At 36.9% G+C, this 60,948-nt stretch overlaps 2 protein-coding genes across 2 annotated transcripts; one reads left to right on the plus strand and one right to left on the minus strand.

Moving 5' to 3' along the window:
• Positions 1-5,036: 5,036 nt before the first annotated feature.
• Positions 5,037-38,304, minus strand: LOC148623948 (calmodulin-like). The gene is made up of 5 exons (XM_088566272.1): positions 38,181-38,304; positions 16,141-16,168; positions 12,959-13,102; positions 12,198-12,440; positions 5,037-5,269 (listed from the first exon to the last, which is right to left on the minus strand). Exons 1-5 carry the CDS (start codon positions 38,181-38,183, stop codon positions 5,238-5,240), a joined length of 450 nt encoding a protein of 149 aa, XP_088422398.1. The 5' UTR covers positions 38,184-38,304; the 3' UTR covers positions 5,037-5,237.
• A 9,518-nt stretch (positions 38,305-47,822) lies between these two features.
• Positions 47,823-49,097, plus strand: LOC148623949 (uncharacterized). Its single transcript, XM_088566904.1, has one exon. It carries the CDS (start codon positions 47,823-47,825, stop codon positions 49,095-49,097), a length of 1,275 nt encoding a protein of 424 aa, XP_088423030.1.
• Positions 49,098-60,948: the final 11,851 nt, after the last annotated feature.

The following is a 60,948-nucleotide window of genomic DNA, read 5'->3' on the forward strand; positions in this document are numbered from 1 at the left end:
AGATAGGGGTATATTTAAAAATCATTATGGAGATTAGGCTTCACATCACAAGAAGCAAAATGCACCTATAAAATGTACAGAAATGTTTTTCCTTTCAGAAACTGTTTAAATTTTTAAAATAAGATGAGAACTTTTTTCACAGCACTATGAGGAACAGGGGTAATTTCTGCGTAGGACTATTTTTGCGTACGTTCCAAATGCTCATTGGTTGAATTGGTGGTCTGTAACCTAAAGAGTCACTTTTTGTCTTAGAAAAAATAAATAACTATACAGGTATCTTCCTACACACATACTGAATGCATTTGCAAAGTTTCAGTGAAATGTGACAAGCACTTTTTTAAATATTTGATTTTTAAATATAGGGTAACCAAGTTGTGCGAGCAAAAAAGTGAAAATATTCTACCATACTGAAATGCATTAAATATTTGCAAAGAACTTTTTCTGACTTTTCAAATAAAAAATATCAATCACAACTTGTTTTTTAACAATATTAATGAAGAAATAGTTTTAAAAGTAATCATTTTCTGAGAAATTGGTCTATTTTTAAAAAATTATTTCTGACATGCCTCCCCCTTTTTCTTGATCACATGTCAAAAATCCTAAATCTTTAAATTTTCACAAAAGGTGATATATTTGGCTTTAAATTTGTAAATACAGTGTTTTCACATTAAAACATGACCAGTAAAGGGCACCTAAAGCAAAAAAAGTGCTCAATAATGGATTTTCCATGTTGCCATAGGGGAATGCTTATATGGCCTTAACCGCAGTAATGAAAGTGAGTTTTTCCTCATTTCTAACCTAATTTTTGCTCAAATCTACACAAAACTTGATTTCAAGTGCTTATTACTACCATATTTAGGTAAATATAGCCCTCAAAGTTTAATATTTGATATTTTTACTAAATTTTCTACACTTTTTACAAGATAGGACATAAAAATCAACCAAAAAGACCAATTTTCCATAATTTGGACCTATAACTTAAAAAAATGCATATTTTGAAGGATTTTTGTAGTGTATTCCTCTCATGGCAAAGTTAACAAGACCTTCAAGTAGTTTAAAGCTATTTCAAGAAACTTTTCATTTTGCCATGGCTTCAACTTAAGGCTACAAACCACTAATTCCACTTCCCATAGGCTTCTATGCTAATTTCACAATATTCAATGGCTTTTCTGGACTTTACCTTAACTTTAACCTGCAGATGACTATATATCAGCATGATTCTACATATGTCAGCTCACAATCCTCAGAATGGCATGTGGGGTTAGCAGACTTGCAGTGCAGTACTGGTCACCGGAAGTGAAGGGTCTATAAATAGCATGGGAAATCCCAGTGTTTTCACAAGATAGGGGTATATTTAAAAATCATTATGGAGATTAGGCTTCACATCACAAGAAGCAAAATGCACCTATAAAATGTACAGAAATGTTTTTCCTTTCAGAAACTGTTTAAATTTTTAAAATAAGATGAGAACTTTTTTCACAGCACTATGAGGAACAGGGGTAATTTCTGCGTAGGACTATTTTTGCGTACGTTCCAAATGCTCATTGGTTGAATTGGTGGTCTGTAACCTAAACATGATATTGCCCCAACATTTGTCGATTCAACAATGCTACCCTGTATTAGTGATTTTGTGTCCTTAGGTCTACTCTTGTAGGAAAATGTATTATTAAACTCTAATTTAATAAATGAAATTTCCTGAAAAAGAGGATTAAAAATCTAATGTATATTCTAATTAAAGCCTCATGTTAGACTAATCTTCAACTAAAGAGACATTTGATTTACTTGTTTTGTGAATGTTAATTGAAGGAGCTAACGACTTTCATCAACGAGAAGTTAACCAGCTCTCAGATGATGGGTAAAATTTAGAGTAATTAACTGGAGGATGCTGAGTTGAAAATCAATATCACAGCTAGTGTCCAGACACTTCAAAGGACAGTTTAAGGAGGAATAAAAATATATACATAATTACCTTATTGACAAAGTAGAAATGAGAGAAATGTTTAGGTCTGATACTTGAAAATATCATTGTATTGAAATACAGAGAACAGAATATTGCTGACCACAATATGTACGAAGACCATCTGCTGAATGGTGTCAATGGTTACCTAAATCCAGGACGAAGTTTGAACAAAGTGCAGATACCTCTGGCAATAGGGAGTACTTAGTAGACAGAACATGGAAAATACATACAAAAATCTTGATCCATTATAGTTTGAAAAGATCTACATGTATGTTATTATTTGCAGGATATGCAGGGTATTTTTTTTCTTTTCATGAATTATTCTTTGATTAAAAGACATAAAGGCTTCAGTGGCTATTCACTGATGAATTGTTTTTTTTTTAAATATAAGATAGGTTGTCTGTTAAGAGTTACACCTGGGATGAGAACTCTAGTTCAATGGACTTCATTCGATGACAGTTTTTGTCAGACCAAGCACTGGCATAGATATACGGAATCCCAAGAGGGTCATTACCTCTCAGGTCAACCCTGGAGGAGAAAAAAATACAGGTGCAGAACTACAAGGTCAGAAATAAGGTAATGCAAATTTCAAGAATAACGGATTCGATGTATCTTTATTATGTGAACGTTATTGTTTTTTTTTCTTGGCATTTGCACGAAGACCTTGCTTTGCCTAGACATTTTGTAATATATTTTCACTCAATTATGTTGGACGTGTTTTTATTGATATTTATTGATATTTTGTTTGAGTAAACAAGGTGTGCTTTTGTATTTCGAACTAGCTTACAGAAAAAGAGAGTATTCTTTCGAGGTAGATACAGCTTGTTGTCTTTTTTTTCTATTTGTTAAAGTGTTAATATTATGTATTGATCTCAAGAGTTAATTACGAGTTCACAGATTTTCATTATTCGTTTTATTGTTGTATTTTCCCACCACTGTCCCAGGTTAGAGGAGGGTTGAGCGCTCTCAAACATGTTTAGTAACATCACATATTTTATGTTCCTGTCGAAAGTTCGGAACCTGTAGTTCAGTGATCGTCTTTTATAGGATTTGCCCATTATTGAAGACCGTGTGATGACCTGTAATTTGTTCATTGCGTGGCTTTTGGTGAATGACTGTTTAATTGGCAATTATACCACATCTCCTATATTTGTAATTTTAAGTTTCTAGACATTCCAATCCTTGTTACTGGTGATGTGATGTATGTATTTCCGTAGAATGTATGACTTAATGACTTATGCATCTATATTTTGAAAGCATTATTGCTCGTTTTATAATATTCCCAAAAGCTTTAAACAATATACATGACTTAAGTACATAAACGTGTTAGCTGCCATTATAATGCAATAATTTGAATATCACTAAACAATTTATAAATTATAAATTTATGATATGATTACTGCAAAAGTAGAATATAAGATGGTAATGGGTTAAGGTTCCAAAAAAAGTGGGATGTCATAGTGGAAAGGGATATATACTCTTTTTTAATGATACAACAGAAATCAGGAGCATAGAAACTCCAAACAATATACAGAAATCAGGGACATAGAAACACAAAACAACCCACAATAAATAAGAAATAGAAATACTAAATAACAATAAATCAGGGGCAATGAAACACCAAACAACATAAAGAAATCAGGGGCGTAGCAACACCATACAACATACAGAAATCAGGGGCATAGCAACACCATACAACATACAGAAATCAGGGGCATAGCAACACCATACAACATACAGAAATCAGGGGCATAGCAATACTATACAACATACAGAAATCAGGGGCAACGAAACACCTAACAACATAAAACAAATCGGGCATAGCAACACCATACAACATACAGAAATCAGGGGCATAGCAACACCATACAACATACAGAAATCAGAGGCAAAGCAATACTATACAACATACAGAAATCAGGGGCAACGAAACACCTAACAACATAAAAAAAAAATCAGGAGCATAGCAACACCAAACAACATAAAGAAATCAGGGGCATAGCAACACCAAACAACATAAAGAAATCAGGGGCATAGCAACACCATACAACATAAAGAAATCAGGGGCATAGCAACACCAAACAACATAAAGAAATCAGGGGCATAGCAATACCATACAACATACAGAAATAAGTGCATAGAAGCACCAAACAACATTCAGAAAATAAGGACAAAGAACAGAAATAAGTGCATAGAAACACCAAACATCATTCAGAAAATAAGGACAAAGAAACACCCAAAACAAATGCGGAAAGAACATACAAACTCCAATTCTGTATACAAAGGCATACTCTATTATGATAATGTATTTAGATAAGCAGTATTATTTTCAAAAGGAATTTCAGTTCAATTTTGCATAAGGTCATCAAATATTCACTGATACTTTATTAAATGGCATATAATCTTAATGTTTTACATAATGTATCTACTAGATTTATTTTTCCATTCAAGTAATTAAATACGTAATATAACGAGGGGACTGAAAAAAAAGATTAAACTAGTGATTTGTTTATCTGTTTGTTTGTTTTTGTTTGTTTTCTTATTGTTTTTTTGTTTGTTTGTTTTTTGTTTTGTTTTGTTTTTGTTTTTTTTGTTTGTTGTTGTCATCTATCATTCCCCTCCCACAATATTAATCATTTTTGTTAAATCAAATGATACAGAAATTGTGATTTCTATAAGATAAATGACACAGTATGAATAATGATATGTTATTTTTGTCTAGTAACTACTGTACTGTAAAAGTGTCAATTTTTGCCGTGGATAGAAAAGCACGACAATAGGTACCCACAGAATTGAGTTTTAACACTGTAGAACGCTAGTCATATTTTGAAACCGCGAATATTGATACCCTCGGATATGTTCACCAGACAGATTCAGCGAAAATTAGTCACCGCGAAAATTTATACATTAATAGTATTCACCAGCTTTTTTAATATGTAGTTTATTTACTGCTTTTATGTGTTTAGGGGTCTATGTGTTTAGGGGTCTATGTGTTTTGTTATTTAAATTAATATTTGTTTCCTTATGTCACTACGTAATTTATATTCTCTTTTCCAGCAACGAATAAGAACAAACGGAAATGTGATTTTTTAATGACTGTAACAATTTAAAAGATGTACACTTTCGAATTTTGAAATACAGCACAAACAACATATAATATACATGGAAATTGGTCCTCATTCAGTTAAATATTTTTGGTCTTACTATTTTCGTTGCATCTTCGATAGCAGACTTGAAAAACGACGATTTCTTACCACTTGGTTGATGTAAAGGGATCTTATCGAACTGGTTTCATCATCCTTATAAACTCTGAAAAACAAATCAAAATTATTCAGTGGAAAATTTTGATTGCTTGCTTGGTTCATGTGGTGCATGGTTGTAGTAGTACATGGCTTTTCAACTCGGAATTCATACAGCTGTTGGGTGTTACAACCGCTTATAGTCCGTTTCTATTCTAATTTGGTAATGTTGATTGTTTGTTTTCCCTTTTTGTCTTTCGACATAGTCCATAGTTTATGCAATGCAATTTTAAATATTTAATTGCATACCGATCTTGGTTAGTGTGCATTACTAAAATCATGCAGTGGTTCTCTTTTGGAAATCTTATTTTGTTTTTTAAGCACTACCTTTGGTCGAATCGACAAGTTGTTTTTATCTTATAATGTGTTTTAGGAACTTATTTAATATATTGCATCTAATTACTATTCTATTTTGTTATGTGACTTTAATGACAATTACTTCTTTTTCATCTATCTAATTACCAAATATTCTAATTAACCAATTGAATTAATTAAAATTTTATTAAGTTTTGATTGGAAACTAAACAGTAATGATTATATAACTTGGACATACATGATAAAATAGTTATGGGTAATACGGTTGGTGTTTGTTTAATTCAATCAGAAGTATTTTGATTGTTTACCATTTGATGCAAGACATTATGAAAGATAGCTTAATTTAACATAAATTATGTTTGACAAAAAATTGCCGAAAAGAGCGTATATTGAACCTCTGGAAAATATTTTGACAGGAGTCCTCTCATGCCCTGTTCTTCCACCGGGTCTGAGGGGGCATGGCTATACAACATTATCATCATCACCATTTAATTCAGGAGATCATGTTTACTGTATAAACCAGATATCTTTGAAATCAAAGCAAGTATAAAAATTACCGGGGAAAATGGTGCCCCAAAAAAAAAACTATCGTCATCACTTTTCTACTTAGACAAAAAAATCATTGGAATCGGAGCAACTGGTGAAAATGGTCGCAAAATAGCAGCCATTTTGAAAATGGCCGCCCAAAGAAAAATTTCAATACTGACAGTCAACTCAGGATATTATGTTTATCTTATAAGTAGATTTTATCTTCATTCTTCTATAGTAATGCGAAAGAAATGGCAAAAAACTTCCGTCTGACCTCTATGTTTTATTTTTAGTTACGACGGCCATGTAATTTAACCGATGAAAATTTAAATGATTAATTTCTGCAGTATACCTCTAAAACTATTATGTCAAATTTCATTAAATTTTGTCACAATTGGTTTCAGAGAAGATTATGGAAGTGGCACATGAGAAAAACGACAAAAAGTCTTATTCAGGGACCGTAACTCATACATCGGGCGTCGAATCATTCTAAAAATGTCGGTACCAGTCCTTCTTCTGAAGGTGAATAATATAAACCCCACTCCAGCAGTATTTTGCTGAATTCAACGGTTTTTTGAGTTATTTGCAAATACTGTATTTTGACCCCTATGTTTTATTTATAGTAACAGCGGCTATGTTCAAAAATCCAAAGAGTCATTTTTGTGCAGGATATCAAAAGAAACGATTACATCTACTTCCATTGAATTCTGTACAGTAGTTTATGAGGAGTCGAATATGAAAGTAATGAAATCAAAAACAGCATAAACGTATAAAAGTGGACAATAACTCCAACAAGGGTCAACAAATTTTTACCAAAATTTGACTACAGATATATCTCATCATGCTGAACACTTTTAACAAAGTCAGAATTTGGTTATAAAAAAAACTGCTGTCTGTCCTCTATGTTTTGTATTAGTAACAATCATAAATCAGAATTCTGTATTGTAGTTTCTGAGGAGAAGATTCTTGAAAGTAATAACGTAAAAATAGCACCAACAAAACAAAACAAAACAAACAAACAAACAAAAAGTGCAATAACATATTTTCACCAAAATTATACCACATATAGATTTCATCATGTTGAACACTTTTACTTCATATCAGAATTTAGTTTTACCTGACGGTTTTTGAGATATATGCAAAAAAAACTGCTGTCTGACCCCTATTTTCAGTAAAGACGGCCATGCTTTCTAATGGATCACATAAAAAAACAGATATTTTGTGCAGGATATCCTTAGAAACAAGCATGCAAGTTTCATCTAAATCCATTCAGTAGTTTCAGAGGAGAAGATGTTTGAAAAATTATTAACGACGACGATGGACGCCAAGTGATACCAATAGCTCACATGGCCTGCCGCTTGGTGAGCTAAAAATGACATCGATGTGCGTACTTTCTTTGGAAAGCTTATAATTGTTTTTCTGTTGTGTTTGTTTTTATTTAACATGCGTTGATACAATCTGTTTCTTCAGCTACTCATAAAATTCACTGTGGTTTATATACATACTATATGTTACAGAATATTCTCAAGTTGAAGTAGAATGAAAAACACAAGATAATATATTGAATAAATCAATGATATATGATGGATCACAAGCCAAATATATATAAAACTAACCCATTGGCAAAATATATCTCCTATAATTGATGTAGACGGTATGCTTTGACATATGTGTCAATAGCCGTGATTAGTTTTTTGACAAATTAGACAAAATCCAAGGTCGTAAGAACGTACCAGGTTTCCGCTTGATATTATTTGTGTTAAACTAAGACAATAAGTAGTAGAAATTTCAACCATAAAAGTCATTGCAGAATCTAAATATGGAGGAATACTTAAAGTCCCCTCTGACACGTGGCTGTGCTTTTTTCTCTCTCTTTAATCACAGCCCTTTTGGTCATATCACTGGTTATTTGATTTTCATGGAGAATGAACTCCTACATAAAGTAGATTTTTATGGTCCAAAATTCAGAGAACCTCTGTGCCTTAATTGGAAATTTAATTTTAAAACCATAATGATGGGTGCTGTTGAAGATTATGCCAGATCATAGAAAAAAGAGAAAAAAAGGACCAAGAACCAGACATCGAGTCCTTTCCAGATTGAATACGTACCACCCTATCGTATCGACAATCTTACGAAATGTGTCCGTATTCAACGATCATGAGGCACTTGAATTCCACTTTCTTATTACGTGAAAAATATGTTATCGTTCCTGCGGACAAGTTTCAAACTACATTCTATTTGTAAAGCCCTTTACCTCAAGATTTTGTCTGCAGTGAGATATTTGCAATATAACATACTTTCATAGTGGCATTAATCATATGTTGATACTTAAAAATTCAAGGAGACTACAAATTGGAAAATATATCGTAACATCTTTTAGGAATCACTACATTCGTATAGTATAAAAAGGATAAAACGTGGGAAAGTAGATAAAATGCTTTAAATTATTTCCTCAAATTTGTTAAACAAAACAGTTGACATCCCAATAAAACGTTTTGAGGAAAACTTTACTTCTAATAAACAAGATCCATACCGTATTTCCCGAATAAAACACTAACTGAAAGAACTCAACAAGGAATTTGTTTTTGTTTCTGTTGATAAAGATGCAAATTATATTATTATTATTTCTGACATTTAATAATATTGAAATTATACAAAAAGAAATTACGAATTCAACAACATTCTAACAGACCAAAATTTCAGGGAGTGAAATTATGAACAAACACAAACTTCTCGCTACCTCTTTACAAGCTGAGTTATAGAAGTTCCTACAATGTACTGGTTTTCCAAACTTCACAAATCACCTTATAAATATAGAGTCATTTCCTCTTTAAGTCATTGCGCTACAACTAGACTTTCTATTTTACCCGCTGGAGCGCTCAATACCATAACAAATCTGATTATAAATGTTTGTAAGAAGGCTTATGATATTAACTATTTTTGGAGTGTCAAACATTCCTTGAAATGCTTGATAAATTTTATGTCCATGATCTTTCGAATCTAGTCATCTTTAATACTATACATTTCAACATCAAACAAAATTCACATATCTTATCAAATGGTCATTTAATAAATCTGGTTGTGGATATTTTTTTGGTTTTATTTCGTATAGATCATTTTTAGTAACAAAAAACATAAAGACTACGTTAAAAGGACTTCTTTTGATATACATACAGCACTTGAATTCCTGTTAGACAACATTTCGGAAAGCTTTGGCGAAACCGGTTATCGGTATTCCTATGAGATCCAATTATGCACCACTTATTACGGACCTCTTTCTGTATTGTTACGAATCTCAATTTATGGCCAGGATAAATAGAGACCCTTCCAAACAACATTTGATAGAAAAGTTTAATAACAATTTAAAATATTTGGATGATATTTTGGCTATAAACAACGATGACTTTAATATTTATACTAATGATAAATAAAGCTTATATTGATAATAAATAATGTCCCTATCTTGATCTCAGTATTCATATCGCTAATGGTAAACTTATACTAAAATTTACCATAAAAAGGATGACTTTATTCGCTATTGTCATTTTTTCGTTTTTAGATGGTGACGTCCCCTTGTCAACATCAAATGGTGTTAACATATCACAATTGGTTCGATTTGCTCGCATTCGCATCAATGTTTTTGATTTTAATGAAGGGAATCTTTATATAACCGAGAAATTATTACATCAAGATTTTCGATATCACAAGCTCGTAAAAGCATTCACAATTTTTTAACAAATACAAGGAACTCATTTTCAGATAAGATACAGATGTATTTGTAAAGGATTAATACATGCGAGTATCTCTTATCTTTTTACAGTAATATTCTACATAAAGCACGGAAAGCTGGATATTCACCCAATAACTTAACCGTTATCATTCGTAATATATAGTCATAATATTGTTGTCGAATCGTTAAGGATAGCAAGCAATTTTGGTATTAAAACTTATTTGCTCTTAGTGTCTTTACATAGAAATTTAAAAAAAACTATATTTAAGAAGGTAGACCTAGGGTAAGGGACATAACTCTGAAATCGGTGATATGTTTGTATCATATTCAATTCCACCTAAGCCTTTCAAGCTTTCATTTGAAACAGAATGAAATCAATCCAAGGTACTTTGATGCTTACATGAGATTGATATAAAGAGCCTGAATACAAACGTTCTAGTGATTTTAAAGAGTTGTGTCCCTTACTTAGGTCTACCTCCTTAAAAGCAGTTTTTGTCATGACATGGGTTATGCTCTTATTGTATGGCTTATGATGTACCATGGTTCTCAACCTCGCATGGGAAAAATTAGGATTGATTCTATATACGATGCGGATATAACTTTTTGAAGGTTTGAATTGGTCTGGAGCTGGCATATCAGTTAACTGCTAGTTGTTTATAGTTTGTACATTTGTGTAATTTATATTCTTTATTTCCTTTGTAACAAAAGACTCAGGACTTTTTGAATTGATATTTAGGTGTATTTAATTGTGTAATATTTTTTCCGCAGTAGTCAGATTTTTAAGGGGGAGGGTTGTAATCACGCCAAAGTAATTTAACCCCGCCGCATTTGTTTCTTTTTCACCTTTAGTTTATTGATATGTTACTTGAGTATGTAGGAGCGTGTGCATAATGATGTTTTGGGACCAGCTGCAGCTAGCCCTGTGGAGCGAGGGATTCCTTGTCATTCAGTGAAGATGGATGGCTTTGGGCTGACATTTCATCCCTGTGGGGTTGTTGTCCCTTTGAAATATTCAGCATACCTATTCTCGTTATATTTGGTTGAAAAATACTGTTTCGTCTTAAATAATACGTAATGTTTTTTCTTTGTTTTTGTTTTTGTTTTTTGTTTTGTTTTGTTTTTGTTTTTTTTTATTGTTTTTTTTTTGTGCTGATATGACAGCTGACTTACCAATTATGACGCAATAGCATGCATATTATATATTTAATCACCACCGGTATATTCATGTTGCAACGGAAGAGGGGGGTTAAGCGCCCTGTAAAACCTAGATTAAACCCTACATTTCGCATTTGACTTTTGTTTCAGAATTGTTAACTTTCCTTTCATCTGTGGCAACATCCCTTCGACTCCTGCGTATGGAATGTTCATATCACAACTGATACGTTATGCCAGAGCTTGCCGAAACTACGCAGACTTTTTGTATCGCGCTAGAACTCTAACAAATAGGCTTCTGGAACAGGTTATGTTGCGACAAGATCGAGGTCATCACTACAGAAGTTTTATGGTCGTCATCATGAACTCGTGGATCGTTATGGTGTATCCATCTGCACCATGAAAACTGATGTATTCAACGGGTCATAGTTTTCCTTTCCTCGTTTGTCTACCACGGACTTGACTTTTTATGAGCAATTCGGCGGGTGTTTCTAGAAAAGCAGAGGACGCTTACCATTCCGGTGCACCTGGTCCATGCTCCCAGTTTTTAGTGGAGTCCGAGTTGCTCATTTACTTTTGTTACTTTGTATGTATGATTTCAGTTACTTTATGTTCTTTGTTGTGAATGTCTGTTTTCAATGTCTGGTCTTTGTCCCTGGATTACATTCTTTTGATTACCGCTATAACCTTGGGTCCCTTGATTACTCTTTGAAATGCCTGTACCAAGTCAGGACCATTACGGTACCAGCTGTTCAGGTGGTGTAACATCTATCTTGTCATATGTTTTTTACTTTACCTAATTATGGAGAAGATTAGTGTTCGGTAATTTTGTTGTTACCCTTATATTCAATGTTTAGACCATTCCAAAGTCTCAGAATTTCAACACCTTATTACTGGTACTAAAGTTTGATAGTTGATAGTTAAGTCATATTTTTTGTTAAAAGATCCGAAGTGCTATATCGAACATTTAATCTTGATTCGCTTTCCACACTAACAGCAATCAAATGTATTAATTACTTTACAACACCGCTTTATAAAATAAGTACCAAAAATATAATGCAAAGAAAAACTAATTAACTATAATACGGAATACAAAAAAGGGATACCATCTTTGTACAAAGCATGTCAAAATGAAAAAAAAATGATTAAAATGTAAAGTTTTTTCGTGTATGTATAATGTACAATTAAACATAAAATAATGCTATTTTCTCACCAGAATAATTGATTTGTCCATCGCCATCTATATCAGCCTCTTTAATCATACTATCCACATCTTTATCACTAAGTTTTTGTCCCATGCTCAACATAACTTGTCGTAGTTCTGCAGCACTAATATTCCCATCTCCATTTCGATCAAACATTTTAAAGGCGTCTGTCATTTCTTTCATTTGGCGTATTTCGGTATATTTTCTAGCCATCATGTGTAAAAACTCATTGAACTCTATAGCTCCACTTCCTAGAAATTCAGAAAAAAATGAAGTTGTTGAACTGCATGTGATTAAATGAATGATTTTGTAAGACAAATAACAGATTCGGCTTCTCCTATTATATTGGTGCAAATATAGGACAAAGTAAAAATGGCGAGACATTTCTTGCAAAAATATATCCATCTCTCTTTTGTTCAAAAATTATGCATCGAAATCACTTGCTCGGAAGTGGAGGACAAATCATGCTAAAGGAAGAAGAAAATCTTTGATAAAGAATTGGATATTGGTTGAAGAATATGAATCATTCTCTTTACATTCACTTAATGAAACATTCAAATACAAGGAGCGTACGATAAACGCTTTTAATAATACAAACGTCTACTTCTGACATAAAAACGTGTAGGTATTATATGTAAATAAATTTATACAATTCACAAGCTACAAACGATATTTGAAATAAATTATTTCGTTTTCATAGTAACCCAGACTCCATAAAACAAACCAAAAGTTAACAAATGATTAGGTTTTCCAGCAGTATATAACAAACCATCGGTGTCTAGTTCTTTTAGTATTTGACTAATTTCTTTTTGAGTCGGATTTTCACCCATTGACCTCATCACACTCTCGAGCTCGGTTCCTGTTATCCGACCATCACCATCTTTATCAAAGAGAGCGAAAGCTTCTTTCAACTCTGGAAATATATTATAGTTAGTATAAAATAACAAATGATATGTAATGATGTCTTTCTCATACAACGACAATTTATAGTGATCTTCCGTTCCAATATTTATTATTGTATTATATGAAACAATAAGTTCAAAGTGATATCATTTGAAACATATATAATAAATATTGAAACAGCCTTTTTCTTTGTAATACCAGATAAAAATTACCAAAATATATTTTATTCACAAATTCACCTAAATACAAAGTTGTCCCCGAGGTTATCATCAACCCAGTACTACAATAGAAAGAATATCGTTTGGCTAGATCCTTTAATCTCACTTTCCGCTAAATAGATGACATATTATCTTTAAACAACCCTAATTTTGGGGATTCGATACATCGCATCTACCCCCAAAGAACTTAAGATAAAGCATACTACAGACACTGTGAAGTCAGCCTGATATCTTGACCTACACTTTGAAATCGATGGTAAAGGAAAACTATTGACCAAACTTTACGACAAACGTGATGACGTTTCATTCAGAATTGTCCACTTTCCTTTTTTCTGTGGAAACATCCCTTCAGCACCTGCGTATGGAGAGTTCATATCACAACTCACACGTTTTGCCAGAGCTTGCCGAAAGTACGCAGACTTTTTACATCACACCTGAACTCTAACAAATAGGCTTCTGGAACAGGGTTATGCTGCTACAAGATTGAAATCATCACTACAAAAGTTTTATGGTCGTCATCATGAACTCGTTGATTGTTATGGTGTATCCATCTGCACCATGGAAACAGATTTATTCAACTTGCCATAATTTTCCTTTCCTCGATTGTCTACCCCGGACTTGACTTTTTATGAGCAACTCGGCGGGTGTTTCTAGAAAAGCAGAGGACGCTTACCCTACCTGTGCACCTGGTCCATGCTCCCAGTTTTTAGCGCAGTCCTAGTTGCTCATTTGCTTTTGTTACTTTGTATGTAAGATTTTAGTTACTTTATGTTCTTTGTTGTGTATGTCTGTTTTCCATGTCTGGCCTTTGTCCCTGAATTACATTTTTTTTATTACCGCTATAACCTTGGGTCCCTTGATTACTCTTTCAAGACTGCTGTATATATGGTATAATAGATTCCCTTAAAAATAAATAGATATTCAGGAAGACAAAATATTACAAATGGTAATTTAATGACTAACTACGAATAGCAGTTGTAATTTCAGGTTAAATATATCATTTAAAATCATGACCAAAACTAAAGTAAGAAAAAAAACTTCCGAAGCATGAATACCAGTAACCCATATAAAACCTATTATCCGCATCTGTTATTTGAAGAAGATTAGTGTTTTTTAATGGTTAAACTCATAAAATATTTCTGAACATTTAATTAGTCTGGTTCTTCTGTACATCACAAAAACATTTCGGAGGCTTTGATGCTAAATAAGATCCAGGGCAGCAGAAAGTGACAAAGCTGTGAAGCAGGTTGACTATTCTGACGAGCTATTTCATTTTAATTCATAACATTGAATATTATAATATTGATATCATGCGTACGGTGAAAACTATAGTCATGTAAGAACATAAAGAAATGAGTTCGATGTCGTTGATTGTGATAATATTTTAACTAATTAACTTCATTGAAAGAGTAATCAAGAGAACCAAGATTCCAGCGGATATAAAAAGAATGTACTCCTGGGATGAAGACCAGATTTGGATAACAGATATACACAACAAAGAAAATAAAATAATCACAATAATACATACACAGTAACAAAAGTAAATATAAACAAAGTATAAATCATGTCAGATTCCGACAAAGTGTCATTAAGGTAAATAAAGGAAGCATTTGACTTCTCAAATGCATCGTTCTTTGTAATGATACATTTCATTGGATAACGTTAATTTCAATTCAATAATCGGTACACTGAAATTGTTTGCGCATATGCAGGTGTTACTTTAATATGTTGCATGTATGTGCATTGACTATAGAATCGAGCACCGTGTGGTTCATCAGGTTTTACCGGGTATCGAATAGAGAAAAATCCAGTTTTATATTCAATTTGATATTCAAGTCCTATCTATATTCATTATATAACCAAGAAAAAAATGTCGATATCGAACAGTTTGATATTCATCTGATATTCATATCTTATCTAAAATCAATATACAGCCCGGAAACGAATGTCAAACGAATGTCGAACAGATACAAAATACAGTTTGATATTCAATCTGATATTCAAATCCAATCTAAAATAATATAAACATGGAGACTTAATATCAAATGGATATCGAACAGAATAACATTCCAGTTTGATATTAAGTTTGATATTCAAATCCGTTCTATATTCAATATATAACCCAGAAAAGAATGTCAAACGAATATCGAAAAGAAAAAAGTATGATCTTCATTTGACTATTACCGTTTGATATTCAGTTTGATACTGAAAACTTTGAATATCGAACATCGAATAACAAAAGTATTTGATCTCGTTAACATATCTCCATTCATTGATCCCAATGTTTCTTTTTTTATTTCTTGCTGTGGAACTTCGATTTAAGCATGCTATCAAATTCTTTATGGTTTGACTGGTAACTATCACTGGAGCCATTTTCAAATGTTATTTACACATACCCACACGTTGTTGATAAGCTAATATTTGTAATTGCTTTTACAGATATATTCAACAATTGTATTAGAATGGAGCTAACTATTTTGCATGTAAAGATTTGTAATTGACAAATTTGATCTAATGTTTTACTGGTGCATCGACAGTAAACTCCTTAATGACTGTATTTACTAATTGATAAATGGAAGATCGTGGCATGAGCAGCGGCCTCACAGTGGAAAGGTAATCCTTAGCGCGTGTGTCTGTCATTTCCATACTATGAATGTCAGTACAGTTCACCATCAATAAACCGTTGTCTATGAGGCCTTACAATAGAAAAAAACGATTAAAAAAAACTTCTTTTTTTTTTACTAATTTCCTGTTTTAATATTCTCTTGAACGAAAATGACATAGATGCCTTTAGGGAGCTTGAAAATCATAACATTAAAATTCTACATACCTGCAACTTTCTCTTTGGATAGTTTTTCCTGAATGAGAAAAAAAATGATTATTGCTGACAAATTTAAATTCTAGTGACTTAACTAAAATTTTGTTAATAATAAAAAATAACAGATTGTTAGGATACTGTTATTTTTAACAATTGTTAGATTGTTTGGCCTGATCTGTTTGACCTTTATTGCTAAATATAGAAATGGCACATTTATAAACATCTTATTTCAATAATAGAATTTTCTAGGATTTCTAAACAAACAAGTATTGTTTATCCGACTCATTAATGATTAATTGTTTTTTAAATTGTTCTAGAACTTTCTTAGTATTTCTAGATTTTATGATATTTTATATATAAATACTGGACATCTGGAAAGGGAATTAATCTAATTAACTGATGAATGATTGAATGATGTTTTGTGAGTACATTCATTCTTTAGCACTGGACTTCTGAGGACACCTTTGCAACTTGGACTAAGTGTTCGAAATTATTCTGTGCTGGACAGATTAGCAAACTGTCCAGACTATATAGTGACAAGTAACTTTTGAAATTATAATTACTGTAAATTGTAACACATTACTTATATAGTTTAATTAATATTTTGAAATTGTAATTTGTCTCTTGTTGGCTGAATCTTTCTAAGAGGTTATTAATGACCTTGACATTTTTGTTGTTACAGATATTGGGGGCTCGTCCAGGATCCATATTTAAAATATTTCAGTTTATTGTTTAGTAAGCCAACAAGAAACAAAATGGTTTTTGTTGCTCAGGACTTTTTGAAAAAGCCAGATCAAGATGAGTTCGATCAGCAGAAAAAAAGATGAGTTAGTGTTGCTTGCCACATATTTACAAATTGACTTTAAAGTTTCAATTAGAAAGTTAACTATAAAAAAATCTGTTAATTGACAAAATGATCAAACTTGATGACATGAAAGTAGAAAATGTAGATATGATTAAATTGAAACAAATGGAATTGGACCATGAACTTATAGTTAAACAATTGGAAATGGAATTAAGGAAAGCAGAATTTAACATGTAAGGAAAAGAAAGAGAAATGCAAGGAAGGAAAGAACATGAAGAAATGGAATTAAGGAAAGCAGAATTTAGCATGCCTGAGAAAGAACTTGACATTCAGAAAGAAATAGAACCTGAAAGGATTAGGCAAGGTCATATCTTTCCACCAAATAACACTAAATCTGAGTCAGAATCAGAACGGTTCGATGCAGCTAAACATGTACGTTTGGTACTTAGATTTTCAAAAAAAATGCTGTTAATAAGTATTTTCCTCAATTTGAGAAAATTGCCGAAATCTAAAATGGCCAAAACCCATTTGGTCAACAATGCTTCAGAGTGTTTTCATTGGCAGGGCAGCTGAAGTTTATTCAGCACTTTCATCTGAATAAAGTTCTGATTATGACATTGTAAAGAGAGAAGTTTTGAAGGCTTATGAGTTAATACCTGAAGCTTATAGATAGAAATTTGGGTCTTATAAGAAATATGATTAACAAACTTATGTAGAATTTGCTGGAGAAATTGAAGATTTATTTGATAAATGGCTCACGTCAAAGAAGGTAGATAAACATTTTGATAAATTTAGACAATTGATTTTGCTAGAACAGTTTAAGCAGTGTGTTCACTTGGATTTAAAGATTCGTTTAGATGACAAAAATGTAGAATCATTACAAGATGCAACTATTACTACTGATGATTATAGCTTGACACATAAGATAAGTTTCAAGAGTCCATATTCTAGTGGTCATAATTTTAATGGTAGTTTGAAAAATCAAAGATCTGAAAACACTGTTGAGACAACTACAGGTGTTTCCCACGGTAAAGTTCAGTCAAGTCCAGTTAGGCCTAGTCCTAAGGAGGATTCTTTTGATAAAAAATCCATGTCTTGTAGTTATTGTAAGAAGCAAGGTCATGTGATTTCAGAATGTTTTAAACTCAAGAGACGGAGAGAACCAGAGAAAAAGGCCAACCCAAGTGATTGTTCAACACTTATCAATTCTGTTGAGAGAAGATAAAGATAAAGATTCTGCTCCCAAACCCATTCGCATTTTAAGAGACACCGGTGCTTCTCTGACTTTGTTGTTGGAATGTATTTTGCCTTTGTCTGAGAACACTTCTGTTGGTGCTTCTGCGTTGTTGCAGGGTGTGGAGTTAGGTCGTTTAAATGTTCCCTTCCATCGTATTTATCTGAAGTCAGATTTGATTACTGGACCTATTGTCATTGATGTTCGTCCAAGTTTACCTATTTGAAGGTGTTTTAATGTTATTAGGAAATGACTTAACAAGACAAAAGGTGGTTGTTGAACCAATTGTTACCTGTAATCCTGAAGTGGATACAGACTTGTGTTGTTACCAGAGCTATGGCAAAGAAAGAAAAAGATAACACAAATTTTGAATCACAGTCAAAACCATTTAATAGATCTTTCTGATACTTTCTTTGGCAATATAGGAAACATATATAAGAATGAAAAAGAATCTAAAAAGACAGTTTCAAATCCGCTACCTACTATGGAGCACTAGAAAACAGATCGTTCGGGAACAGTTCAAAGACCCTGAACTCTTTGAACTCAGAGAAAACGTTCTTCTGCCTGAGGAGGCTGGCAAGGTTCCAAAATGTTATTATCTAACTGAAGGAGTCCTGATGAGAAAATGGAGACCACCCGATGCAACCCTGGATGAAGTGTGGCGAGTGGTACACCAGATAGCAGTGCCATGGGTCTACAGGCACGATATCATAAAGCTTGCCCATGACACCCCTATGGCAGATCATCTTGGTGTAAAGAAGACTGGTTTGAAGATCTTGCAACATTCTTACTGGCCAGGACTTAACAAAGAAGTTGCAGCATTTTACAAGTCTTGCCATGAATGTCAGATGGTTGGTAAACCTAACCAGAAAATTCCGCCAGCACCACTTCTGCCAATTCCAGCTTTTGAAGAACCGTCTAGTCGAGTTATCATAAACTGTGTTGGATCACTTCCAAAGACTAAATCTGGTAATTTATATTTACTTACTATAATGTGTGCCTCTACAAGTTTTGCAGAAACCATTCCATTGAGGAACATCAAGATCCAAGCCACAGTGAAGGTTTTGGTTAAGTTCTTTACCTTATTTGGATTACCAAAGTCTATTAAGTCAGAACAGGATTCCAATTTTATGTTCAAGTTGTTCCAACAAGCTGTGCATGAACTTGGTATAAGACAATTCAAGTCAAGTGCCTACCATCCTGAGTCTCAGGGTGCACAGGAATGTTTTCATCAGACATTGAAGACCATGATAAGGACATTTTGTCTTCAGTTTGAGAGTGATTGGGATGAAGGTGTTCATTTTTTGCTCTTTACTGCTAGGGTGGCTGTTCAGGAGTCTCTTGGTTTCAGTCCTTTTGAATTAGTTTTTGGACATTCAGTCAAGGGACCTTTAAAACTAGTAAAAGAAAAATGGTTGAGTGAACACACTGACTTAAATCTTTTAGATTATGTATCTAAGTTTAAAGAAAGATTGTTTAATGTTTTACAACAGGCTTGGAATAACTTGAAAAATTCATAATTCAAAATGAAAAAGTAGTATGGCAAAGATGCAAGGGACATAGTTTTTAAACCTGGTGATAAGGTACTTGTTTTTGCCAATTTCTGGTCATCCATTACAAGCTAGGTCCTGTGAACCATATGAAATAGATAGTAAGATCAATAATCTAAAACACCAGGTCGGCGTAAAAATACTAGAGTGTGTTATGTTAATATGTTAAAAGAGTATTTTGAACGCTCTGACAACTGTAAACAAATTTCCACTTTAGTCACTATTGTACCTGATATTACTTCTTATGACAATGCAGATTCAGAGGTAAATGAGTTTAAAGAGTTCGAACAGAATGTAAAATTGAACAATTCAGACATTTTGACCAATTTAGATTCAAAATTAGTACATCTGAATTTTGATCAAAGAGAAGAAATTTGGTACATTCTTACAAAAAAATGTTCCCAGATGTAGCTTACAAAACAGTTGCTGCTTGCCATGATGTTGATGTTGCTCAAGCTGCTCCTATAAAAAGGCATCCTTACAGGCTCAATCCTTTAAAGCTGGAAGTCACGAGTAAAGAGGTCAAACATATGTTAGAAAATGACATTATTGAGCCGAGTACCAGTGAATGGAGCTCTCCTTGCCTACTGGTTCCTAAACCTGGTAAGACCTTTTGCTTTGTCACAGATTTTCAGATTTCATATCCTATTCCTAGAATAGACGACTGCATTGATAGAATCGGTAATGCAAAATTTGTCAGTAAATTTGACTTGTTAAAATGTTATTGGCAAGTTCCTTTGACAAGGAGAGCTTGTAAGGTATCTGCTTTTGTTACACCAGATGGCTTGTTTCAATATAAAGTTATGCCTTTTGGAATGAAAAATGCACCAGCAACATTTCAGGGAATGATCAATAATTTTATAAAAGATCTGGATCATTGTTATGCTTACATTGATGATTTAATTGTATGTAGTGATAGTTGGTCTGAACACATGAAACATTTAGAGAGTACTTTTGATAAATTATCAAATGTTAATCTTACTGTTAATCTTGGAAAAATTGAATTTTGTAAAGCTACAGTTGACCACTTAGGGCATACTGTAGGTCATGGGCATGTTAATGGCTAAGATGGAAGCAATTGTTCAGTTCCCTACTCCTACCAACAAAAAGCAACTTATGAGATATTTGGGTATGATTGGTTTTTACAGAAAATTTTGTTCAAATTTCGCTACTGTTGTTGAACCTTTAACACAACTTCTTCGGAAAAATTCCAAATTTCTGTGGAGTGACAAATGTCAGATAGCTTTTGAAAATAGCAAGTCGCCTTTAATCAGTAGTCCAGTTTTAAACACTCCTGATCAGGAAAAACCTTTCAAACTTGCAGTCGATGCTAGTGATTTTGAAGTAGGAGCTGTGCTGTACCAGGAGACCACTGATCTAGTTCACAAACCAATAGCATATTTTTCTAAGAAATTTGATAAACATCAGAAAAATTATTCTACTATTGTAAAAAAATGTTTCGCAATATTGTCAGCTTTACAGTATTTTGATGTTTATTTAAGTTTCACTAGACATTCGATTTCGGTTTTAACCGATCATAATCCCCTAATATTCCTAAATAGAATAAAAAATAAAAATCAGAGACTGACCAGATGGAGTTTGTTATTAAAAGAATACGACATTGTAATTAATCATATTAAAGGGAAAGAAATTTTTATACCAGATGCATTATCTAGGTCTTGAATTGATATTTATTTTTATATGTATATAATATTTGTTTATTTATAGTATGTTTAAAAGCTTTCATTGCATTCAAACTTTCTCAAAGGTGTTAGGATGCTGTTATTTTTAACAATTGTTAGATTGTTTGGCCTGATCTGTTTGACCTTTATTGCTAAATATAGAAATGGCACATTTGTAAACATCTTATTTCAATAATAGAATTTTCTAGAATTTGTAAACAAACAAGTATTGTTTATCTGACTCATTAATGATTAATTGTGTTCTAGAACTTTCTTAGTATTTCTAGATTTTTATGATATTTTATATATATAAATACTGGACATCTGGAAAGGGAATTAATCTAATTGAATGATGAATGACTGAATGTTGTTTTGTGAGTACATTCATTCTTTAGCACTGGACTTCTGAGGACACCTTTGCAACTTGGACAAAGTGTTTGAAATTATTCTGTGCTGGACTAATACTACCTAAATTAACTTTGGGATTCCTGCTATATAACAGAATTCAAAGTGGACATCAAAAGTTGGACAGATTAGCAAACTATCCAGACTATATAGTGATAAGTAACTTTATAGTTACTGTAAATTGTAACACATTACATAGTTAGTTTAAATAAAATTATCGAAATTGTAATTTGTCTCTTGTTGGCTGAATCTTTCTAAGAGGTTATTTCTGACCTTGACATTTTTGTTCTAACAAGACGTACACGCAAACTGGGTTGGAAAAGTATAAGAAGATGTTGGTAAAATGTATTTATATTTTATATTCTTTGTTGTATATGTCTGTTTCCATGTCTGGTCTTTGTCCCTGGATCACATTCTTTTGATTTCCGCTATAACCTTGGTTCCCTTGATTACTTTTAAATGGCTTAAGTACTATACTCGGCGTCACATAAATAACATACTGTTAAAATTTGAATAAAAATATTTTCTACGACTTTATTGAAACCTACAGTCGTTTAAATTGTCTTAAATGACTTGCTCATTCGTTTAGCCAAACGGTTTCTCCCTGAACAAGTCGCTTTTAGCTTAAATCATGCGTAACAAATCCTTACGGGAAAATCCCATACTAATATCCGCCATGTTGGTTTCTACGGGACGATTTGTTTACAAACGAAGTTCGTAAGTTCCCGTCGAACTCCGGTGACAATCGTCTGCTTGATTAACTTCTCGGTATTGTACGTTGTTCGCGTAAAATAAATCCGAGATGTCCGAAATAACGCCGAAATGCATTCTGGGTTCTTCGGTTTTTGGACAAACCATTCAAACGTAAACAACATCTCCTAGCAACCCGATCACTGTAAACATGGCCGACTTTTTACAATGTAAATATTGGCACCTAGAATTAAAATCTGACCGGAATTTAACGATTCAATAGATGTAGATGTCAATAAAGTCGTAGAAAATATTTTTATTCAAATTTTAACAGTATGTTATTTATGTGACGCCGAGTATAGTGAATAATTAATTCTCAATATCTTTATACAACTTGCTAATGTATGTATTAATTAAAAAGCATGAAATATACGGTGTGTTCACTTGGTTTATTCACGTTTCTTCAACATTTAATTATTAGACTAAAACAACATCAATTAAGGTTAGGGATTATATATATATATATTTATCGCAGATTATTATTAATTTCGATGTAATAATCAACTTGGTTCAATTTTCATGATTCATGGACTTTAGACTTTGTCATTATATTTTTTTTAAAATCATTTATCTAATTGGGACAATTTTTAAGAAATGTAATCAATGCATTGTACCAAATAAGTTCGGCAGAGTCCGGCTTGAGTTAATGGGTAACAAAACATGGTCAAGACAAGTAGAGGGATGGACGATATTGACGACCTGATGTAACCACTATTATTCTCCCTTCTTCGTGGAAAGAGCGACAAACATACGACCGGCTCTTCACCCTACTCTAGACCGCAGGCCAGCAACAAGTACTACAACTGTCTGCACCGAATTTGAGACTGCTACCCGCAACTCCGCACAGAAGGCTTTTCCCAACGCGTCACTCAAGAGCTATTTTTTTTTCATTATACTCAGTGTATTTGGCGGCGAACACAGAAACTTTGACTCGCAACAGTCTACTAAGAGAACGACGACCTACGACTTTTGACGAGCATCCTTTTGTTTACGTATGGAAATCGAGAAAGTATTTTACGTAGATCAAATAAGGTAAAATACAGGTACATTTAAACTATGAAACCCTTTTGAGGACCCCGTAATCCCTAACCTTAATTGATGTTGTCTAATAATAAAATATTGGAGAAATGTGAACGTATCGTTTCAGTTCACGAAAAATTAAATTTTTAAGATAAAATTCTGAAAATAGTTCTCATAGTTCGTATGCACTATAGATAAACGAATGCATTTGAAAAATTCAATTTCGAAATAAGAGTTATTTTCAATGTATCATTGTTAAATCTTTGAATTAAGTTTTTATTGGCTCTAATATTGGCTTTTTTGTCAATAAATTAAATAGCAATTAACTCTATACTAAGATACTCAATTCCTGGTATACAAATAACGTTTAATATTTCTTTCACTAAGTTCTAGAAAAATGAATCCCGTGTTATATGAACATCATGGCTTTTTCATCTAAGCATTTGCACGAAGACTTGATTTTACTAGGACATTTTTCACTAAATCCTGTTGGACGTATTTTTACTGATATTTATGTTTGAGTGATCTTGGTGTGACTGTCTGTTGTTTTCGATTTTGAACTAGCTTGGAGATAAAGCCAGTACTCTTTCGAGGACGGTACAGCTTGTTGTCTTCAGTTCTGTTTGTTAATAGGTTTGTATTCAGTGTTTATCTAAAGACTTAAATCCAAATCCGACTGGTTTTAATAGTTCGTTTTATTATTGTATTTTATTACCACTGTCCGAGTTAAGATGGAGGGTTGGGTTCTCACAAATATGTTGAACCCCACCACATACTTTATACGCCTGTCCAAAATCTGGAACCTGTAACCCAGTGGTTGTCGATGACTATTTTTTTTATTATCATTTTTTATTATCTTTGTTATTCGTTTTGCGTTTTTACTGCGTAGATTATGTCGATTTTCGTCCTTTATGAATAGTTTTACATCATTTGTAATGGGGCTTTTTAGAGTATGCTTCATGGTATGGATTTTGCCCATCATTGAAGGCCATCCGGTGACCTGAATAAGTTTTTTTGCGTGGTATTTGGTGTATGACTGTCTAATTGCAATCACACCACATTTTTTTTTTCATTTTTTATGTTTCATTTTAAACAAACCATTTTTATGTTAGTTTAATATTTAGCTAATATACCGGTATAGTTTAAAAACGTCCTCATTTGTTTGTTGTTTCAGCTGATGTCTTACCTTACATTAAAGGGAGTGGTTAATGTCTTATAAACTAATAAAGAACATCAGATTTCATGGAGCTGTCCAGGAGGAGTTGGTCACTATTTTGTCGTTGTGTCGTTCTATTACTTTTTAGTTTTTTTTAAAGAATTGTCACCGATTGTTTTACTTTTTCAAAGCTTACTTAAATGTGTGTTTACACTTCTTGTTAGAAGAGATTTTCATCTCTGAAAGTTTTTACTATTTTGGTTTTAGTTAATGCGCTAGTGTATTTGTTACGTTTCTATTTTCATCATCCTCTTACTTAGTGCTAAGTTTTAGTTGTAGCCTTGTTATTTTATGATTTTGTCATGAACACGTTTTTAATTATAGGAATACTTGTTTTAATGGTGTATAGGTTTTTGTCAGGGAAAAATGTAACTAAAATTATCATAACTAGGTCAGTAGTCATTACTAGAAAGCCAAGAAGGGAGGCGGAGACAAGACAACAAAAATATACAATGATTCAAAGTGATTTTTCCATAATTTAAACGTTATTATAAGGTGCAAAGAACACTAGGATTGTCCATATCGTATTCGGTATAATTCAGTGGAAGGACACTAAGATGAATGTACAATATTACCTCCATTGAGAAGATGGATACATCATAACATTCAATAACGAATGGATACTTTTGTTCTCGTTGAGTAGATGAACACATTTTACAATTCATCTATTTCATAACGAATGGGTAATATTTTCCTTTTTGAGGAGACTGACACATCATATCATTCATAATGAATGGATATTTTTTCCTCAATGTTGAGAGAATCCACACGTCATATCAGGATGTTTAAAAAGATTAATATTAAAGTTGATTTTGTTGCAATATCATATGTGAAATATAATGATTATATAGCTGTTATAAAAGGATACTAAAAATACAAGAACATACAGTATAGAAAAACGTCCTGAGCGTTACCTTCATGTCTAGAGAATGAGAGTTCAAAATGTACTGCTGTCAATAATTATTTAACCTTTTCCCACTGTAAGAGTAATCAAGGGAACCAGGATTCTAGCAGATATCAAAAGAATGTAATCCAGGGGCAAAGACCAGACATGGACAACAGACAAATACAACAAAGAACATAAAGTAACTAAAATAGTGCATACAAAGTGACAAAAGTAAATGAGCAACTTGGACTCCATCAAAACCTGGGGGCATGGACCAGGTGCACAGGTAGGGTAAGCGTCCTCTGATTTTCTAGAAACAACCGCCGAGTAGCTCATAAAAAGTCAAGTCCGGGGTAGACGAAATAGAAAATATGACAGGTTGAACAAATCAGTTTCCACGGTGCATATGGATACACCGTAACGATGCAAAAGTTCATGATGACGACCATAAAACTTCAATCTAGTAGCAACATAACCCTTGTTCCAGAAGCCTATTTGTAAGAAGTCCTGCGCGATACAAAAGGTCTGCGTAGTTACGGCAAGCTCTGGCTTAACGTATGAGTTGTGATATGAAAACTCCATACGCAGGTGCTGAAGGGATGTTACCACAGATGAAAGTTGACAATTCTGAATGAAAGACATCACGTTTGTCGTAAAGTTTGGTCAACAGTTTTCCCTTACCATCGATCTTTAAGCGTAGGTCAAGATATGAGGCTCAAGACACAGTATCTGTAGTATCCTTTATCTCAAGTTCTTTAGGGTAGATGCGATGTATTTAATCCCCGAAACTAGTATTGTTTAACGATAATACGTCATCTATATTTCGGAAACTGAGATTAAAGAGTCTAGCTAAACGATGTTCTTTCGGATCAGATCAGCTATAAAGTCAGCAACATAAGAGTGAAGGAATAGGTCAGCAAGTAGAGGAGCACAATTTGTTCCCTTCGAAATTCCAGTATTTTGAAAACATCTTCTGTATAATTGGAAGATGGTTTGGATTTTGTTTTACAAAGTATGAGGAATCTCTACCAAGAACTATATATTTGTAACTAGATGTACCATCTTTTTTGGAGAAACAACGATGTATAATGTTTTTGAGTCGGGATTTTAACTGAGTATGGGGAATAGAAGCATACAGTGTTGAAAAAAATCAAAATCATAGGTTTTAATACTATTATATTTCTGATAATAATAATCTTGATCTTTCGAATTTTTCAGGATCCACATTGAATTAATACCATTACAGGAGTAACAAGAGTTGTGGTAGGACTGCAGACCCTCTTTGAAAGCTGTGAGTATAGAAGTTACAAGTTTTGAAAGAGGTTTGGTGGTACATTTTGCAGATCCAGCTATGTAACGTTGTTTGTATGGATTCTTGTGGAGTTTAGGAATAGACGGTAAACCACAATCATCGTCTTTGGTAGAGAGATCAAAAGAGGATAGCACAGATTTATGGTTTTCCACAATCTCTTCTTTGGAGAGTGTAATGGCAATATAGGTCTTATCACTGCCATTATTTTCTACGTCTATCTCTGACAATGAACATTGGATGTAATACGTTTTGCAAAAAAAAAGTTGTTTGGGGCTTTTTCTGCTGGAAAGACAACATATTTATCATGTGTAGTAGATGTTTTTGCTATAATCGGGGTATTTGAAAACTGATGAAGAATTGACACTCATAGATGTACCTAAAACTTTTATTCGTTTCAAAATTAAAGACCTCACGGCCTTTACCCACCCTGAAAGAGAATCAATTTGTACACTGATTGATATACTTACAATAAAACTCCATGTATGAAAAATGGGCTGAATTCATTGTTGCACTCAACACAAGAAAAGTCGAGATTATGTTTCCTACCTACTTGTTCATGGAGAGCATATACGAGTATTGACTAGCATTTAATGCTTATAGATAATTACAAAAAAGCCTTCCTGGCCTTATGTAGAAAATTAACCGTTCCAATGATAGAGGAAAACATTAAACCACAGAATGTCATTCAACGTCAATACAGTAAAAACCTTCGATCTCAATATCAGATTTCAACATATTCAACCAGACTATTAGATTCTTAATAAAAGGCGTAATTAAAACCAAGATCATGATTCTTTTTGTCTACAGATTAACGTAAACCGGACATGAATTAAATAATGAGAAGATTTAGAACGAACATAAGAAGAAATCTTTTTTCCGAGATATAAATATAAAGAACTATTGATCCAAGTGTTCAATGAACTAAAGCTTTAAAAACAGACTGAACAATACATTCAGGGAATAAAATCAGTGTATTGTCACTAAAATTAAAAAATCATATTCAGAAAGAATGATGCCTTAATAAAGAATTTTTATATAATAAAAAAATAACAACTAAAGAAGATTTACAATTTATAATGTAAGCTAATAAGCAAACGAATACAAGACTTGGCTTATGTATGCTATATCAATTGGTATTTTGTACCGAGAGTATGACCTTTATCCTTGTTTTAAATATAGCGTTCTGTAACCTTTATGAGGGAATAATTTCAAAGTTTTACACATACTCAGCGCGAGGAATTGTATTGAGCAAGTGACTTTCGTTCCAATCACACATCAATATCAACATACCGTTTTTCTGACATCTTTATTCCAAATTTAGTAGTCTGTTATAGTTGTAATATTTTAATAATAATAATAATTTTAATGATTATTTTTCTGTGACAAAACGATTTTCCAATACTGCTTTCCAACTCTAACAAAAGCCCAAATATCTCAATAGGGGTTATCAGCTAACAGATAAACAGATTTAATCGAAGAGACAATAAAGTGTGTTTATTTTTTTTTTTTTTTTTTTTTTTTTCTATGTGGAAAATAATTCCGTTATCGTTCCAGTCTTAATTAGTTTATATTTTTCATTCCGGAATAGCTCAAAGAATGTGCTAAAAAGGGACTTTAATTTTACTGAACATACATCCGCGGCCCATAACGTATTTTTAATATAGATCAATTTTTGTCTATACTCTGTATCACTGTTATTCTGTAAATCAACTCTCCTATGGTATTGACAAAGAAGTGGTCTGTAGAATGGTTGAATGTTTTATCTTATTACCGTTAAAGAACATATTTACTTTGTCATTCTATACAGAAGTACCAATCATATGATATAGCCAATTTTGATATGCTGTTTACGTGTTTCAAGGAGTAATCTCTCTCATAAGCAGCGTTAGAATCCAATTGAAAGGAAGACCTAAATTCCCCCCAAAAATGTATACAAGAAGTTCTCACAACCAAAGGTATCGAAATAGAAAGCCAAATCCACCACCATGTGTAATACAAGGAATAAATGAAGCCTTGGTGTTTTATGAATTTCAAAAATCTGTAATACTGAAAAAAATATATGAAATGATTCGTGGTCAGGCAAGTCTGACTACTGGGTTGGTGAATACCTGCGGAGACTTTTGATTCAACATAATTTAATAATGATTTTTGTATCTGTTTTAGTAACACCTACACCAGGATATTGTACATTGGTTGATTGATTAATTGTTGGGGTTTAACACCAATATTTCAGCTATTTGGGAACATATGAGAATCACATTGAAGCTAATATAGATCAGTTAAACTTATGACTCATTTAGGGCATAAAACAAGAGACATATTCGTGTAACCAGAAACACACATATCTAATTTACTGTGAGTCACAGATGGTACTTTATTGTCATAGAAAATGAGCAACAATGTCGGATTCGTGTAGTAACGTAATAAACACCTTTACTTTAACAAGTTCACGTAATTAGTGCCACACGAGGAAAGCCTCATTAGAAGTAACGTACTTCAATTAAATATTAATATTGCAACTTTTGGAATCATCCTTTTGTCACCATCTGTAGTCCCTCTAGACTAACTTTGTCATTAATACCTAAGTGTGGAGCATTATTATAAAATGATAGAGAACATGCTTTTGTTAAAACGGAAAAGTTTCAGTTAAAGAAAAGATATTCAAGTAATCGCATTTTCAATCTCACACCAAAAATATATACCATTGTTCCAATGTCAAGACTATTCCATTCAGAGAATGTACAAAATGATTATATTAATAATGTACGATGTTGTTCCTGTTTATTTAATTACAAATTATTTCTTTTGCAATCAATATCAATGATGTCTAATTGTCAGAAATGCTCTAGAAACAATAATTGAACCGATAAATCTACCTTATACCATTTTTTCTTTCTTTCAGATGAAAACAATGCATAATTATCACTAAATAATCAGTTTTATCGACCTATGATTGTGATACATTGCTTTTAGGTTTAAATTAAGGAATTTTCTCAATATACGTTAAAGGAATAAAGTTGAACTACATGTCGTTAATGGAAGTTCTTGCACATCTTTTAGAGTGTATAAACTTGAGGTTATTTAAGGTGCACAATGGTTGTTATTAATTGTTATGTGTACCACCCTTCATGCACTTTATTATAATGCCCTAAAAGTCAGTCTTATTATTAAACAATGAGTCAGCTTTAAATTGAATTTTCTTCATGTACCACAATATTAGTCTTCAGACTGGAGAACTTTCATACAAGATTAATGATTTTTGATTCATATTTACGTAATAACCATTCTACATCGCGCAAACCGTTAATTATTGTACCCTACATTCATACCAACAATGTCAGTCTTAAAATGAACTACATTTCTACACAATGATGCAATGTTAAGTGAAACCATCCTTATATTGAAGTACTCAACATGACAATGATATCTTCCTTATATTAACGTGGTCAACATCACGGTTAAAACATCCATACATTGAAGTATGTATCATCACAATGAAACAGTCCTTAAATTATAGTACTAAACATAACAATGATACCAATCTTATATTGGAGTACTCAACATCACAGCAGTGATGTGATCCTTGTATGGAAGTGCTCAATATCAAAATCATTATATTGATTGAAGTACTTCAACAAATACTTATATCACAATGATAACAGCCTTGATCAACCTATCATATATACTGAAAATTGATCTTAAATATCGCTATTTCTGAAACAATGTGAAATGTTCACTCGAAGAAGGTCTAACACCATTGAAGATTGCATCATAAAGAAAGTTATAAACTGATCAACTAAGTGATCTTCAACGACGTTTGTCTATTCGATTGTGAATTAGGTTCTAGAGCTTCCAAAATATGTTTACATCGACCTTTGACATGACGTGAAATTTTAAAGATCTTTAAATGAAAATTCGACAACGATAATTTACGCTTGAAGGATCAACATACGCAATGATACTAGCTATAGCTTCATATTTGAATATACAACACACACTCGTATTGATGTGGTCACCATACAAAATGATGACAGTCATATATCAAAGTTGATAAACAAGTTAGAGAGTTTAAACTGAAGTATACTCAGACAAAATGATGTGGCTCACATTAATGCACCAGACATATAGAAAACAGAAAGCCACAAATTGGAATGCTGTACACTGTACAATGATGAAAGCCCAAATTGGAGTGCTTTACATTTAACAATGATGTAAGCTTCATGTTGATGTGCTGTACATTGTACAATGATGTTAGCTTCATATTGGAGTGCTGTATATTGTACAATGATGCAAGCTTCATATTGGTGTGTTGTACATTGTACAATGATGTAAGCTTCATATTGGAGTGCCTCACATTTTACAATAACGTAAGCCATAAATGGAGTGCTGTACATTGAACAATGATACAAACCTTAAATTGGAGTGCTTTACATTATACAATGATGTAAGATTCATATTCGAGTATGGTTCATTGTACAATGACGTACGCCTAAAAATTGCACCTTTAAATATGCTAAATCATTCTTAATCAGTTTTACTTGCCAAAATATTCCCTTTTCGTGAGCAAAGCCCTTTATTATCAAATAACACATTTCAAGAAAATAATGTTCAAATTAACATTTTTAAGTATTGTTTTGTGTAATTTTCCTATTTTATCATTTAGTCTTTATATTAACAGATTATGTATATTTAATTAAGTTAATTCGATTGTTCCTCATTAAAATCTGAACGATAGATTTTTTGTTTAAATTAACGCTGTATTTTTTTTTCTTTTTTCAAACCTAGCTAACTCAGATATAACTTACTTCAATATCTTGATAAGGCATACTCTCAAAATCAGTAACAAATGATGACATTATCACCGTGTTTAATATTTTTGAAAGACAACATTTTTTTTCGTTTTCAACAAACAATTGAAATACCGATAGGTACGAATTGTGCACCTCTTCTCGCAATTCTGTCTCTACATTCCTACTTCATCCACAACCGATGACACGCAAGCTAGTCCAATCATTTAATTTCGGTTTGTGCTTTATAAATATTCACTGAACAATCCTCTTTTTTTCCAAGATTAGGAATTTAAGACATTACAGACTTTCATCTCAATATAAAATACAGAGTAATATTTACGACAAAACTACAAAAATTGTGATATGTTTATTATATTTCTCTTAAACTATTCCTATGAAGTAACATTCCATCACACCCACCTCCGATATCCTTTCAATGTGTTCAAGCTGTAGCATACGCTTACCCATACGACAAGAATGAGAACATTTAGAGGAATCTTACCCACATATGCTGAAAATGTTACATTATTTGCCTTGATATTGCAAGTCCGGCTTTACTCATTGTATCCCTAAATTTAGGAATTAGAAATGCTGATGCATCATGTCCTGCTTAAATACGATCATACTAATGCTGAATAAGGCCTTTACTTTAACTAATAGATAATCAAGTTTACGTTTTTTGCGGCCGAGAAATATGCAAAATTCATTCAAAATGTCAACATTTATTTAACTCTGCAAGTATCATCTAAAAATTCTCAACTATCAACAAATATAAAACAAACCTCCATGTATGAAACTTCATACCAAGGTAAAGAAAACAACAAAATAATATTCCGAAGTATTAATCTAAAAACCAAACAATTTCAACCGGGCACTTATAGACAAAGAAGCAGGGAAACAACTAGTAAACAATTCCCCTCAAATATGATTGAATAAAACTTTTCGCAATAAATCACAATAACTCTTGAACCTCTGAGGTGTGGATGCCTATAATTTTATACTAACCACTACACACAAAAGCTCTGCAATACATCTGCCTCGTTCTAGTGAAACTACATAATACTACACTAGTGACGTAGACGGTACGGTGTTGGTGTCATTTTTGGTAACGTCGAAATCTGCAAAATTTGACGTCATTTTTGTATTGCGACGTACCTCGTTCTATAATTGTTACATGTAAAAAGAAGTGTGCTTATTATTTTTTTTCCATAAAATAACACACAGGACATGTTTTACTATTTAATTATCCGATTCGATATTAATTTTTCGTACGTTTTGGTCAATTGAAATGATCAGATTACATCCTGATATGGTAAATAGTTTGGCATCAACCATCAACCATTTAAAAATGATTTGAAGGATGTTTTATCCAATGAGAAAAATGTTAGGAATTATAAAAACAAATTTCTTGATGCCTTTCGGAATTTTATAAGGTCTGTTGCTAAACATAAAACATTGCTAAACATTTCGAAAAAACAAAACTTTTGCAAATATCCTTCTTTAAGAAAATTTGAGAGCGAAATCTCCCGTTTTTATTATACGACGAAAAAAACTTGCGGTCATATAATGTTATGGCGTAGTCTTCGTCGTCGTCGTGGTCTGGGGACACTTCGTTTCCGTGCGATAACTTTAGTTCTGTTAGAACTAATTGTTCTGAAATATTGATATGATTTTAACAACTAAGAAGATTCCTATTTAAATTGGACTTTGTTGCCCCTGCCGCTTTAGAAAAAGGGGCCAAAAAGGGAAAAATACGTATTTTATTAAAACCCATATAGATTTTTTTTCCGATTTAAAATATTCTATTTTAATGTGTTCTTTACTTAATTCAGCTTAACAAATGTACAGCAAATTTTATGTGATTTGGACCGTTTTCAAGTTATAGGGGGTCAAAGTTGGGCAACGCCTAAAAACATAGCTTTTTTCATAACTTTTTTTGTCCGATTTCGAATTTTTTTATTTCTTCATTGGATTCCTCATTAATAATCCTGCATGCAATTTTCAATCAGATTTCGGATATCCCGTACGGTTTTCGATTTAGAAGAGGTCAAAAAGGCCACACCAGAATAAATCTTTTTTTTTTTTTGATCCGATTTGAAAAAAAAAATCAAAAAAAAATATTTTTGCATTATTTGTACAGCTTATTAACCTATTCATTACGTCCATAGTCGTAATAATTAAATCTAGTATCGTAACTTATGAAGGCTAGAAACCACTAATTCCACTTCCCATAGGCTTCTATGCTAATTTCACAATATTCAATGGCTTCTCTGGACTTTACCTTAACTTTAACCTGCAGAGGACTATATATCAGCACGATTCTACATATGTCAGCTCGCAATCCTCAGAATGGCATGTGGGGTTAGCAGACTTGCAGTGCAGTACTGATCACCGGAAGTGAAGGGTCTATAAATAGCATTGGAAATCCCAGTGTTTTCACAAGATTGGGATATATTTAGAAACCATTATGGAGATTGGGCTTCATATCACAAGAAGCAAAATGCACCTATACAATGTACAGAAATGTTTTTCCTTTCAGAAACTGTTTAAATTTTTTAAATGAGATGAGAACTTTTTTCACAGCACTATGAGGAACAGGGGTAATTTCTGCGTAGGACTATTTTTGCCTACGTTCCAAATGCTCATTGGTTGAATTGGTGATCTGTAACCTGAATACTTTTTATTGTTTTTAAAATTGACGTTAAACGAGTTTTTACGTCGCAAAACAGAACGTTACTTTAGAAACGTCAAAAATGCGCTTTGTGACATTTTTGTTAGACACGGTTATATATATATATTTAAGTTTATTTAAGGCACTGAAGAAGGTCATTTCGCATGGTGTACGTGTGAATAAATAAAATGTACAAATTTTAGATGTTGTGACATTTTGGATTGAGACAGACAATATGCTGCCCTTAGATACTTGTTCAACCAAGTACCATTACTTTTAGAATATACTATCTGCAGCATATATACATGTAAAATTCTAAATTTCATAATTATTAGTTCACTCAAAGCTAACGAAAAAAGCTTTTGATAAAGACTGGGTAGCACGCAACGTGTAGAAAACGTCGGGAAAAAGACAACGTGACATCACAACATACGTACGTATTTATCTACTATTAGACAATAAAACTCATTATTTTTTAGAATAAACATGATATTCTGAATATTCATACAGTCCTTTAAGAGTGAAAATACAATTCGTTGTTATAGTTTACAACCGTAAGCAAGAAAGTAGCCAATGGCCAACGTCGAAAAAAAAAAGATTTGTGGCATAATTGAAATTGAAATACGGACAAAAAGGCTTTTAACAAAAAGACTGATAGAACATTTTATATATATTTTCATTGGGGTTATGTAATAAATTGTCAATATAGTTAATAAAAGTCCCGATTTAAAAAAGCTGTTCGCATAATTTAAAAAAAATGTCTAACATTTTGTCTTCAAATCGGTTTCTTTCCATTTTTACAATGTCCACATCAAAGGGGAGATATTTGTGATATTGTAATACGCTTTGATCTTTCCAAAAAAAGTTTGTTTTATCAAAATAAGCCAAGAATTAACTTGGATATATTAGTGAAATGGGAAGCAAGCATTTCTTAATGTTACCCGTCCACATACTTGTGATCGAATAATGATTTTCCACCACAAATAACGGCATCTTTCAAAGATTTATGATTGTAATACTAAAACAACAACCATTTTCGAACATTTGAATATCTATATTGCCTTTGATAACTCCACATTCTAATAGCAATATTTCGGTTTTCGTAACCAGCCCCAGTTCAATCGATTGTGACACTAATAACGTACGCAACGTCTGTAAGTAAGCGACTCAACAAATATCTCCACAACGCACCAGTCTAGTAAAACATCATAGATGTTCCGTTCTTCAACAAATCCGAATTAACAAATTTATAAATTCGCTGAGAGACATTCCATGCACAAATTACAGGAGAATTACGGACGAATCAACTATGATATGTATACTCAACAGTATGGCAAGCCAAAGTGGACAAAAATGAGCATTTTCTGATATTAAAAAATAATATTACAAATTCATTTTGTAATATTACAAATTCATTTTGTAATATTACAAATTCATTTTGTAATATTACAAATTCATTTTGTAATATTACAAATTAGATTTCTTATATCATAAAACACTTTTTTAATATTAAAAAAAACATTTTTTAATATTAAAAATTTAAATGAATTTCTAATATTAAAAAACTATTTTTGAATATTAGAAAATGATTTTCTAATATTAGAAAATGGATTTGTCGTATTCAATGACTTTGTAATGTTAGAAAATCATTTTGTAATATTAAAAAATCTGACTGATTTTCTAAAATTACAAATTCATTTTCTAATATTACAAAATGTAAGATATTTTATAATATTACTAAATCAGGAATTTGTAATATTAGAAAATGAATTTGTAATATTAGCAAATGAATTTGTAATCTTACAAAATGAATTTGTAATCTTACAAAATGAATTTCTAATATTAAAAAAATGATTTTGTAATTTTAAAAATTCATTTTCTAATATTACAAAATATTGATTTTGTCCACTTTGGCTTGCCATACCACAGACTGAAGATCTTGATATATTACCACTAAAAAGGGGGGAGTGCACAATTGTCAAATCAAAATCTTCACGTTTGTTATAAACGTAACCGTCCTGTATCATCTAAATATAGATTACGGTCAAGGTATGAAGCAGAAGAAAATATATTAATTATCTCTTTCATTTCAAGTTTCTACTTTGGTAGACCTAAGTAATCTTTGAAATTGGGGTTATTCAGACATAATGCAATATCTATATAACAAATACTGAATTGAAGGACATGGCTACTCGTTTCTCCTTTTTCTGTTGTAGTTCTTAAGAAACCTATCTTTATCTGGATATAAAAACAGGTAGGCAAGGTGTTGTCCACAATTTGTTAAAATAGGTATTCCGATATGCATTATTTATACTGCATACTTAAAAAACACCATTGGCTTGGAAATACTTGTGTATCTTATATATATGTACATATTTTTTTTATTTCCAAACGATATTAGAAGAATTTAAAAATTTGAACGACAATCAATCAGCTCTGCAAATTTGACAGTTCTGATATTATGAAAAAACATGATCCGACGGATCAGTTCTTCACATTGTAAGATGTATGTACATGTATATAATAGTCTTGGTTTCTTTTGTGTTTTCCTCGTCATGGAGCACGCCAAACACTGCATCATACTGAAACCAACAGAGGATACAGTCTAGAGTGTCCAGTACTGTAGCATTTCGTTTGGAATGTATTGTTATGATGAAGAACTAGACATAATAAACCAATCTATCAGTCATACACAATGATACCAACCTAGAAGATAGTAGTACCCTCTTTGCATTGCATTCCCAACCTCATATTGAAGTATACTCATAGTTTATGATACAAATAGCAATTTAAGATATAAACTGCCCAATACTTCAGTACGCGACATCCCAAATGGTACTATCCTCATATAAAAAATACTTCAGTACGCGACATCCTAAATGGTACTATTCTCATATGAAAAATACTTCAGTACGCGACATCCTAAATGGTACTATCCTCATTTAAGAAAAACTTCATTATCATTATATCAGCTAACACTAGCCTTAAGTTGAAATACTCAAGTTTGTAAGCGGTTCACGATGTTAGTATGTCTATGATCGCCTATCAGTTTTTATTTTCTTCCTTCGGTTATTTCCATGGGACCTATCGCCACAACATGAATAACAAGGAAAACTTTTCCACAAGAAATAACAGCTCTAGTCATGAACCTAACAATAACCATTGAGTCATAGAGAAAAGATTATAATGGTTGGTTTTCAAAAGATACGTTTATAAAATGTTTACTTTTTTATTCGATCGGATGGCTAATGCATAAATATCGCGTTCATACTAAAATAAAATAATGAATTCCAAAAATCGGGAGATTCTCTTTATGTGTTCAGTTGTAGTGCTAATCATGACATAGATTTTTTTTAATCTGCATTCTCTTTACAAACTGTATACATTGTGTATCAACAAAGGTTTAACATTAAGAAGTGCGCATTAATATTAACATTAACAGAATTTGATCATCTCGTAGATAGGTTCGTTTTTTGAAAATTGCAGGATAATTGATACAAAACACTTACTCCAGTCTAATACAATATTACTGAGCTAACATTTATTTATACCTCAGTCGAAGGGTTGTATTGGTAAAAGTGAAACCCTATGTTCAAGGAACTCTGCGACTAAGCAACTTTCAAAACATAAACAGAAAATTCCTTATATAAAGCAAGCCATCATTTTATTTTTAAAAAAATCCAAGCATTGAACTAAAACAGGCAATAAAAAGAATCAGAAAAGTTACTTACCATTTTTCAAGTAATGTCCGTAAGTAATTTTACTCGTTCCTTTTTCTCTCCACTTAAATGTACTACAAGTGTCACGTGATCTTAGTGAAGCAATGTGATTGCCAGTTGAACAAACGCCTATTGTCTTTTAGCAACCAACTTAATAACATTGCGTGAACAAGGTAAAGTCGAAATGTGGTACAAAACAATATCCCAGTAGGCAAAAAATCAATGATTTGGTAGAAGATGACACTTTCATTGGCAGATGGAGCGTATGTTCTTTTAATTATTTACCCATATCGGGAATTCTTTGATTAATTATTAAAGCCTTCATAAGTAAAAAAAAGTATGTGGTAAATAACATATATGTATTAACGTTATTTCATTTTAAGTAACTCTTAGTGTGATTTTGAAGTCGTTTAATTGCTTAAATTGGACTGCTTTAGTTAATATCAATTAAAATAAAACTAAAAGAAAATTTAAAATTGTTGTATATAATTACTTAAACTGTCTGCTATGTCATGAATGTATAGATGTTAATGTGCCAATAAAGTTTATGTTGCAAATAGCCTAACAGCAATGATCAGTTTATGAAAAAGGAATCCCTGTCGTAATCATGGTTGCGTGGTGAACAAATTACGTGTCCCCATACACCACAACCTCTCGGGTTAAACAGAGTATTATCACATATTAAATCTTGATACGTGCATTTTGTTTTGCATATCTGATAATACCAGATGCAAAAGTAAGTTATCAGTCCGAGGCAATAACTTTAATAGACGCGGCAATATCTAGTTATCAGTCCGTTTTTAGTTCTTGTAAATGAATACGCATGCGCATAACCAATTTGTCATGGGGGATGAGGCAGTTGATAATACTATAATCCAAGAGTAATCAAGGGAACCAAGGTTATAGCGGTAATCAAAAGAATTTAATCCAGGGACAAAGACCAGACATGGAAAACAGACATACACAACAAAGAACATAAAGTAACTAAAATCATACATACAAAGTAACAAAAGTAAATGAGCAAATCGGACTCCACTAAAAACTAGGAGCATGGACCAGGTGCACTGGTAGGGTAAGCGTCCTCTGCTTTTCTAGAAACACCCGCCGAGTTGCTCATAAAAAGTCAAGTACGGGGTAGATGAACGAGGAAAGGAAAACTATGACCCGTTGAATACATCTGTTTTCATGGTGCTGATTGATACACCATAACGATCCACGAGTTCACGATGACGACCATAAAACTTCTGTAGTGATGATTTCAATCTTGTAGCAACATAACCCTGTTCCAGAAGCCTATTTGTTAGAGTTCTAGCGCGATACAAAAAGTCTGCGTAGTTTCGGCAAGCTCTGGCATAACGTATGAGTTGTGATATGAACACTCCATACGCAGAAGCCGAAGGGATGTTGCCACAGATGAAAGGAAAGTTGACCATTCTGAATGAAAAGTCATCACGTTTGTCGTAAAGTTTGGTCAATAGTTTTCCTTTACCATCGATTTCTAAGTGTAGGTCAAGATATGAGGCTGACTTCACAGTGTCTGTAGTATCCTTTACCTCAAGTTCTTTTGGGTAGATGCGATGTATCAAATCCCCGAAATTAGGATTGTTTAAAGATAATACGCCATCTATATAGCGGAAACTGAGATTGAAGGACGTAGCCAAACGATATTCTTTCTTTCTGATCAGATCAGCTATAAAGTCAGCCTCATAAGAGTGAAGGAATAAGTCAGCAAGTAAAGGAGCACAATTTGTTCCCATTGGAATGCCGACCGTTTGTTGAAAAACACGTCCACCACACTGGACAAATATGTTGTCGATTAAAAATTCCAGCATTTTGTAAACTCTGTATATTTGGATGATGATTTGGAATTATTTCTTACAAAGTATGATGAATCTCTACCAAGAACTATATATTTGTATCTAGGTGTACCATCTTTGTTTGGAAAAACAACGATGTATAATGTTTTTAAGTCGGGATTTTAACTGAGTATGGGGAATAGAAGTATACAGTGTTGAAAAATCATAGGTTTTAATGCTATCATATTCAGATAATAGTCTTGAACTGATTGTCTCCAAAAGATCTTTCGAATTTTTCAGGATCCACATTGAATTTATACCACTACGGGAGTAACAAGTGTTGTGGTAGGACTGTAGACCCTCTTTGACAGTTGTGAGTATAGAAGTTAAAAGTTTTGAAAGAGGTTTGGTGGTACATTTTGTAGATCCAGCTATGAAACGTTGTTTGTATGGATTCTTGTCAAGTTTAGAAATCCAGTACATAGACGGTAAACCACAATCATCGTCCTTGGTAGAGAGACCAAAAGAGGATAGCACAGATTTATGGCTTTCCACAATCTCTTCTTTGGAGAGAGTGGTAGCAGTGTAGGTCCTATCACTGCTATTATTTTCTACGTCTACCTCTGATAATAAACATTGGATATAAAACGTTTTGCAGACAAAAACAATGTTGCTTTGGGCTTTGTCTGCTGGTACGACAACATATTTGTCATGTTTAGTAGACAATGTTTTTGCTACATCGGGGTCTTTGAAAACTGATGTAGCCTTGGCACTCGTTGACCTACTTAAAACTTTCATTCGTTTTAAAATTAAAGACCTCACGGCCTTTAACCACTCTGACAGAGAATCAATGTCTTCTTGTTCTCGTTTTATCCATTTTCTTGCATAGTCCTCGACGGCATCCATAAGAACTTTAAAGTTATAATTCCAATTCATGGAGAGTGGTTCACGGTACTTGGGACCTTTAGAAAGGATATTACGCAGAGATTCGTTTTCGATAATGGTTAAATCTCCCGTAACGACGTGACCAGAAGGACCATATTTGAATGGAGAGGTTTTGCAAGAACAGTCAGGTGGTTTAGCCTTGAAGTCCTCAATCTCGAGGTTCTGCAATAGCCTTTTATAATTGAAAATTTTGGATGCGATGGGTGAAGTATAGGAATATGAAATAATTGGTATGGATTTGTCTTTGAAATATGGGGGAATTTTGTTGGTAACGTTTTTGTGATGGAGGATGTTAGCCAAATTAATTGCATCTATACCTTTGTTGACAAACGGTAGTGGAAGAAATGATCGTTTTTCTTCATCTTGACTTTTCACACAAACTGGTTTAAAGAGTCTGTGGAAACCAATATCCAAAATGATGGCAACAAGTCTGTATAATGATGACGTGGGGTCAGAAGTTTTGAACTTAAAACAGTGATCGGCAATAAACTGAAAAAAAAATACAAATAATGACATGAATATAAAAGTTTCAAAGTGTCTTAGATCGAAAATTTCAACCATTTCAAATGTATTAATCAAAAAATAGACCACTGAAGTTTATAGTTTTGAAAGTTGTGAAAAGTGACCATACGTTTCTTTTTTTTTGTGATAAATTAAAGAATTAAATTCAATATTTACCTGGGTAAAGCAATTGTTTTTTGTTTTTTGTTTTTTTTTATTTTTTGTTCTGTTGGTTCTGTTTTATTTTGCATAACAATTATGGTAACTGAAAACTTACATGTAATTTGTTCATTTGATGTTATGTTATTTGTTTTCAGGACGCTGGCATTCCAATTATACTAAACTTGTTTGTAGGAACGGATATGATGCTCTGAAACATGAAAGGCTCTAAATTGTTCTGTCGGAGGTGACATAATTCGGAAATGACGCATTCAGTAATAAAGTGATTGTATAAACTTTTAATGCAAACGCACAGCGTGTGGAAAGATAGTTTTCAAAACGATCTTTGACAGGAACTGGTGGAACAGCCGAACTCCTCTGTGCATAATTCGTTATGTCTAATCTGCATTCCTACTTGCCAATAGGTTACTCACATTTTCTTCTTTCACATTTGCAAAAAAAAAACATTTTAACTTTTTTTTTTTTTTTGTATTCGGGCGGAATTAAAAAATGCCGATAAAGGAACGGAGAGGCAGCTTGTTGCGTTACGCTCCACTATACTTAGTAAACCTTGCGTATACAACCGAGAATCGGATAACCAGTTTAGCGGTATTCTTATGGTGGTATTAGTTTAAACATATTTATTCAAATATAAGCACAAGCAAATACAGTATACACATTTACATACAAACTCATGGTAGGATTCGGGAAGAAGCTAAATAGCTTACACAAAGTTTCGTGTCCTTAAGAGTAAACTTGCAGGAATATTCTTATAAATAAGATGTATGTGGAATGATTTTCATAATTGACTAGTAAATAAGACAAACGAATAGAAAAACAAAAGTAGAATTACAAAATTAGTGTAGAGATGCAGTACATGGAAGTCATATATTTATAAACCTTTTATTTTTGATAATAAACTTCTGAACGTTAAGAAAAACTTCTACATTTTGTTCAGCATTTAGAATATTTGAGCCATATAACAATACATTTACAGTAATAAGTACATCAAGTGCCATAGAAAATATGATTTCATTTCGTAATAAAGTATATTTTGGACAAAAGAGCAAAAAATGGGAAGTTGATTCGACATGACCACAAGTGCAATTAGGGGAATTAACAAGGTTACGACTGAACACATGTTCGTTGAATGAAGCACTGTTCATTCGCAGTCTGGCATGTAATATTTGCCCTATTCATATACCAATAAGTAAAGATTCGGACATTTTATCAAATGTTCCTTATTCTTATTTCTAAAAATGTTAGTGAAACTAGAACTCCTGGTATTCTGAGGAAGTTTGTTCCACAGTTTAACTGTTGATGGCAGAAAGTATTCAGAATAGAAGTTCTCGTGCGAATTTTAAAAATATTGTCTGGTATTCATGAAGTGAGTTTGGTATACCTTTGTAAACCAATGAAAAACATAGAAATTTATATGAAGTTGATATTATAACTTAAAATAGGTAAGTATTTTATCTAAGTCAAATGTATACAAATGGTTCCGTATCTCATACATGTATGCAAAGCCTGGAAAATCATATTGTGGAAAGAATATCAGTGACGTCTTCTAGATGCTCTAAATGAAGTATAATAACAAAATTACCGAACTGATAAAGGCAGTAGACAACAGGAATAGTCAATGACAAATTTATAGTTTAAAATCGCCACCAGTCAAAATCGGTAAAATCAGTGGTCAAAACAGTACAGAAGATATGGTAAGCTAATTAGTGAAAATAAAAAGAATATACAAGAACTTTATGGAGAACGTGCGTTAAGTTCTAGATGAAATAATAGTATACAATTGAAAACTACAGACAATTAATTTGTAAACATAATGAAAATCCTTTATCTATGACATGACTGGCTCAAAATCGTTCTGACAGAAGTGACGTACTTCGACATATGAAATGATTATTTCAAAGATTTCTAACGCAGACGCATAGTGTCAATCTCAGAAACAGAGGTTGTGTAGCTCCGTCGTCCCTATATTTGACTGACGTAGGAGATACGAGGTCCTCTGTTTCGGCATTGCGTCTGTCTTAGGATGTCTTGCATATTCCCGTTGGCCTATAATAAAGTCCATACTCAAGTATGAGTAGGTATGTCCATCATAGGCAAAGATTTAAATCATATGAGGGACGAAGTGTCAGCGAAAGAAATGACTCAAAAGTGACTAATTTTGGAAATGAAGACTGTTTGCTTGAACTTTTAATACAGACGCACAATGTATGTTATAAGTAGTCTCTCACAGATATCAGCTATACACAACGTACGTAGTCGTTTATTATCAACTAAGTCAAATGTTATTTCAGTACAAATAGTTCCTTTTAGGCAAGGGATAAATTCAAATAGATTTGACCGTATAAACTCTATGAGTTAACAATAATATGGACTATACTTTGCCTATATTTTTGTCAGTGTGTGTGTCACGCATGGTGGTTTCACTAGTTGTAGTCACATGAGCAGTATTCAATATTGATATCTCCATGACGACAGATTTTTGAACAACGAATTCAATCATATCGCACGAAATCGTCCATTTCAAAGAAAAGAAATTGGTTTTGTCCATGAGTTTGTCAATAATGGACACAATGAACAGAAAACAATCTCCCGTCAGTATTACACAAAAGACTATACTATTTTGGTAAACGAAGTACATACAAAAGCAATGGCTGTTACTGGAGGAGACTGATGTATCGTGCTTTCATAATCATTCAAAAAACTTTTGGTGTCGGTAAGACTATTTACACATACATGTATCATATATATATTAAATTATTGTCAAATTGTTTGCGAAAATTGTGTCCGATACATTTTTTGTGTAAACTACATAGATTTTATATAAACCATGAACTCTCTTGCCATATGGACCTTCAACGGGTTTCAACGGGCATAGACATATGTGTCACTATCAGAAACGGGCCTTTCAGTGCTTACTTGAAGTTGTGTTTAAACTTATTGAAGATCTTCCGGTCATCTCTGTAAGTATTTATTTTTTGTTAAGGTTATACGGTGGTGCATTTGTTGCGTTTCACCATCTTCGTTTTCCTACATTCATGCTTTATTGGAAAATAACTCAAAGACCATTACAGTTAGCTTCTATTTGACGTGGGGTAAAAGTGTTTAGCTTGTTAAGGTGGGTCTATACAGATATTTTTAGAAAAATCAGTTGATCAGTGTTAAAATGGTTGCCCTTGGCTTTTCGGCATGTTTTGTGTTTATAAATTTAAAGTCTTTTTCTCTGAAACAACATGGCAGAATTCAATGAAAGTTGACATGGATGTTCATGTGTCATGTTAAATCGATGACGTATACCTTAGTATATATATAGGACATACTCTGACAGTTTTTCGGTCGGGTATCCCGAAGGCTGGGCTCCGCTACCTCCAACTACTAACAGACATTTACTAACAGAATCACCGTAAGGGGCGGTCGTGCGAGATCCGTAAGGATAGTCAAGACCGTTAAAAAACCCAATCATCATAATAAACGTCTCGGAGTGTGACGACTCTATTCGCTACACTGCTCCATCGGATCAAATTGATACAGGGAAGATAATGTAAACGTGGAGTAAGGCGCTGGACAGGCCGTGTTGCCATAGATGTCACAGCGGTACGAGTTCGAGTCCCGCGGAGGGAACGATCAAAATTTGCATCGCAAATCTATATTCTATTTATAAAAGTAACTTGTAATTTGATATAACGAATTATCAATGTAAAATAACAAATTAATAATTTGATATAAGAAACTAGAAATTTGATATAATAAATTAGTAATTTGATATTACAAATTGAAAACGGAAGAGTATGTCCATAATTCGCTTTTGTAGGTTTGCGAAACTATGATTAGAGAGTATTTTCGACGCAAAAGCAGCGGCATTTTCAATGTTGGATTTTGAAAGTGTCCATGCACTCAGAAAGGCGTCATAAATGAGTATTTATTATGCACTCTGGTGTTTATGAATGGCTACGAATGGTTACAATTTGGGCTGTCGATCTCTCCAGCTACATTCTAAATGGTAATGTCTCAGGTGTTATGGGAAAGTAACTGGAAATTGAATTATGTTACGTCGACGATATTCTGATGAAGCTGCGATCTGAGCATCAACCAGGGGAGCAGAAGACCACCTGCGGCGTCGAACTCAAGAGGAAGAAGGGGCAGTTCTGCAAGAGCAAGCCCGGGAAGGATGGTCTCTGCTGGAGACATAGCAGGCAACCACGTCAGCAGGAGGAGGAGGTTATCCCAGTCGAGGGTAAGATGGTGGTGAAAGAGACCATGAAGACCCTCCGTCAAATAGCTAAGGACGAGGGTCTGAGGGGGGTCAGTAAGAAGAACAAGGAGGCCTTGGTGAAGCTCATCGAGGAGAAAACCACCCGTAGATTTGAACGCCAGGAAGTCTTCAGCAAGAAGCAGCTCAAAGCGCTAGCAAAGAATCGTGGTCTCACCAAGTACTCCCAGCTCAAGAGAGACGATCTGCTCCAGCTGGTTGAAGAGAACATCAAAAACGCCCCAGCTGAGGATGAGATCAAGATCGTCGATAGACGGCAAGATCTGAACGGTGTATTTGGCACAGTCGTCATCGAACCCGTGAAGCAGCACGACGTGGCCACTTTTCTGAAAGTAAGTCGGAGCACCGTCACCACAACCATCGCAGATGGGCTTGTCCAAAAGCAGGGATTGAAGGTGGTCTTGGTGCTTCTAGTGGAGATGGTGAAGACCAACTCCGCGACTGGGGAAAATACCTACGTCACCACCTACTTTCGATCAACCCTCACTACCCTCACACAGTCATCCAACCTCGAATTGGAAATCGACTTAATGATGGGGAAGATCAGGGTAAGTATGGCAAAGTACATGCGCGATGGGAGTGGGTGGACGTTCGGACGCATCGAGAGGCTAGAAATCCACCTCAACCAATTCAAGCCGCTCAAGGGGGGTTCCTTCATTCCGACTCTATCAGCACTCGCGAAAAAGAAGGCGATCGTCAACGTGAAAAATGAGGATGATCGCTGCTTCCAGTGGGCGGTGCTGACAGCCCTACATCATGAGGAAGTAGATGGCAATCACGCATACCGCGTATCTCAGTACAAGAAATGGGAGGATGAGCTGAATTTCGAAGGCATCAACTTCACGGTCTCGCTCAAGGCGATTGATAAATTTGAGAGGCAGAATCCCACCATCAAGGTCAACGTCTATGGGTTTAATGAGGTGAAGAAGGGTGAGGATGGTGAAGAGGATCTCTAGGTTTACCCACTCAAGATATCCAAGATTACGGGTCCCACCCAAGTAGATCTTCTCTTCCTAGCGAAGATAAGCAGCATTACTGCTGGATCAAGAGCCTCTCACGACTCTTGAGCTCCCAAATCTCAGAACATGGTCACGAGCTCTTCTTCTGCCGCAGATGCCTCTCCCACTTTTCCAGGCAGGACATCTTGGACGAGCACTTGGAGTATTGCACCCAGAAAGAGGCGGTCAGGATCGAGATGCCGGAAGAAGGAGCCACCATAACCTTCCATAATCTCAAGAAGATGATGTGAGTCCCCTTCGCGATATACGCGGATTTCGAGTGCTTCACGGAGAAGCTCAACACCTGTCAGCCGGATCCATCACACTCCTACACGAAGGCCTATCAACTGCAGCGACCCTCGGGTTTCTGCTATTACGTGAAATACGCTCACGGCGACTACAAAGATCCAGTCGTCTACTGCGGGGAGGATGCGACCAAGAAATTTGTGCAATGCGTAGAGGAAGAAGTGTGCGCCATCTCCAAACTATACAAGGAGAATAAGCCCATGGAGATGACCTACGACGATAAGGCGAGCTTCGAAGCAAGCACGCACTGCCACATCTGTGGCGATGCTTTGAGAGGGGATAAGGTCCGGGATCACGACCATCTCACCGGGAAATATCGCGGCGCAGCGCACAACCAGTGCAATCTGGATTTCCAGCTTCCGAAGCACGTCCCCATCTTCTTCCACAATTTGAGCGGATACGACTCTTATATCTTCGTCAAGGAGCTTGGCCACACCGAGGGTAAGATCAACTGCATCCCTAATACCGACGATAGTATATCAGCTTCTCCAAGCAGGTGGACGATCTGGAGATGAGATTCGTCGATTCGTGCAGGTTTATGCTCAACAGCCTGGATACCCTAGCTAAGAATCCCACCCCCGACCAATTCGCGACCGTGAAGGCGAGATTCGGCGATCGCCACGAGCTAATGATTCGGAAGGGGGTATTTCCCTACGATTATATGGATGGACCGGCCAAGCTGGAAGAGACTCAGCTCCCAACCAAAGAAGTCTTCTTCAGTACGCTCTCCGGAGAGCATATCAGTGATGAGGATTACGCACACGCTCAGAGGGCCTGGGAGACCTTCGGGTGCAAAAACATACGCGATTATCACGACCTCTATCTCGAGACTGACGTGCTGCTGCTGACCGACATCTTTGAGGATTTCAGGGATATCTGCTTGACCCACTACGGACTAGATCCCGCCCACTACTTCACATCCCCTGGGCTATCCTACAACGCCGCCCTCAAAACCACGGAGGTGAGATTGGAGCTGCTCTCCGATCCGGACATGTTGATGATGTTCGAGAGGGCAACCAGAGGGGGTGTCGCCATGATCACCCACCGCTACGGCAAGGCCAACAACCCCTACATGACCACGTACGACGCCTCCCAGCCCACCAAGTATCTGACCTACCTCGACGCCAACAATCTCTACGGGTGGGCGATGGTGCAGTCCCTTCCCACGGGAGACTTCGAGTGGATGGAGCCGGAGGAGATCGAGAAGATCCTGGAATATCCCGACGACCACGAGTACGGCGCCATGGTGGGATGCGATCTGGAATATCCTCAAGATCTTCACGACGCCCACAAAGACTACCCTTTCGCGCCCGAGAACGTGGAGATCGGCAAAGTGCACAAGCTCGTGCCTCACCTGGGAAAGCGTGAGAAATATACCCTTCACTATCGAAATCTCAAGATGTATCTGGAGAGGGGGATGAAGCTCACCAAAGTCCATCGCATCATCGGATTCAGCCAATCTCCATGGCTCAAGAAATACATTGATCTGAATACCACTCTTCGCGCCCGGGCCAAGACCGACTCCGAGAAGGACTTCTTCAAGCTCATGAATAATTCGGTCTTCGGCAAGACCATGGAGAATATCCGGAAGCGCGTCGACGTCAGGCTGGTCACCACCGAGAAGCAGGCCCTGAAGCCAGTGGCCGAGCCCAACTTCGATCGTCGCGTCGTCTTCACCGAGAATCTAGCAGCCGTTCATATGAAGAAGACCAAGCTGAAGTTCGATAAGCCCGTCTACCTGGGAGCGTGCATATTGGACATCTCGAAGGTCCTTATGTACGACTTCCACTACGGATTCGTGAAGGAGATGTATGGTGATCGTGCCCGACTACTTTTCACCGACACCGATAGCTTGGCTTACGCACGTGCAGGAAAAATTCGACACGTCCAACTATCCGGCCGAGCATCCCTCCGACATCCCCACCGGCGTGAATAAGAAGGTCATTGGGATGTTCAAGGACGAATGCGGCGGTAAGATCATGGCCGAATTCGTGGGGCTCCGGGCGAAGCTATACGCCTTCAAGATGGATGACGGTCAGACCACCAAGAAGGCGAAGGGAGTCACCAAGAGCGTCATCAAGTATGCATCGCCTTCGAGGATTACAAGCGATGCCTTGAGATTCAGCAGGAGATCCACCGACCGATGAGCATCCTTCGCAGCCATCTCCATCAGATCTACGCCGAGGAGATCAACAAGATTGCCCTCTCAGCCAAGGACGATAAGCGCCACATCCTCCCCGACGGCATCAGCACCCTCGCCCACGGACACTATTGAATCACTCACGGGTGAAGATGCCCATCCCATACTTAACAGACTCTGACGGATGCGGATGCTCATACCTAGATAAATGAGCAGCATACGAGTGCACGGTATCCTCCTCCCCCACAAGCCCCTCTCCAACGTAGAGCTGGAAGAAGCTGCCACAGCCCTAGGCATCCCTCGATTCAGAGGAATATTCATGCGCGATGCCCTACCACCCAACCCCCATCCCACCGAGTGCGGCATCCTGAATCACGACGATCGTCATGGTCAGGGCACGCACTGGACCTGTTGGCATAAGCGCGGAGGATTCAAAGTCTACTTCGACTCCTACGGCCTGCCTCCACCCGACGAGACGGTCAACTATCTGCAGCCGGAAATTCGATATAATACCGATGAGCTCCAGCGGCGCGGCGACGTGGTCTGCGGGCACTTTTGCCTGCACGTACTGAAGCTCTTATCGGAAGGTCGGACGCTCGAGGAGGTGATCTTCGGACTATAGATAAATGGATAAGTTTGGATCTCACTCGAGAAAGCGCATGCCCTTCTGGCGGATGCTTCAGGATCTCGATATGAAAGATCATCGGATCACCAGCCTCGGTTTGCCCCGAGACAGCTCGGACGCCGTGACGAAGCGATGGGTCAGCCAACAATTGAAAGACAGCATGAAAGATATCGATGAGATGACATCGGAGATTAAGCAGATGCAAAAGGAGCATGACGCATCGATCAAAGACCTGACCAAAAAAGCTGATGGCCGTAGAAGATGGCAAAGTCGGTAAGTCAGACAGCGGCAAGGTGAATTCGGATCTAAACATGCGAAAGTATCACCTGCTAAATCTCCCACTCCCCCGGACTGATAACGAGCCCATCACAAAAGCACTTTACGACCGCTTGAAAGAGGATCTAGACGCATTAAGGCTCTTCGTCGAACTGAACCATGCGTAAATCAAGACTTTCTTGTCTCCTTTGATCGAGACCGGAAAGCCTGCTGAGGATCATTGCAAGTCGGACTCCTTAATCCAGGAATTGAATTCTTTGGGGTAGCCTCTTCACTTGACGTAGATTTCCTTCGTCCCTCCTCGGGTCTGCCGGCGCAAGACTTTCTAGATGCGATAGATATCCTGGTCGGTGTGCTGGAGCTCGGGCTCATAAAAGGATCCCTTGATTTCCTCACCCTCATAGTCTACGAGGCGATAGGTGGGCGGCTGCGTCGCTAGGGTCTGGGCGTTGGTGAAGACTTCCTCCGTCCAGCGCGGAGTATATCCCTTCTCGATGATGCCCTTCTTCCTGGTGATCCGGACCTTATCGCCGACGTTGAATCGCTGAGGCTGCATGGGTGGGAGGTCTCCGTAGAGATTCCAGAAGTCCTTGGACTCGTGCTCTTTCTGGCTGGCGGCGGTAGGGGTCATCTTGATGGATCGATGCTTGGTGGTATTATACTGGCTGACGAGATCATCCAGGACGGGAAGGTAGGCCCGCGTGGAATTGGCCGAGAAGTATTTGAACATCTTTTCCTTCATGGTACGATTCTAGCGCTCCACCACGCTCGATTTTTCCTCGTTCTCGGTGGAGTAGAGATCGACGTCGTGCTTCCGGAGCAGATCCTTCACCTCACGATTGTAAAATTCCGTGCCCTTATCGGTCCATAGCTTCACGGGCGTGCGATCCTTGAAGACGGTCCGGAAGGCATCTCGTATCGTGGCGCCTTTCTTATCCTTGAGCGGTACCAACCAGCCGTACTTTGAAAAGACGTCGATGATGCTCAGGAGATACTTGAAGCCTCGGTTATCACGGGAGAAGGCGCTCATATCCACTAGATCGGCAGCCCAGGTCTCATCCACCCCACCTACCACTACGCTGGGAAAGGAGTTTTCGAAAGACGACATCCGTGAACTTCTCTCCATCAAGGATCGCTGCACCCACTCTTTGGTCGACGTGGTGCAGATGATGAAGCCGCCGACCAAGCATAGCGGTATCGAACCTTTCTACTTTGAGCAGGCGAGCGATGTGCCGGATCCTCGAGAGCTCGATCCCATCCGCAAGAACCTCATGGTCTTCGACGACTTGATGCTGAGCAAGCAGAGCAAGTGCGAAGACTACTACGTGCGCGGTCGCCATAATAACGTGGACTGCTTCTACCTCTGCCAAAATTACTTCAAGCTCCCGCGGCAATCGATCCGGGAGAATGCCAACTTCATCTGCCTCTTTGAGCAGGATGCCAAAAATCTTGATCATATCCGCCGGGACCATTGCGGCGATCTCACCCGGCTCAATTCGATGCCCTATGCAATCACTGCTGGGCCAAGCCTCACGGATTTATGACCATCGATCTCACAAGCTCCAAGACGGCTGGGAAATATCGATGCAATACAGACGATTTCTATCGAGTCTAAGATAATGGATTACTTGCAGGAATTTTTCCTGGAGAATCAACGGGACTTGGATCAGGAGAATGCCCCCAAGCCCCCACGACCACCCCCTGAATGCAAGCACCGGTGGGGGCGCGTGCTTATTAATGGCGATATCCCGGGGTATTGCTGCAGTAGATAAGGAGCTGAAAGGTACGCTCGCCGCATCGATGATCAGGATTTCGAAGGAAGGACCTATAATTTCCAACCCTCCCGCAAACCTCAGCAGCCGCCCTGACCACCGTGCTGCATCAAGACCGTCCGCGGCCATCAGTGCACGTATCCCTCCATATCGGGCAGTGATAAGTGCAAGAGACATTCGAAGCTTTTCCCGAGGTATGCTATCGGTGCGGCGCTAAGATTGCCCGCGGTAAGGTCTTGCACCGTATCCACGAGATTATATACGTACCCAAATTTACCACCCTCTGGTCGGGCGTAAAAGTGAGGATTGTGGGAGAGTACGATCTCCGCAAAGCCCAGAGGAGGATCAGCCACGAGCCTTTCTGCTCCTCCAAATGCATGGAAAGTGGTAGGATCCGCCATCACTTCGGGAATCCACGGTTTTTGCACCCCGCTGAGGCAGGGGGCAAAAAGCATGGGAGAATGATTGATCCAACGCTATGGGGCGTTCGATCAAACGCTATGGGGCGATGGGCCGAACGCTATGGGGCGATTGGAGGCGATGGGTCGAACGCTATGGGGCGATGGGAGGCGATGGGCTGAACGCTATGGGCCGATGGGACGATGGTGAAGCTATAAATAAATGACGTTTATCAAGATCACCGATCCCAAGCAGCGTGAGGCGCTTGCTAGAGACTTGCAGGAGACCAAGCGTAGCATCCAGGCTAGCGAAATGCAGCGTCGCCTAGATAAGATCGGACTCAGCCGCGACCTCTCAAAGATATTCAAGCCCGTGGTCGAGACGCAAAAGGAGACTGCCTCCCAGATCACCAAAAAGATCGAAGATATCCCACTTGCTCTGCCCGCCCCGATGCCTACCCTTCCCCCTCCTACCTCTACTACTGAGGACGACGACGACCCACTAGCTATCGAGCAAGCATTGGGTACTAGCCTCGGTCCGCGAGCGACGCACTATCTTCAGCTCAGTATGACTCCACAGGCCGACCATACTTTCGGATTGCGAGTAGAAGACTGCTCCATCATGATCGGGAGTCTGCCCGTCACCTTCGATGGAGACGATATTTACATCGATGCCGAGCGCTATAAGGGTACCCCCGGCCTGTGGGAGCTTATGGTCCTGAAGCATCCCAAAGATTTCGACGTGGAAGACCTGAATGCCTATGGTGATATCCTTCGAGTGTCGGGTGCCATGTATCAATGAAACTCCGTCCTATCGAGGACCCCAAAGGTCAACAGAAGCCGCAAATGGAAGGAGATCGTATCCTACCTTTATAAGCAAGATAAGTATGGCAGCGGGGTGCCGACCGTCTTCCTCCCCAAATGCTTCGACCAGTTGCTGGATCGTCTCGATCTTTGCGCCGCCGCCTACCAGGCTGGAAATAATGGGGTGCGCAACGAAATCGTGGTCATCCTCGACGTCATGAGGAAGTCCGGTCATATCAGCAGGGATGAGTACGAGAAGCTGCATCGGAAGCTCCTCTAAATAAATTTACGATGCCTTTAGTAGTGAATCACGGTTATCGCCGGAGATATGCCGTCGGCGGACGAGACCTTTTCGATACCATCGCCAATCTTGCCGGACGGGTGCTTACCTCCTCCACCGCCAAGACGTTGGGTAGCAAGGCATTGAGTGACGCTTCCAATGCAGCCCTGAAAGGTGTGGAGAAAGGTGCGGTCAAGGCCGTTGACCACGTCGTCCATCGAGTGACTCGCAAGAAAAATGCTCCACAAGCACCATCCTCCAAGGTCAAGAGGACCTCACAGCAGCAGGTCCGTCTCAATAATCTCATCTCAGGTGGGGGTATGGCCACCATCCATGACTTCGTCCAGCGCTATAGCGCGATATGCTCACTATCATCGAAGGACTGACTTTCGATGAAAGTCTCCAGGAGTATTAGGTTCACGAATACGAACCTCAAGCCGGGGCGCAGCTGAATAATGCCGGTGCAGAGATACGCATCAATATCGAGACTCCACCCCGCCTAAAGCTATCTCTTGATCGAAGGACGACTTCAGAAGAACGATGGCACCGCGTATGCCGACGGTGATCTGGTATCGCTCGTCCATAACGGCGTCATGTATCTATTTCGTAGCATCAGCTACCGACTTTCCGGGCAGCAGATCGAGCACTTCAACGATCCCGGCGTTGCCACCACCATGCTGGGTATGCTGAAGTATCCCGACGACTTCTCCAAATCCCAAGGCCTCAACCAGCTATGGTTCAAAGATTCCACCACCAATGCCGAGGCAGAAAACGTCGGATTCGCAGCACGCCACGGTTATATCATCACCAAGCCAGTCAATAAGGGATCCTTCTCCTTCTCCATCCCGCTCAAGCACGTCTTTGGCTTTGCTGAGGACTACGATAAGATCGTCTACGGATTCAAGCACGAACTCTCCCTGGTGCGCGATTCGGATGCAAATGCCATCCTCGGAGCTGCCGCCGTCAACGACGTGGCCAAGGTAATCCTGAGCAAGGTCTCCTGGTTCGTCCCTCACGTCATCCCCTCCGACGAAAAGAAGCTGCGGCTCTATAAGACCATCCAGAGCAAGACCAAGATCGATTGCGGATTTCGCATAAGGCAGTGCGACTACATCGCCGTACCCCAAACCTCGCAATTCCACTGGCGTCTGGCCGCTAAAAGCGGACGTGAGAAACCGCCATGGATCATCGTCGCCTTCCAGACCGATAGGGGTAATAACCAGCTGAATAATGCCGCGTCTTCGACCACTGTCGATTGCGAAATATCCACGCGACCCTCAGTGCGGAGCGATATCCCGCCGTGGATTTCAATGCCGGCTTCACCCAGTGCAGGGTCGCCAGGGTCTACAAGGAGGCCGCCGAATTCCGCAAGAAGTTCTACAGCATGGAAAGTCTGCTGAGCAATGGTGGTATCAATTCCTCCGACTTCATCGATCTCTATCCCCTATTCGTCATCGACGTCAGCCATCAGTCCGAGCGGTTGAAAGAGTCGACGGTGGATATCCAGATCCGAGCCGATTTCGAGCGCAACGTCCCTGCCAATACCCAAGTCTTCGCCCTGGTCATCTCCGATCGAATCCTCCAATTCGAATCCGACGGTCAGAAGATGAAGGAGGGATAGATAAATGGACGCTTCACTTTTGCGGAAAATCGCCACCAATACCGAACCCAAGCATGGGTTCTCCTTTATCGTCTCTGGGAACGATAGCCAGATCTTGACCCGCTTCAATCCACCCCTCCAATTGCGCGAGGAGAAATCTTACGAGATGGCCCTAGTGAATCTGGAAACCTACTACTCCATCCCCAATATTCATGCAGGCAATAATTCCTTCCGCTACTCTCCCGATGACGGGGCTAACTGGTTTTCCGTCGAGCTGAGCACAGGCTCTTACGGCATCGACGATATCAACGATGAGATCCAGCGGCAACTGCGGCTGCATAGGCACAAGGCTAAGGTCCTTCTCGATGCCAATCGTGCGACGCTTAGAGCAACCCTCACCCTCGCCAGAAATTATCGAGTGGATTTCGACATGCCCAATAGCATCAGTACGGTGCTTGGATTCGAGCGCCGACGTATACGTATACCTACGACCGAAGCACCAACGGCTACGCGGAGGGTGAGAATATCGTCAATATCATCAGCATCAATAGCATCCTGGTGAATAGCGATATCATCCACGGAAGCTACGTCAACAGCACGCAGCAGTCCACCATTTATAGCTTCTTTCCCGCTGTCGATCCTGGTATGAAGATCATCCAGACCCCCAAGAATCTCGTCTACCGTGACCCTGAGGACCATCGACCGCATGCAGACGTATCTGACCGATCAAGACGGCCGCCCCATCGATCTGCGAGGAGAGAATCTCACCATCCGCTTCCATCTGCGTGAGGTATAAATAAATGGATTATCAGGAGTACGGTCTCAACTTGACGAAAGGTCAGGCGGAGAAGATCCAGCGTGCGGCAAAGAAGGGTTGCCCGTGAGCGTCCGATTGCTGCATGTAAACCTATCTGGTGAGCATAAGATGCTCCTCACTCACCGCCAGATCGAGCGCATCACCAAGCTCTTGCAGAGTGGGAAGGGTGGTATGGTCTTGGAGATGAGTTCGAAGCAGGTGAGGCATAATATGCAGAAAGAAGGTGGATTCTTCCCCATGCTTGCAGGTCTTGCCTCTGCTGCGCTACCCATGCTGGCCAAAACCGTGCTACCTGCTTTGGGCGTGGGTGCATTGAGCGGTTTGGGTAGTGCAGCCATCCAGAAGGCTGTGGGATCCGGATTATATCTCAAGAAGGGTGGGAAAGTATGCTGCGTGAAACCTCGTGGTCGTGGTCTGTATTTGAGTCCAGGCACTTTGCCCAATACATACGGTGATGGGCTATACTTGAAGAGCGGACGTCAGATCTACGATGGAAGTGGCCTGATCCTTGGTCCCAATAGCCCCTTCAAAAGCATCTCCATCTTGGGCATGCTCCTCTAGATATAGATAAATGGACGACGTAGACTTGGGGAAGCAATCCTACCGAGAAGCTAGAATCGAGTCGATCGAGAAAGAGCTTGAATCCGAAAAGCATAAGTATGCTCGACTGTCGAGGAACTATAAACGAGTGGAAAAAGCGGTGTCTTTTGCTCTAGGTACCTGTGCAGTACTCAACGTAGTTTGCACCACTGGCACACTCAGCACCGCCGCAACGGGGATAGGCGCCGTGGCATGCATTCCGTTGAGCTCACTAGCCGTCGTGAATTCCATCACGATGGCGGGGTTGGCGGTGCTAGCCAAGCGCATCCGCCAAAAGCGTAAAAAGCATGAAGATACCGTGCGCATCGTCAGATCCTACCAATCCAAGATCGAAGATGCAGTGAGCAAAGGCCTGGAGGATGATGATATCGATAAATCTGAATTTGCAGGGGTTGTGAAATGTCTTAGCTTCTACTACGACGAAAAGCAGCAGCTGCGAAAACCTTCCACGGCCACCACTTTTAGTGAAGACCTTACTGCGCATGCGCCATAGGGAGGATTCTTCCAACGCGCGCCTCGCTCGGCTACGCCTCGCTCCCCACGCTTATTCCAGAATCCCCCAGATCAAAGTTCCAAGTGACCAAAAAAAAAAAAAAAAAAATTCCCAATCCAGTAATTTGGATTGGGAAATTTCGAACCCCTTACCCATAGCCCTCGATTACTTCCTCACCAGATCATAGGAGAGGTACTGCTGCTGAGATTTCTTGCTCACCTTGAATCCAGTGCTCCGAACGAAAGCTCCTTGCAAAGGACCCTTCTCCTTGTTGAGCGTGGGGCAGGCCCATATCCTAGTGATCTCTCCGTCTCGATCCTTCAGGGTGAGGATTCTACTTTTGCCGAATTTTCCATCCACTTCTACCACCTCCAAGATCTTATAGATCACACCGGTTGGTAAGTCCTTCCATTTGAGTGCTTTCTGATTCTGATCCTGCAGCTTCTCCTGGAAGGCGTCTTCGCTGATGAAGTCATCCCCATCTGTGGGAATGTCAACGAATCCATTGTGTACGAAAGTCATAATTCTCGTATTTACCCTATGCTCAATAGGAATGCCGTCCGTTTGCATCCGGCCGTCGGGGTTGGGGGTCCTATGCAGGATTTCCCCTTGAAAAGTGGGGTGATGTCGAATCGGCCTTTTGAAACTAATTTCCTCATCTTGGATATATTATTTCAAAAGATGGAATTAACATAGATTCAGACAAGAAATCGGTTGTTTCAACATTTCCATTGCCAAAGCCCGTAAAAGAGATACGCAGTTTCGTAGGCGTGTGTAATCATTGCAGAAAATTTGTTGAGTCATACTCAGTTCGTGACCTCACACACCAATCAGTTGAAAAAAAAAGAAAGTTTATCTGGACACCAAATGTCTTTATGCTTTGGATATGGATGAGTATGTCAAAGAGACAACAACACCACCGTGATCATGCGACTCACAATATCAGCTCATCGACTACAAATTGAGATAGGAAGATATCCCCGACATGACAGACTCTGTCTCAGATGCAGTATGTATAGGCTTGTATAGGCTCAGCCTATACACATGTGGTATAGTGGACGTGGATAATTACTGCAATTTGATGATATTTTTGCATTTGTAGTGACCCATGTTGTATAGATAGAGGGGAAAAACAAAAAACAAAAACAAAAATACGTAAATAGTCTGTCAGATAGAAAAAAGGGAGGAGGGGCACTCAGGGGCTCATATAAGGACCTGTCCTCACGTACCTGCGGTAAAATGCGTGGAGATTTGAAAGTTTGGGTTGCACTCTTTGACAATTACAATGGCATCACTGTCATTCTTTATGATATATAAGTTTCAAACGACTTTATTGAGCTGTTCGCTGACAGAACGAAATATGGGCTCAAAACTGCTTGCCAAGGCAATGTCCTGGTTTGATGATGGTATTTTATCTAATATCATATTTTTAGAGTTATTCCCAACGGTAGTCGCTTTATGTATTTTAGTTTCTGCCTTAAAAAACCAGAACATTCTCTTTTAAAATTGGCGATCAAGCAGTTGTGACAAATATTAACAGAAGATTGTTAAAGTCGAAAAGAGTGATGTCCCTTGTTAAAAAGCTTATTTTCTGTACTCTGCAGTTTAATATTTTACTGAAAGCATTAATTATATCAGCAGCAAGCTTAATAATTTGGCAAATTCTTTATCACGTTGTGATTTTCAGCGGTTGCACCATAGATCCCCACAACAGAAGTACCAAACCATCTTTAGAAGATTTAGATACTCAAGTAAATGTTTTAGTTGACTGATTAAATAGCTAGGTTGTGTAAAACATTCCGATTATCACACATCATGCATACAAATTGGCCCGCCCCAGTATTTTGTTGCAGTATATTTCATACTTTTCAGTAAGAAGATAGGCTTTTTCCACAGTTATATATTCGTAGCTTGTGTCAGTACTTACCGTAAACTGGAAGGTTTACATGACAATTCGCAATCTTTCATAGTAAAAAAAAAACCCTGGAAGGATTTTAAAGGAAAATATTCCTAAACCTGATATTCGTATGCCCATATCAGTAGATTTACTTTAAAAACTGAAACGGTCACTTTCCTAGGTATTGCTAATCCTGTTATAGTCTGCATTATTTTCTTCTACTGTTAGTCTCTGTTTTTATTTTATTTTATTTTATTTTGGCTTGCTCCGAGTAGGCGAGATTGTAACTGACAATGAGTATGATGTTGGCGTTCATGTTATCCATGTGCCAGATGTCTGTTTCTCACGTCCTTGACCTTCCCTTAAAGAACTCCAAAATTGGCCAAATCAGTACTTCCTCAACACTAGTTAAAAACCAACAGACAGACAAAGCTTTCTGTCCCATCACATTGCTAAAAACTTTATTCTCATTTTAATATAAATCTGTTCATTCATTACGATGGGACACGTTTAGCCCGTTATCAATTTCGTCTATCTAACAAAAAGAATCGTCTTTATGCAGTATTATAGGACATTTCAAGTCCCATTCTTTTCGATGGAGGTGCAAATGAGGCCAAAAGATTAGGCATTGATGATGAAACACTAAAAATTCGGGGCCGTTGGTCCTCAAATACCTAAACAATATACATTCGCTTGAATTTTTGAATTATACCTTGTAAATATGACTTAGTTGAAAGGCATTGAATGTGACTTATTACGTTTTCATGAACTTTATCCTAATATGGTTAAAATATGGTCTGACCTACGTATGATATGGTACTGGCATCATGCAGAGGTAGATGGAGGTGCTTTGTTAGAAATAAAACTAGAAAAAGATTTAAAGATTTAACTTTAGAGTTTAGAACTTAGTAATGAGTATAAAAGGTAGAGTAGTAAGACATTGTAACATAAGAGAAAAAAAGATATATTTATACCGTTTCGACGGAAACCACTTGTCAAAGTTATGAAAATTATCTAATTAACTTACAAAGGAGTGCTTGAAATGTTTACTGGACAAGGCGGTCCTCTTGTATTTCCACCTTTTTAATCCTCTTGATACACATAGCCTTAGAGCCAGGGATATAAATGTTTGGTTTGGCAGTGTGGGAGTTAGTATTACTCATTTAGCGGGATGAGGTCAGATGAAGGGGTGGATCATGTCCCTAAATTGTACGTTAACAAATGTAAATTAGGATAGGGTACTTCTGTGTTTCTCCACAGAGTATTGTGGTCTCATGTGAATGTACCAGGTCAACTGGGTTCCTGAATTATTTCCCGTTCGTAGCTCAGGCGTTCTTCTTTGTTAATAAGTGTATTTCATACCAGTGTTCTTTGGGGAATATTTGAAACGAATTTGGGTCGATGGTCTACTACGTCTCTCTATTGTGTGTTTTACGTAGAGGATTTTGATTTTTACTGACGCTCAGTAAAACACAGGCAAACCATTGTATGCACGGCGGTCCGTTACCTTTACCTTACCTCATCCTGCCTGCACAAAATTATGAACTGTGACCATTACAGTTACCATTACCATTAAGGTTCTCAGAAAACATATATAGCAAATCAAAGAGTAATCAATGGAACCAAGGTTATAGCGGTAATCAAAGCTACGTGTTAAATTGGTAATATTGTGAAAGATGGCCTTATTTTCAAAATTGAGGTAATGGTCAGCAAGCTCCTATCGTTCCAAGTTATTGTACTCTTTTCTCCTTTTTGACTAAATTAGTATGTTCTTTAGTACTTTAAGCTCCACTGGGATATTTGTTAAAACTGGTATTTTCCTTATCAATGTTTGAGACTAATACGACTACACTGTTAATCATATACCTCTCACTTGCTCTCAAGATATCGAAACATTTTATGTATAAAGGAACAAATACAGAATAAAACTGCTTCACTAGATAGTTTTGTGGCCTTTCTAGCATTTGGAACATTTAATCAATGATGTAATCCATGTTACATGGGTTTCTGACTAACTGACAATAATAAACAATGGTTTAGGGATCATAAACAAACTGATCAGGACCAACTAGCCTGAAATAAAAC

Source organism: Perna viridis, chromosome 2 (assembly GCF_037379345.1).
Source record: "Perna viridis isolate PV_CMFRI_1.1 ecotype Kerala chromosome 2, ASM3737934v1, whole genome shotgun sequence".
In the NCBI taxonomy this organism is placed as follows: Eukaryota; Metazoa; Mollusca; class Bivalvia; order Mytilida; family Mytilidae; genus Perna; species Perna viridis.

What these genes read in the sequence shown, in the direction of transcription:
- LOC148623948 (XM_088566272.1), bottom strand. An exon ending in ATCCAAAGAGAAAGTTGCAG is followed by an intron (nt 13,103 to 16,140) that starts GTATGTAGAATT and finishes ATATATTTCCAG; the next exon opens with AGTTGAAAGAAGCTTTCGCT. An exon ending in AAAAGAACTAGACACCGATG is followed by an intron (nt 12,441 to 12,958) that starts GTTTGTTATATA and finishes CTGAATTTCTAG; the next exon opens with GAAGTGGAGCTATAGAGTTC.
- LOC148623949 (XM_088566904.1), top strand. Translation starts at nt 47,823, where the DNA reads ATGGATGGACCGGCCAAGCTGGAAGAGACTCAGCTCCCAACCAAAGAA.